At 46.7% G+C, this 72,089-nt stretch overlaps 1 protein-coding gene across 1 annotated transcript; it reads right to left on the bottom strand.

The window, feature by feature from the left end:
* Window positions 1-26,060: 26,060 nt before the first annotated feature.
* On the bottom strand, window positions 26,061-71,712 carry LOC120989526 (olfactory receptor 1468-like). The gene is made up of 2 exons (XM_040417681.1): window positions 71,671-71,712; window positions 26,061-26,990 (listed from the first exon to the last, which is right to left on the bottom strand). Exons 1-2 carry the CDS (start codon window positions 71,710-71,712, stop codon window positions 26,061-26,063), a joined length of 972 nt encoding a protein of 323 aa, XP_040273615.1.
* Between the last annotated feature and the right edge of the window lie 377 nt (window positions 71,713-72,089).

Here is a 72,089-nt window from a genome sequence, read left to right as displayed (position 1 = left end):
CTGCGTTGGCGACCTCTTGCTCCTCCTCTGCCTTCGCCTTGGGCTTCCACTTGTTCCCCTGTGACATTTGGGAATGCTCTCAGTAGCGCGTCTACCAACGTGCGCTTGTACTCGCGCATCTTCCTATCACGCTCCAGTGTAGGAAGTAAGGTGGGCACATTGTCTTTGTACCGGGGATCCAGCAAGATGGCAACCCAGTAGTCCGCACACGTTAAAATGTTCGCAACTCTGCTGTCGTTGCGCAGGCACTGCAGCATGTAGTCGCTCATGTGTGCCAGGCTGCCCAGAGGTAAGGACAAGCTTTCCTCTGTGGGAGGCGTATCGTCATCGTCCTGTGTTTCCCCCCAGCCACGCACCAGTGATGGGTCCGAGCTGCTTTGGGTGCCACCCCGCTGTGAACATGCTTCATCCTCATCCTCCTCCACCTCCTCCTCATCCTCGTCCTCCAGTAGTGGGCCCTGTCTGGCCACATTTGTACCTGGCCTCTGGTGTTGCAAAAAACCTCCCTCTGAGTCACTTTGAAGAGACTGGCCTGAAAGTGCTAAAAATGACCCCTCTTCCTCCTCTTCCTCATGGGCCATCTCCTCTTCCATCATCGCCCTAAGTGTTTTCTCAAGGAGACATAGAAGTGGTATTGTAACGCTGATAACGGCGTCATCGCCACTGGCCATGTTGGTGGAGTACTCGAAACAGCGCAACAGGGCACACAGGTCTCGCATGGAGGCCCAGTCATTGGTGGTGAAGTGTGTCTGATCCGCAGTGCGACTGACCCGTGCGTGCTGTAGCTGAAACTCCACTGTGGTCTGCTGCTGCTCGCACAGTCTGTCCAGCATATGCAAGGTGGAGTTCCACCTGGTGGGTACGTCGCATATGAGGCGGTGAGCGGGAAGGCCGAAATTACGCTGTGGCGCAGACAGGCGAGCAGCGGCAGGGTGTGAACGCCGTTAGCGCGAACAGACGGCCCGCACTTTATGCAGCAGCTCTGACATGTCGGGGTAGTTGCGAATAAACTTCTGCACGACCAAATTCAGCACATGCGCCAGGCAAGGGATGTGCGTCAAACCGGCTAGTCCCAGAGCTGCAACGAGATTTCGCCCATTATCGCACACCACCAGGCCGGGCTTGAGGCTCACCGGCAGCAACCACTCATCGGTCTGTTGTTCTATACCCCGCCACAACTCCTGTGCGGTGTGGGGCCTGTCCCCCAAACATATGAGTTTCAGAATGGCCTGCTGACGTTTACCCCGGGCTGTGCTGAAGTTGGTGGTGAAGGTGTGTGGCTGACTGGATGAGCAGGTGGAAGAAGAGGAGGAGGAAGCTGAGTAGGAGGAGGAGGAGACAGGAGGCAAAGAATGTTGCCCTGCGATCCTTGGCGGCGGAAGGACGTGCGCCAAACAGCTCTCCGCCTGGGGCCCAGCCGCCACTACATTAACCCAGTGTGCAGTTAGGGAGATATAGCGTCCCTGGCCGTGCTTACTGGTCCACGTATCTGTGGTTAGGTGGACCTTGCCACAGATGGCGTTGCGCAGTGCACACTTGATTTTATCGGACACTTGGTTGTGCAGGGAAGGCACAGCTCTCTTGGAGAAGTAGTGGCGGCTGGGAACAACATACTGTGGGACAGCAAGTGACATGAGCTGTTTGAAGCTGTGTGTGTCCACCAGCCTAAATGACAGCATTTCATTGGCCAGTAGTTTAGAAATGCTGGCATTCAGGGCCAGGGATCGAGGGTGGCTAGGTGGGAATTTACGCTTTCTCTCAAATGTTTGTGAGATGGAGAGCTGAACGCTGCCATGTGACATGGTTGAGATGCTTGGTGACGCAGGTGGTGGTGTTGGTGGTACATCCCATGTTTGCTGGGCGGCAGGTGCCAACGTTCCTCCAGAGGCAGATGAAGAGGCCGAGGCGGCAGCAGCAGCAGAAGAGCCGAGGCAGCAGCAGAAGAGGCCGAGGCGGCAGCAGCCGAAGAGGCAGCAGGGGGAGCCTGAGTGACTTCCTTATTTTTAAGGTGTTTACTCCACTGCAGTTCATGCTTTGCATGCAGGTGCCTGGTCATGCAGGTTGTGCTAAGGTTCAGAACGTTAATGCCTCGCTTCAGGCTCTGATGGCACAGCGTGCAAACCACTCGGGTCTTGTCGTCAGCACATTGTTTGAAGAAGTGCCATGCCAGGGAACTCCTTGAAGCTGCCTTTGGGGTGCTCGGTCCCAGATGCCGGCGGTCAGTAGCAGGCGAAGTCTCTTGGCGGCGGGTGTTCTGATTTTGCCCACTGCTCCCTCTTTTGCTACGCTGTTGGCTCGGTCTCACCACTCCCTCTTCCTCCGAACTGTGAAAGTCAGTGGCACGACATTCATTCCATGTGGGGTCTAGGACCTCATCGTCCCCTGCATCGTCTTCCACCCAGTCTTGACCCCTGACCTCCTGTTCAGTCTGCACACTGCAGAAAGACGCAGCAGTTGGCACCTGTGTTTCGTCATCATCAGAGACGTGCTGAGGTGGTATTCCCATGTCCTCATCATCAGGAAAAATAAGTGGTTGTGCGTTAGTGCATTCTATCTCTTCCACCCCTGGGGAAGGGCTAGGTGGATGCCCTTGGGAAACCCTGGCAGCAGAGTCTTCAAACAGCATAAGAGACTGCTGCATAACTTGAGGCTCAGACAGTTTCCCTGATATGCATGGGGGTGATGTGACAGACCGATGGGCTTGGTTTTCATGCGCCATCTGTGCGCTTTCTGCAGAAGACTGGGTGGGAGATAATGTGAACGTGCTGGATCCACTGTCGGCCACCCAATTGACTAATGCCTGCACCTGCTCAGGCCTTACCATCCTTAGAACGGCATTGGGCCCCACCAAATATCGCTGTAAATTCTGCTGGCTACTGGGACCTGAGGTAGTTGGTTCACTAGGACGTGTGGCTGTGGCAGAACGGCCACGTCCTCTCCCAGCACCAGAGGGAACACTAACACCACCACGACCATGTCCACGTCCGCGTCCCTTATTAGTTGTTTTCCTCATTGTTCCCGTTCACAACAATTTTGAGAATGGCAAATTTGGGAATGCTTTTTCAACCCAGAACAAAAAGTCTGCTTTTACGGTCACTACAAATAACTTGACCAGCTAAAACTGTGCAGATTTAGTTGAATAGAGATGTGAGACCTGTTTTTTTTTGCGCTGTGTGACAGTTATAGGTTTAATCACAGAATGACACTTCTATCAGCACGCTAGCGTGTGTCTTAGGTTTTTCTGAATCACACTATCAATACCTTCAATGTAAGATTTTCATTTTGGGATAGATTTCAAGTAGGCCTCAAATACCACAAACTAGTTATTTTCAGAATGGCAAATTTGGGAATGCTTTTTCAACCCAGAACAAAAAGTCTGCTTTTACGGTCACTACAAATAACTTGACCAGCTAAAACTGTGCAGATTTGGTTGAATAGAGATGTGAGACCTGTTTTTTTTTTGCGCTGTGTGACAGTTATAGGTTTAATCACAGAATGACACTTCTATCAGCACGCTAGCGTGTGTCTTAGGTTTTTCTGAATCACACTATCAATACCTTCAATGTAAGATTTTCTTTTTGGGATAGATTTCAAGTAGGCCTCAAATACCACAAACTAGTTATTTTCAGAATGGCAAATTTGGGAATGCTTTTTCAACCCAGAACAAAAAGTCTGCTTTTACGGTCACTACAAATAACTTGACCAGCTAAAACTGTGCAGATTTGGTTGAATAGAGATGTGAGACCTGGTTTTTTTTTGCGCTGTGTGACAGTTATAGGTTTAATCACAGAATGACACTTCTATCAGCACGCTAGCGTGTGTCATAGGTTTTTCTGAATGACACTATCAATACCTTCAATGTAAGTTTTTCTTTTTGGGATAGATTTCAAGTAGGCCTCAAATACCACAAACTAGTTATTTTCAGAATGGCAAATTTGGGAATGCTTTTTCAACCCAGAACAAAAAGTCTGCTTTTACGGTCACTGCAAATAACTTGACCAGCTAAAACTGTGCAGATTTGGTTGAATAGAAATGTCAGGTCTATTTTTTAGGCGCTGGGTGACAGGCTCACCTTGCCCCTGATGTAATATATGGCCAAAAAATAACCACACTGTTGATGGTTAAATGCACTTGGGTGACACAGGCTCAGCCTGCACCAGATGTAGTATACGGCCAAAAAATAACCAGACTGTTGATGGTTAAATGCACTTCTTTGACACAGGCTCAGCCTGCAGCTAATGTAGTATATGGCCAAAAAATAACCAGACTGTTGATGGTTAAATGCACTTCGGTGACACAGGCTCAGCCTGCAGTTGATGTAGGATATAGCACAAAATAACCACACTATCGATGGTTAAATACACTTGGTGATAGCTCGTGCTGGCGCACCACAAGTCACAAAATGGCCGCCGATCACCCCAGAAAAAAAGTGATCTAAAAACGCTCTGGCCAGCCTCAAAAAAGTGAGCAAGTCAATAATAGCACTTCAATGATCCACAGCTGCAAATCTGCCTAATCTCACCCTAACGTCGCAGCTGCAACCTCTCCCTATGCTTGAATCAGCAGAGTGACGTGCAGCGCTACGTGACCCAAGCTTATATAGAGGCTGGGTCACATGCTGCACTGGCCAATCACAGCCATGCCAATAGTAGGCAAGGCTGTGATGGCCTCCTGGGGCAAGTAGTATGACGCTTGTTGATTGGCTGCTTTGCAGCCTTTCAAAAAGCGCCAAGAAAGCGCCGAACACCGAACCCGAACCCGGACTTTTACGAAAATGTTCGGGTTCGGGTCCGTGTCACGGACACCCCAAAATTCGGTAGGAACCCGAACTATACAGATCGGGTTCGCTCATCCCTATTAATGAGCCTCAGCTCTTGTCCTCCCATGAGCACATCCAGGATCAGGCACCTTCCCATTTCTAGTTCAATTACTTTCCTGCATTCCACTCTTCCAGCGGTTTTAAAAAGTACCGCTACCCCGCTACGTGGTTCGGCTGCAAGAGACCAGAAAGATGGACCATGCCTCCACTCTCTCTCTGCTTTCTCCATCAACTCCGTGGAAGTCAACCAGGTCTCTTGCAAAAATAAAATATCTGCATCAAAATGCCTGAAAAAATGGCCTCATAACGAGCCACGTCTGACTTAATGCTAGCAACGTTAATGCTTGCTAGCGTCAACAGGGTGAGTTCCGCCATCATAAGTGATTGAACTAGATAGCTTTCTTCTTAACCCCACCGCCACCCTCACCATCACAACCCTTTGACTCCTTACTTTCTTTCTGCCTTTTCAGGCATTTGGAGACATCCATATCACATTTCTCTTTGCCCACAGGATCTGACTTGGCCCCCCCTCCAGAAGGTTTCCCCTCTGAAGGGCAAGGCCCGGCAACCCGCGAGGAGGCCTTCTCACCCTCCGGCACAGCATCCCTCGCTTCCCCCTCAGCCAAGCCAGCCTCGGAGGTATCGCTTAGGACGCCATGCCGGTTGGAGACCTCCACAAGAGGGGCACCAGCTGAAACCTTCCTTGGTATCTGGTCAAGGGAGAGTGGGATGAACGGATCCCACTCAAGAGAGGCCTTCCTGCCCTCTCTCTTGCTGTTTCTATTCTTACCCTGCTTGTTCCTCCTCCTCACCAACCATTCACTGTCCTCCTCATCCACACTATCGCCACTTGAGGAGATAGAGACAGCAGAGAGGTTGGCCTCTTCGGGATGAACTCCGGGGTTCCCATCATCATCACTGTCATCTTGGCCACTGTTGGCCGGATTCTCAACTCGGGTACCAGTTGAGGGATCAGCTGCCTCCTGCTCCCTCTGTTTGCGGCGTTGTTCCTGCCGCCTGGCCCTAGCTGCCGTAATTTTTTTTACCTTATCGGAATCCTTTTTGCTTCCTCCAGTGCTGGGATCCCCTCACCAGCCTGCCCAGTCCCGGCAGCAGACTCTTCACCAACTGCAGGCCCAGCCTTGCGGCTAGTATCTGCCTGGTTCTGAGCCTGTCCCTGAGCCTGGTTGGCAAAGGCAAGCGGACAGCGACTAAACGGGTGACCCAGGTCTCCACACAGGTTACACCTGATCTTCCGACAGGTTGCGGCAAGAAGATGATCACTCCCTCCACACCTCACGCACCTCTGGGTCTTACATTGTGCACTGAAGTGTGTGGGGTCGCCGCACCTGTGGCAGACCTTTGGCTGCCCCTGGTAAAAAAAACATTATCCGATCCCTCCCTATGAAGGCCGAGGAGGGTATATGGGTAACAGAATTTCCCTGGGCCCTCAACATCATGTTAAAGGTCCAGGCCCCTGACCAAATACTGTGCTCGTCCAGAACCTTGGCTGGGTAGCCCACTTCACCGTAGCGACCCAGCCAGGTCGCTATGTCTACACTAGAAAGAGACTCATTACAAGTTAACACAGTCACTTTCTTCACCTTGTTCTGGCGGGTGATAGCCTGGACGGCAAAACCCTGCCACTCCGAGGTGTTCTTTATCAGCTCATATCTGGACCAGAAGAGCTCAAGCCCCTCTGATCGGACAAAGGTAACGTCAACGAACTTGGTACCGTAGGGATGGATGAGGGCATAGATGTCTTTCGCCTCAAAACCCATCTGCAGGAAAAGCTCCACAACAGTCTTCCTGGAAGGTGTTGCTTCCTTACCTTTCCAAAACAGACGGGCCACATTCCTACGGTCCTCCCCGGGTGTGGGGTGAGTCCAGACGGTCTCACCCCCCTTTTGCTCTCGGAAGGTTCTCAGCCCGTGTCTCTCCGTCAGGAAAGACAGGTCAACTGATTCACCCTCTACTTGTATGGAGGTCTCCGCACCCTCTTTCAAGGCCCCCAAGAGGCGCCATTGCAAGTTACCCTTGCCAGATCCTGTGGGCAAAGAGTCCCGTGTTCCATGCTGAACGATATTTGAAAACGTACGTTTAGCATTTTTTCCCTGTCTTACCCTTTCTTCCTCCTCCTCCTCTTTTCTCAATTTCTCCAAATCCTCAGCAGTCAAAATCCTTTCATCATATTCTTCCATATCCACATTTTCACCACCTACAACATTCCCACTTACATCATTTCCACTCACTTCCATATTTTCACTTACTTTTGTATTCCCACTTGCATCCACACTTGCATCCACACTTGCATCCGCACTTGCATCCACACTTGCATCCACACTTGCTTCCACACTTGGTCCTGCATTACTGACTCCATTCTCCCCTTCTTTCATACTACCTTTCATATCTCTTTTTGCTTCGTTTACTCCACTTTTCACCACATGCTTATCACTTTTACCCCGGGGATCACCACTCACTCCCCCTAGACTGGCCGGGTTCTCCCCACTTGGCTCTCCTGACCTTAGTGGTGCCTTTGCAGAAGGAGCCACCTTGTCCGTCCTTTTTGTGACCTCTTCCGCCCTCACCTCGTCCATCTTTATCTTGTCCGCAGCCATAATCTCCCGCTCTGTACAACCTAGCTCCACATCAGGAGCTAGGGTGGGCTCAGCAGCGGGTTTTGAAGTGTTTGAAGGGCCATACACCAACACCTCTCTCTCCACCACTTTGGTTCTATATTTTTTTTCCTTTACTTTCTCCTCTTCAGGAATCTCCTCATCTCCAAAATAGAGCCTACCTACCGGGGATTCCAGCTGCCTGATACTCTGCAATATCAAACCACCAGACTCACCTTCATCCCCGGAGGCTGCTCCCTGACTCCAAGAGGGTTCCCCCTGCCCTGCTGGCAAGGAGTCCTGCCCAGAATTTTCGGCCACTACTGTTTTTATCGGGCTCCAGATCCGCAGCCCTGACGGACCAGGAGAGCCAGACTCAGCATCTGACATGTTTTTAAACCGTTTATCATTTTGGAATTTTTCCATAAATGGACCGCCATTTTTTTCTATTGCCAGTTTCTTTTCTTCCAGTATCATTATCTCCTCCTCTAGCTTATCCAGCTTAGAGGAGAGAAAAGTTTTTTTACGCTTAAGCAATAAGCCCTCCTGTAGCCTCATATTTTTTTGTTCCAATTTAACTTTTCTCAAGTCTTTTTTTATTTCCTCATATAGCTTTAAATAAAAGGCCACTCTTGAAGCAAAAATGTCTGCAGTATCTGTGGGGCCTTACACACCCCAGTTGCGGATCACCTTGGTCACATCCACACCAGCCCCACCTAGGTGAGACAAACCAGACTCTCCAGGGCGAGATACACTTGCTCCACTGACCCCGGAAATCTTTCCAATCTGCTTATCCATTAACACTTTAGGGCCAGCCACCCTCCGCGCTGCTTGTTCAGCAGCACAACTTTTTTTTACCGTGCCCACCACTTGTTCAGTAGTGGACATTTTTGCATTACAGGGCTTAACCACATGGACGCCGGCCTGGTCAAGGGTCGAGTCCAAGCTCCTGCCTTTTTTAATATTTCCCCGGGTCTTCCACGAGAGACGGGTCTCCGGGGCTCTCCTTCCCACTGCGCTCCTCTCTGGGGCGCTGGATTGCAAAACGTCCTCAAAGGTCCCGTGTCGCTTACCTCCTCCTGGCTGCGACACTACCCCTGATCGTTTCATACCTTCAGACGCTGTGTCCAATGTCTCTGGACTGCATGATCCCTCTGTACCTTCAATTTCCACCTCCACTTCATACACCACAGGTGCAGGCGTATCCTGTGTCGGATCCATTGCTTCCATCGCCGTGCCACTGTTGCGGCTGCCCGATATAGAACGCCGGACGGCCGCAGCCTGGGTGTCCATACTGGGAGAGAACGCCACCCCCTGGGGAAAGGGCAGCGATCTCCCCTGCAAACACTGTTGGCCTCCAGGCCCTGCATCCAAGCCTTTCCTGCAGCTCTCACCTTCCAGGACCTGGGATGATGTCACACTGGTCAGCTGACAGGAAGTGATGCAAGCAGGAAGGCCCATACAGACTGTATTGTGGCCACTGGCTAGTGGCTAGGCCTCCACTTATACCGTTACAGGGTGTCACTCACTCACAAATACCTCGCAGATAAAAAAAATATATATTAAATATTTTAATATTATAATTATTATAATCACATTTGCAAGCCAGTGTGTGTCAGGCCCACACAGACTGTACTGTGCCCACTGCCCACCACTTATATAGGGTGGCACAGTACCTTGCATGCATAGTAACACTTATCTAATAAAAAATGACAGGCAGAGGCAGGCCACGCCGCAGGGGCCGTCATGTTCGTGGTGCTGTGATTTCCACTGGCCCTGGAATAATGCCCAGTGTTCAGAGGCCACGTACCCTGAACCCAAAAAATTCTGAGAAAATAGTTGACTGGCTTACACAGGACACCCAATCTTCAACAGCTTCCGCTAAGAACCTTGATGCACCATCCTCCTCCAGCTCAGCTTTGGTCACCTGCTCTCAAGTTACCACTCTCCCGCCCGCCGCCACCACCACCACAGCCACCACAGCCGCTTCACTTGATCCCTCAGAGGAGTTATTTACACATCAGTTGGATGAAATGAGTGATGCGCAAACATTATTGCCAGAGGATGGAGATAACAGGGATATGTCTCAGTCAGGCAGCATTACACACATGGACGTACAGTGTGATGATGATGATGATGATGTTGTACCCGCTGCTGCTTCCTTTGCTGAGGTGCCAGATACAAGTGAAGTGGTTGATGATGACGATGTGTCCGTGGATGCCACGTGGGTGCCTGCTCGAAGAGAAGAAGAAGAGGGGGAAAGTTCAGAAGGGGAGACAGAGAGAAGGAGGAGACGAGTTGGAAGCAGGGGGAGGTCGTCGCAAGGAGCTAGTGGCAGAGTCAGACAGCATGTATTGGTACCCGGGGTCAGCCAGACAGCACGCCAATCAACACATGCTGTTGCCACCACCAGAATGCCGTCATTGCAAAGCTCAGCAGTGTGGCATTTTTTTTGTGCGTCTGCCTCTGACAACAGCGATGCCATTTGCAACCAGTGCCAAAAAAAACGGAGTCGTGGGAAATCCAACACCCACCTAGGTACAACTGCTTTGCGAAGGCACATGATCTCACATCACAAACGCCTATGGGATCAACACATGATGACGAGTAGAAGCAGCACACAAGCTCAAAGCCACCATCCTCCTCCTGGTCCAGCGTCTTCAGCCACGTCAACCACTGCTGTCCTCCTTGCCCCCTCTCAACCACCCGCCACTCCGCCTCTCACCTTCAGCAGTTCCATCTCATCTGCCCACAGTCAGGTGTCTGTCAAGGACATGTTTGAGCGTAGGAAGCCAATGTCACAGAGTCACCCCCTTGCCCGGCATCTGACAGCTGGCTTGTCGGATCTCTTAGCCCGCCAGCTTTTACCATACCAGCTGGTGAAGTCTGAGGCCTTCAAAAAATTTGTCGCTATTGGGACACCACAGTGGAAGGTACCCGGACAAATTTTTTTTTCAAAAAAGGCAATCCCAAACCTCTACTCAGTGATTGAAAAGGAAGTCATGGCATCTCTGGCATACAGTGTTGGGGCAAAGGTCCATCTGACCACTGATACCTGGTCTGCAAAGCACGGTCAGGGCAGGTATATCACCTACACTGCGCATTGGGTCAACCTGCTGACGGCTGACAAGCATGGAATGCGTGGCTCTGCAGCGGAGTTGGTGACACCGCCATGACTTGCAGGCAGGCCTACTGCCACCTCCTCTACTCCTCCTCCTCCATCCTCTTCCATAACCTCCTCGGCTGAGTCCTCTTCTGCTGTGGTGTCTGGCTGCACATCAACTGAATCCCCCCATCTCCCCAGGGGCTATTCCACATCCCGGATACTACAGTGTCACGCTGTCTTGGGGTTGACTTGCCTGAAAGCAGAGAGCCACACCGGACCAGCACTCCTGTCCGCCCTGAACGCACAGGTGGATCAGTGGCTGACCCCGCACCAACTGGATATCGGCAAAGTGGTGTGTGACAATGGAAGCAATTTGTTGGCGGCATTGAATTTGGGCAAGTTGTCACATGTGCCGCGCATGGCACATGTGTTGAATCTCATCGTACAGCGCTTTGTGTCTAAGTACCCAGGCTTACAGGACATCCTCAAGCAGGCCAGTAAGGTGTTTGGCCATTTCAGGCGTTCCTACACGGCCATGGCTCGCTTTTCAGACATTCAGCGCTGAAACAACATGCCAGTGAGGCGCTTGATTTGCGACAGCCCGACACGTTGGAATTCAACACTCCTAATGTTAGACCGCCTGCTCCAACAAGAAAAAGCCGTCAACGAGTATTTGTATGACCGGGGTGCTAGGACAGCCTCTGCGGAGCTGGGAATTTTTTTGCCACGTTACTAGACGCTCATGCGCAATGCCTGTAGGCTCATGCGTCCTTTTGAGGAGGTGACAAACCTAGTCAGTCCTCATCCCATTTGTTTTCTTCCTGGAGCGTGCCCTACGAAAAGTGTTGGATCAGGCTGTAGATGAGCGTGAAGAGGAAGAGTTGTGGTCACCATCACCACCAGAAACAGCCTTGTCATCATCGCTTTCCGGACCTGCGGCAACGCTGCAAGAGGAGTATGGGGAAGAGGAGTCAGAGGAGGAATGTGGCTTTGAGGAGGAGGAAGACCAACCACAGCAGGCATCCCAGGGTGCTCGTTGTTGTCACCTATCTGGGACCCGTGGTGTTGTACGTGGCTGGGGTGAAGAACAGACCGTCAATGACATCAGTGAGGACGAGGAACGGGAAATGAGTAGCTCGGCATCCAACCTTGTGTAAATGGGGTCTTTCATGCTTTCATGTCTGTTGAGGGACCCTCGTATAAAAAGGATGAAGGAGAACGACCTGTACTGGGTGGCCACGCTACTAGACCCCCGGTATAAGCAGAAAGTGGCGGAAATGTTACAAACTTACCGAAAGTCAGAAAGGATGCAGCAGTTCAAAACAAAACTAAAAAATATGCTTTACACAGCTTATAAGGGGGATGTCACAGCACAACGGGAATCTAACAGGGGAAGAGGTGAAAGTAATCCTCCTCCTACCACGACCACGGCGGCAAGGACAGGACGCTTTACAGATGTGTTGTTGATGGAGGACATGCAAAGCTTTTTCAGTCCTACACATCGCCACAGCCCTTCGGGATCCAGCCTTAGAGAACGACTCGACTGACAGGTAGCAGACTACCTCGCCTTAACTGCAGATATTGACACTCTGAGGAGCGATGAACCCCTTGACTACTGGGTGTGCAGGCTTGACCTGTGGCCTGAGCTATCCCAGTTTGCGATTGAACTTCTGACCTGCCCCACTTCAAGTGTCCTGTCAGAAAGGACCTTCAGTGCAGCAGGAGGCATTGTCACTGACAAAAGAAGTCGCCTCGGTCAAAAAAGTGTTGATTACCTCACCTTCATTAAGATGAATGAGGCATGGATCCCGAAGGGACTGACAATGGGGGATACGTTTGACTAACAAAAGGCCTGATGACATGCCTTGGCATGAAAATGGTCCCCACGCTGCTGTATTTAATGTCTGCATACCGGATGACTTTCGTGAATTCTCCGCCACCAACTAGGGTTCAAGCCGCAATGTTTTAGTCACCTTTCTGCCTTGAAAACATCAATTTTTACGGCCGCTGCTACAACAGCGGCTGCAACAATAACATTATTTTTCAGGCATGTGTACATGCCTAATTTTTCTGGCCTCTGGTGCTGCACTGTGGCTGCAAAAACAAAACAAAAAAAAAAGGCACATACAAGTGTAAATTCCCCTTCATGATCGTTATCTTGTTGTGGTGAAGGGGCTTGCGTATCACAATAAAGCGATTATCACCTCTATGAGTGTGTTGGCAATGTTGCCACACCCCAGATGATAAGGCCGTTGCTTCATTATGATCAGACCAAAAGCGATCGGCTGGATAATTTTTCATAGAAAAAACATTATTTCGTTTTTTTTTTTAAGTTGTATGGGTGGGTTTTTAATACATAAAATAAAAAAATCACAATAAAGTCTCTTAATAGTTTATTAGAAATAATGCAGACAATTTAAAAAATCCCCATCAATTCCAATACAAAGCAAGTACAAAGCTCAGAACTAAATTATTGCAGGATGTCGTAATGGTTCGCTAATTCGACAATGGTTAATCAATTTGACACACGTCCCCGGATAGGGGACGTAACAGGGATTAAACTGATAGGAATAGTACTAGTTAAGACACCACTCATATAGGGTGTCACAGCACATTGCTCCGTGCACGCGCAGTGCCCCAACTTGGGAGTAAGAGGACCGACCAAGCTGCTTTTTTCATCTCCCGGTTCCTAAAATCAATTCAGTTTGGTGTATCAGAGTTTGGTCTGTCACTGTGAAGGCAGTCGAAGGTACACGGCCTAAATTTTTTTTCACAAAAGGCAATCCCTGATATGGGACGTAAGAGGGATTAAACTGATGAGAATAGTACTACAGAAAATAGCACTCATATCGGGTGTGAGAGTAAATTGCACGGCGCAGACGCAGTGACCGTGGCGTGGATTCAAACAAAGGGGAGGGAGCCAGCGTTTTTTTAACCATCTCCCCAATCGAAAAATTCATTTAATAAATGGATCCCAGATTGGGGACCATACAGGGATTAAACTGATGAGAATAGTACTACAGAAAATACCACTCACGGGTGTGACAGTAAATTGCATGGCGCAGACCCAATGACCATGGCGTGGATTCAAACAAAGGGGAGGGAGCCAGTGTTTTTTTAACCATCTCCCCGTTCAAAAAATCAATTTAATAAATGGACCCCAGATTGGGGACATAACAGGGATTAAACTGATGAGAAGACAACTACAGAAAATGCTTCTCATATCGGGTGTGACAGTAAATTGCACGGCGCAGACGCAGTGACCGTGGCGTGGATTTAAACAAAGGGGAGGGAGCCAGTGTTTTTTTAACCATTAAAAGGGGAGTTTGGTCTGTCAATGTCTGTGAAGCGGGCGTAACCCTTACACTACCTGATCGGTACAACATCATACCTGATCGTATACACACACTGGATGTTTTAAACCACGTTGTTCAAAAAAAAATATTGGATTGTTAGGTGATTTATGCCCTTTATGGATTAAAATCCAACTCTGCGTCAACTATGTAATTTTCCATGGGAGTTTTGCCATGGATCCCCTTCCGGCATGCCACAGTCCAGGTGTTAGTCCCCTTGAAACAACTTTTCCATCACTACTGTGGCTAGAAAGAGTCCCTGTGGGTTTTAAAATTCGCCTGCCTATTGAAGTCTATGGTGGTTCACCCGTTCGCGAACATTTGCATAAATTCGCGTTCGCCGTTCGCGAACTGAAAATTTTATGTTCGCAACATCTCTAGTGAAGGATTGGCTTTTCCTGCTCTGATAAGATAAGTTGGTTTCTTTTTTCTTTGGTTTGCTGTCTAGGCTGTTTGAGTGTCGTCTGTTCCCTCCTGGTGCTGAGGGAGCAGGCTGCCCCTTTTCCCCTTTCACCATCTCAGAGATTCTAGGGTATTCTCAGCCCAGGCACGAGGACACATTATTCAGGGTCTAAATGTGGGCTTAGCAGAATAGGGAGAGCTGTAGGGATTTGCTAGGAGGTGACCTTATCCCCAGCTTCTCGCCTAGAATCTTGTTTGTTTAGTTATCTGTGTATATGATATCCTGTCCGCCGTGACAGCAGATCAGCCAGAGACCTCTATGTGAACAGACTCTCTCTGTCTTTCCATGCTTCTAGCAGATTTACATGCTATATCTGCTCAGGTTTTCTCTTACCGGGCTGATGTACCTTGTAGTTCACTTCCCCTCTAACACCCCATACGGTCCCTGCCACTTGGCCAGAAATGTACTTTCTACCATTGGCACCAGCACAAGTACTCAGTCACCAGGTTTAAAGGTCCTTACCTTGGCCAACCTATTGTACACCCAGCTTTGAGCCTTTTGGTCTCCTCCATATGCTGTTTGACTATGGGCATAATGGCTGCCACATTGTCCTGCATACCTGCAGTATGCTCTATGACACTTTTTTTGGGCGTGGGTTTTTGTTCCAAAGTTTCTTTAGTGATTTCCAGCAGACCTCTGAGATGTCTGACATAAACTAACTTGAATGGAGAAAACCAGGTGGAAGCTTGCAGTACCTCACGGATTGCGAACATAAAGTATGGCAAGAGAACATCCCATTCCCATTCATCCTTATTTAAGAGTAAGAGTCCAGACTTGGTAAAACTTCAACAGCTTTACTCGAATAAACTTGCATCCAGACAATATTTGGTCTTTCTTTTGGCTCCAGCAGGTTTTGGGAAAACAGGCAGGCAAACTTAAATACCTTGCTTCATCTTTCTTTGCTGTGCTAGACTCTGGCTTTGGTCTGGTAGCTGGACTTTCTGACAGCTCTGGTAATTTTTTGCGAGGTGCCTTTGGCTAAAAATTTAATTGCTGGCCTGCATGTGAGCTGATCCTGTAAAAGATTTGAGGTGTGGGCCTTCCGGTTGAGCTGACCCTGTTAAAGATTTTATGTGCGGCCTGCTGGTGAGCTGACCCAGTAAAACATTGTAGGTGAAGACCTGCTGGTAAGCTGACCCTCTAAAAATTATATGCGAGGGCCTGCCGCTGAGCTGACCCTCTAAAAAATTATATGCTAGGGCCTGCAGCTGAGCTGACCCTCTAAAAATGATATACAAGGGCTTGCAGGTGAGCTGACTCTTTAAAACATTATATTTGAAGGGCAAATATGTGAGGGCATTATATGTGACGAATAAGCATGTTGATATGATGGAAGAGGAGGATGAGAAAAGTAAGATTCAACCATATACCCTTGTTTGTGTTGGAAGGGGTGCATGGGAATACAGTGTATTCAGTACATTATAAATAACACATTTAAAGTGCCTTTATGTTCACTGGTTTCCTCTGTTGGAGTCAAGAAGTCATGGTTTAGTTATCTGTGTATATGATATCCTGTCCGCCGTGACAGCAGATCAGCCAGAGACCTCTATGTGAACAGACTCTCTCTGTCTTTCCATGCTTCTAGCAGATTTACATGCTATATCTGCTCAGGTTTTCTCTTACCGGGCTGATGTACCTTGTAGTTCACTTCCCCTCTAACACCCCATACGGTCCCTGCCACTTGGCCAGAAATGTACTTTCTACCATTGGCACCAGCACAAGTACTCAGTCACCAGGTTTAAAGGTCCTTACCTTGGCCAACCTATTGTAAACCCAGCTTTGAGCCTTTTGGTCTCCTCCATATGCTGTTTGACTATGGGCATAATGGCTGCCACATTGTCCTGCATACCTGCAGTATGCTCTATGACACTTTTGTGGGGCGTGGGTTTTTGTTCCAAAGTTTCTTTAGTGATGTTCAGCAGACCTCTGAGATGTCTGACATAAACTAACTTGAATGGAGAAAACCAGGTGGAAGCTTGCAGTACCTCAAAGATTGCGAACCTAAAGTATGGCAAGAGAACATCCCAGTCCCATTCATCCTTATTTAAAAGTAAGAGTCCAGACTTGGTAAAACTTCAACAGCTTTACTCGAATAAACTTGCATCCAGACAATATTTGGTCTTTCTTTTGGCTCCAGCAGGTTTTGGGAAAACAGGCAGGCAAACTTAAATACCTTGCTTCATCTTTCTTTGCTGTGCTAGACTCTGGCTTTGGTCTGGTAGCTGGACTTTCTGACAGCTCTGGTAACTTTTAGCGAGGTGCCTTTGGCTGTTGACCCTCTCATAATACTCTGCTGCTTCCCAGGGCTCCTGCTGTGGGGGGAGGGGCTCCCCTCACTGTGGCATTCTATTCCATTCTGTCAAGATCTGTCTCTGCCAGATACACTGCCACCTGCTGGATAACCAGACACAGTGAATTAAATACAATAAATAACAGTTACACAGCAATATTAGGAATGCACAGTGTAAGAGGACCTGGAATAAATACACAGATGACATCAATTAGAGATAGCAGCAGGGCGTAGAAATGGTAGTGCTCACTCTGGGGTACTACATACACTATTACTTAAAACCAAGCTGCCCTTGGCTTGTGCTTAGGGTATGCTCCAGAGTTCCCTTTTAATTGCTTTTTAGACTACTTTGCATAACATTCCTTCTTTGTTACCCTTTAAAGTCACTGGTGCTACTTTTAGCAATGATACTGCTTAAAGCGATGGTACTGCTTGTGACTTTATGTTATGATCCTCCTGTGTAGCAATCTCAAATGAACCCAAAGACACAGGACATACTGGCTCCTTCACCGTCTGTGGAGAGAAAACGGTTAAGGGCATATGAAAACATAGTACAATATCTAGGCTTTCTAAACTAACACAGGGCAAAAATGACCATTTTAAATTTTTGAGTCCTCAGAGACAGTCAACAAGAGGAATGGAGCAAGGGGTAGCTACCTATCTAGAGACAGTCCACAAGAGGAATGGAGCAAGGGGTAGCTACCTATCTAGAGACAGTCCACAAGAGGAATGGAGCAAGGGGTAGCTACCTATCTAGCTAACAGTACTATTTCACCAAAGTCCATTCAAATAGTGCATGAAAAATCACATTGTTGCCCCAATCTAAAAGAGTCCATACAATAGCCTAAAATGCTTTAACATTGAAAAAAAGGTAAAACGTTTGTGCAAAAATGTCACAGTTGAGGTCACAAAAAGCTCAGGTACTCATCTGAGTCCGTTCTTTGGCTTCTGGCTTATAACGTTGCAGAAACAATAACACATAGTGCAAAAATAATTTTAAGTGCAATGTCATTTGTAATCCGCAAGAGGAAGTAAAACTGGTATTTGTCATCATCATGAGGGTTGAAGTTACACTTAACCTGAGCAGGGGAAAAAGAAGGTGTTTGGCTCTAACGTGTGCAACCTGGAGATTATTAATGGATAGGCGGAGTACTAACATTCCATGCTCCTCTGGGTGAGATACAAAACAAGGCAATCAACCATAGGCCTACAATGATCTCTCATCTGTCAGGTGAAGTTGTCAAATGCAGTCCTCATCCTGGGTCCCTTACTTGAGGGTTCAAAGGTCCTTCTTTAAGCTGCGTGAAATCCTCATTGCTGTTACTGCTAGCTCTGGTGTTGTCGGTAGCTGCAACTCCAGCAGAACCTCCAGTGATGTAACATGGAACTGCAGGATCACCCACTTCTGGAAGATCCTCTGTAAGCCTTGGCCTTTTCCTTGTAGGTGACAGAGTAGTATCTTTTTGTTCCTTAAAGGAATCCAAAGACCAATGCATAATCTATGATTTGGAGACATATTTTTGCTCTTCTTCTAGATCCTTTCCATTTACAGTAGGTTCAGTTGTAGTGACTAGTATTGATCGAGCACCTTAGTGCTCGGGTGCTCGGGCCGAACACATTGGGATGTTCGGGTGATCGACTGAGAACCCGAGTATAATGGAAGTCAATGGGAGAACCCGAGCATTAAACCAGGCACCCCCTGCTCTGAAGAGGGGAGGGTGGTGCCTGGTTCATAGGAAAATGTCAGAAATTTATGGAAACACCACCGAAATGGTTCTGGAACAGCATGGGGAGGATGTCTGGATGCATTTTGGACTCGCAAGTCGCTGCTGGGAACGATGTTGCTCGAATAATAAGCAACTTTTACAGACTGACAATAATACTCACCAAACCGAATAAAAAAATTGATTTTAGAGGAAAAATTGATAGGAAACATTCTTTCCTGTATATTTACTTGTATATAAAGTGCAAGTGCTGCCAAAAATTACAAGAAAGAGGCACTCCAATACAACCACATTGTGTTACAATTGTTCAGGTAGTGGGACTCCTACACTCATAAAGCCTATGCACTAAGTGAAAGGGCTGCCAAAAATTTCAAGGAATCGGCACTCCAATACACCCTTTATTACACATAAAGGAGTGCATCATACACACCCTTGAAAAATTATGATTGATGGCCTGCTGGTGACCCTCAAAAACATTTGGATCAAGGGCCTGCTGTTCTAACCATCTAAAACATTATGGGTGAGGGCCTGCTGCCCCTTTGGTGACTTTAGTTAACCTGGGGCCGATCGCACATCCCCGTGATGGCGACTATCCATTCGGATGTCTGGTCAATCACCTTTCGATATTATTGTCAGCGCAAACCATTGTAACTAAGGGTAACGGGGACTCAGTGTTTGTTTCCGGAGAGGGAGCCTGAGAAACGGCAATGGCTACCACATCCAAGCAAGGCAGCATGCACGCAAATTACCTATTAGGTATAATTAGGTGAGGGCCTGCAGGTGAGCTGACCCTCTAAAAATTTAATGCAATGGCCTTCAGGTGAGCTGACCCTGTAAAAAAATTTAGTTGCGGGCCTGCTTGTGAGCTGACCCTGTAAAAGATTTGAGGTGTGGGCCTTCCGGTTGAGCTGACCCTGTAAAAGGTTTTATGTGCGGGCCTGCTGGTGAGCTGACCCAGTAAAACATTGTAGGTGAAGACCTGCTGGTAAGCTGACCCCTAAAAATTATATGCGAGGGCCTGCCGCTGAGCTGACCCTCTAAAAAATTATATGCTAGGGCCTGCAGCTGAGCTGACCCTCTAAAAATGATATACAAGGGCCTGCAGGTGAGCTGACTCTTTAAAACATTATATTTGAAGGGCAAATATGTGAGGGCATTATATGTGACGAATAAGCCTGTTGATATGATGGAAGAGGAGGATGAGAAAAGGAAGAATCAACCATATGCCCTTGTTTGTGGTGGAAGGGGTGCATGGGAATACAGTGTATTCAGTACATTATAAACAACACATTTAAGGTGCCTTTATGTTCACTGGTTTCCTCTGTTGGAGTCAAGAAGTCATGGTCAATCCAGGCCTTGTTCATTTTTATAAGAATCAACCTGTCAGCATTTTCAGTTGACGGATACGTTTATCTGTTATAATGTCACCAGCAGCACTAAATACCCGCTCAGACAAAATGTTGGCGCTCTCCAAAGCGTAGAGCGCCAGTTCTTCCCACGTGTCCATCTTGGACATCCAGTAGTTGTAAGGCACTAAGGGATCATTGAGGACGCTGACACAGTCTGCTATGTTCTCCTCCACCATCTTCCAAAATGTATCTCTCCTTGTGACAGTAGGCCGTGCATCAGGGTGAGGGTGCTGGCGGGGTGTCGTGAAACTGTCCCAGGCTTTGGAGAGTGTTGCCCTGCCTCTGTTGGAACTGCTGTGTTCCCCTTGCCTCCCCTCCTCGGTTGGCCAAGGAACTACAGACTCTGCTGCCAGCGTTGCCAGATGGAAATTTTTGGAGCAATTTATAACAAGGATCTTCTGGTATTTAAACGTTTTGCTCGTCCTCTCCACCAGAGGAATGAGAGTTGAGAAGAGGGGGTCGAGAAGGGTGAACAACAAGTAATGTGTGTTGTCTAAAATGCATATAACGCGCGGGTCATGGGAAAGGCAGCCTAACATGAAGTCAGCCATGTGTGCCAGAGTACCAACAGGCAATCCCCTTCATACCAAAACCTATAATCCTTTCCTCCGATCTAATCTTAGCAGCCAGCTGTTCTATAAACAAACAGTAAAGGGGAAAGTGGACATCCCCATATTATTCTTCTATGCAGCTCTATTTGCTCAGACCATACTCCATTGATGTTTATTATAGCTTTAGGGTGTTTGTATCGGATCTGGTCCCACTTGATAAAATACTGGCCCAGATTCATCCTATACATTACTTTCCAGAGACATTCCCACTCCACCCTGTCGAACGCCTTCTCGGCATCCAATGACAGGATGGAGCGGGAACCTCCCCCCTCTTTAACCTGCATGTTCAAAAAAGCTCTAAGTATGCTGGATTACACTAATCTCTTGGGTATAAACCCAGTCTGATCTGGATGGATTAGCCTGTCAATGACTCCCTTTAATCTATTGGCAAATATTTTAGCGCAGATTTTATAATCTTTATTTAACAGAGAGACGGGCGATATGCCCCAATCTCTCTTTCATCTTTACCTTTTTTTAAAATAGGTGTAATCACAGCTTCAGATACAGATAAAGGGAGTTCACCATTCTGGTAAGTTTTATTTAAGACCTGTAATAGTATTGGTAAGATTATGTCTCCATACTGGCGATAAATTTCGAACGGGAGCCTCCGGGCACGTAGTTACCGCCCCATTTTCCAGCCTGATATTTTTAATTCTGCTAAAAAGAAATTGGTTTTGGATCAAAGATGATAAAAGGTTTGCAGGTTTCCCTGCCTGAGAGAAGTATTTAGCTCCTGTAAAAAAAAAAACTATGTTGTGCTTTTTCTAATAAATAATTTTTATACTCCAACCTAGCTTCTTCAAACTGTGCAGCCAAATTCATATCATTAACTATCTCTCCTTGTAAGGTCTGGACCCTTCTTTTTAAGGGTAGTTCTTTTGCCACATATTCTTTTTTTTTCCAACTAATCTTGGCAATATAGACTCCACTCAAAAATGCTTTAAAAGAGTCCCACACAGCCTTCATAGGTGCCGACGGCACATTCAGTAGCCAAAATTCCTGGATCTCCTTTGTTATTTTTTTCTGATCTTTAACCAACTTAATCCAGTCTTCTTATAATGCCCCATTTTTATCGTTACTACTATTGGAGGGTGATCAGATATTGTGTGGGTTTCATATTTCATTTTTATTACCATATCTAAAAAATCAAGGTTAGCTAAAGCTAGGTCAATTTTTGACATAACTGTATTCGCTCGGCTAAAACAGGAAAATGCTCTTTTTTCTCCATACAGATATCGCCAAATGTCTGTCAATGCCATTTCCCGGCAGACCCTTCTTAACGGTGTTAATTTATCTTTATTTACTTTGTATACATGATCCTTGGAAAGTATATCTTCCTCTAGGTTCATTACATCATTAAAGTCCCCGATTACCAGAGCTGGACACCTTGCTCTGGAGCCAATGAAATCTGCCAAGTATGACATGACGTAAATAGAAATAGTTGGAGGAACATACACAGGTTGAGTGGCGAGAGCCACAGCTCAGTCTGGCCTCTTATCCCCTGCCACAGCTCTGCGGCGGTGTGCTGTTTGTCCCCTAAGCATATTAGTTTCAGCACAGCCTGTTGCTGCTTCCCCACTGCAGTGCTACACTGCTTCCAGCTACCGGCTGATGATTGACTGGTGCTGCACACGGATAAATCGGAGATGGAGTTGGAGGAGGAGAAGTGGGGTTTGGAGCCACTAATGTAGGTGCTGGCGGAAACCCTGATCAACGTAGGGCACGCAATGCAGTTGGTAGCACCTGTGCCATCCCAGGGTACGACTCGCTCCCGGGGAATCCACAACATTCATCTAGTTTGCCATCAGGGAAATGTAGCTTCCCTGGCTGAATGCACTTGTCCATGTGTCCGTGGTTAAGTCGACCTTCCCAGTAACTGCGCTGGTCAGGACACGTGTGATGTTACGGGACACATGTTGGTGTAGGGCGAGCACGGCACACCTTGAAAAATAGTGGCGGCTGGGGACTGCGTAACGCGGGACGGCCGCTGACATCAGGCTGCGGAAGGCCTCAGTGTCCACAAGCCTAAATGGCAACATTTCCAGGGCCAGTAATTTGAAAAGCTGCGCATTTTGTGTTATGGCCTGTGGGTGGGTGGCTGGGTATTTTCGCTTGCGTTCAAAGTTCTGGAGTAAGGACATTTGGAAACTGCGCTGGGACACAGAAGTGTATGTGGTCACTGATGGTGCTTGCGAAGGTCCAGGGGATGAGGCATCCAGGCCTGCACCCTTGACAGTGAAATGGCCAGCACGTAACATAGGGGAAGAGGTGTTTGGATGCCATGTGGCAGATCAGATCATGCTTGTATGGCTCAGGTTGCAAACCACTATTATTTTGCCGTCCGCACTTTCCTCAAAAAATTGCTGTGGAACATCTACCCCTTGACAAGGGAGATTTTTGCAAAGGGGTTCTCTGTTGGAACAGTTGCGTGCCTGTTTGGTGTGGCCCGCCTTCTCCCTTTTGGCACCCCACTGCCTCTTCCAGCCTGTTGCGGTGCTGCAGATCCCTCCCCCACTGTACTGCTGTCCTCGCTCAGCATTCCACCTTCCCAGGTTGGGTCAGTGACCTGGGTCGCAAAGTAGCGGCCGTTTAGGAGCAGCATTCTCATCCTGTTTCCTTAAGCTGTTAGGCCTCATGCACACAGCCATTGTGCGGCCGTTCCGTGCATTGGGCACCACAATTTGCATTCCCGAATGCACGGGCAACATCCGTGCGGCGGCCGGGACGGATTCAGACCCATTCAATTTGAATGGGTCCGCAGCTCTCGGATTGCGGACCCATTCAAGTGAATAGGTCTGCATCCGTGATGTGAGGTGCACCCGGCCAGTGCCCGTGTATGCGGGCTGCAATGCGGCAATGGCCGGGCAACGACCATGTGTAAGAGGCCTTAAAGTCATATAAACTAAAAAATGGTACCAGTAAAAATTACAGCCCCCCCCCAAAAAAAAACTAAAAACTCTGTGACCAGAAATGTAAAATATCGAATCAGAATATCAGACAAAAGTAATTCAGCAATTTTTTTTAACGGTTTCACTTTTTAAAAACATTAAAGCACAATACAACCCTTATAAATTTTATATTGCCATAATCATACTCACAGTCACAGAATAAGGTCATTTTTAGCACACCAGGAACTCTGTAAAAACAAAACCCAAAAAAACAAGACGGTATTGCAATTTTTTTTCACCCTACAAATATTTTTTTTTCCTATTTTCTAATAAAAGCTATAGTGGAATAAATAATGCCTTTAAAAACATAACTTGTCCCACATATGGATTTGTGAATGGAAAACACAGTACAGCAATGAGTTTGTAGGTTCTTCCTGTGTTTGCGTGAGTTTCCTCTCGTACACCAAAAATATGCAAATAGGCACATTGGCTTCTTATGAAATTAACCCTGGTGTGTGTTGGCTTGAGCACCTATATGGCAGCCACTGACTGCCCAGGGCGTTTCCCCTTCAACACAACTATTCCTGTGAGAAAAGCACATTAGAAATTGTTTTGATTGGCTCTTGGAAGATAGAAAAGAAAAAACGAGAGAGTCAAGATGAAATATGACTGTGACCTTAAACGGTTATCTTATTTGCATGACATTTTCATGTTACTCCTTGTAGGAAAAAAAATCCCAAAAAATCCCTGAAATCCCAGCATCTATCAATGAAAAAATAAATAAAATTGACTCATTTGTCTGCAGTGATTTCATAGTGAATATAAGCCACTTAATGCATCCCTTAAGGACAGAGATTTCAGGCTGATCTTTTTTAGTGTAACAGAAAAAAGTCTAGATCTTGCCAATGACTCACACGACCGTAGTTTGAATCTGTGTCCAATCCACATTTTTTTGCAGATTGCACATGGTCTTATTCATTTCTATGGGTACGCAAAAAAAAAAAAAAAAGGACATCACAATAATGTCATCCATGTGTCCACATCTGTGTGTCTGTTCCACAAATTATAGAACATGTCCAATTCTTGTCTGTATTGTGAACAATAATTTAATTGAAGGACATTAAGCAGCACCACCTGGTCTTCACCATTTAAACTTTGAACAAGCATCCTCGACTCCACTGCAGGGAAACCACTAGGCTGGTACCTCATAGAGTAGTCTATGTACAAGAGACTGTTGTCATGGCTTGGTGGTAGTTTGCCGTGACACTTTCGCTGCTCATTATGGTTGCCAGTGTTGTTTGATGAGCATGTGTGTGCACTTCCCCTTTAAGGTTTTATTTCTTCCCTTTCTGGTATACATGGGGTTAAGAGGTGTGTACGGTGTAGCTGGGTGTGGCCTCATGGTTCTTATGTTCTGGAGTTGCGAGTCTGAGGTCAGATTGTCTTCAGTGTCTTAAGGAGCTGGTGCTATTCCATCTGCCAAGTCCTTGAGGGCCACCTTATAGGACATCGACGTCACCTCTTTGTGTCCGTTTCTGTTACCCTACCTCACTTGTATGTTTGGTGTTGGTTTATGTTTGTGGTTTGTTGTTATGTCTAGTTTGGTGTTTCAGGTCAGCATGAATGCCAGACATATCCTTTTTATGTCCTTACCTTCGGAATGGGGTCCCTGGAGTTCCCCGGAGGGGAAACTACAAGGTTATGAGCCTTGTGCCGCCATGGTTCATGCCTCATGTGGTCTAGGTTGTTTTTACTGGATTCTCTGTTTGTTGTTTGTGCTGGGTCCTGCCTGGTGTGTGTGTTTGGGCCTATGCGCAATTCCAGGATCCAGTGGTAGCCGCGTGGACGGCTTGAGTTCCTGTTGCAGCTGTCAGGTAGGTGTCCATGTTGGCAGTGGTGTTTTCTGCCTCTGGACACTTACCTGTCATGTCGTCCACTGGTGGCTGCTTTCTTCCCCTTTGTTGCTAGGCCTGTTGGAGACTTCGGTTCCTCTGTGTCTTGGAGGAATCGCTTGTCTTCACCTTCTAACGCCATATTGCAGGGACCATTAGGGTCAGTAGGGCCCAGGTTCAAGATATGAGCCCCCCTACCATCAAGGGCAGCTTATACAGTCAGAAGGTCAGGGATAGGATTTAGGGATGCTTAGTTGATTTCCAGCTCCCTTTTCCCTGTTTCCAGGCCTAGCTGCTACCTTATTTTCCCCACATTGTATGTTTCCCCCACTCCCCACCGTGACAACTGTTGACCCAAGAGAGTCAAGAGACACCAGTGCAGAGCACCAAGGGATCAGACAAAATCATAATCATGGATAGGCCAAGGTCATGGCAGGCAGAGTTTTGGGTAATTCAATATACAGCCCAAGGTCAGGGAGAGCCATTCGGGTTCAGTACAGAGATCAGGCAGAAGTTAGTACATGGACAGGCAAATAACCTAAGTTATTAGAACCTATTGCTCAGGCACCTTCCCAAAGGGTATAGTGTCTTATGCACCACAGGGTGAGTGATGGGCCTTTAAGAGCAAAAGGAAGTGTGCACAACAAACAGGTCTCAGTCTACATGGAGGTGGATGAATCAGAGCTACTTTGGGGGCTGGGCCTGCCAGGTAAGAGGAGAGAGATGCCGGGAAAGGTCTAGACCAACATTGCTTGAGAGTGAGATGACAGCCATTCCCACCCCCGGAAGGAGTGGACTGCCAGTGGACATGGAATGCCACCATTAGAGTATGTAAGTGACAGAGCTGCTTTAGATAATCCTGAAGCTCCGTACCTGTAATTTTTTTTTGTTTACTGTTTTTTGCTATGTAGATAAAATGTTCCCTGCATGGCTTTCCTAATATCTTTATTTCTTAAACTGTATATAACAGGATTGACCAAAGGAGTAAATACAGAATATAGCAGGGATAGGATTTTACTGATGGTTGATGATTGTCCTTTTGTGGGGAAAACATAAACACTGAACAATGTCCAATAAAATATGGAGACCACAATGAGGTGGGAGCTACAGGTGGAGAAGGCCTTCTGTCTACCAGTACTGGATGGGATCCTTAAGATATTAACAATAATACACACATAACATTTTATAATTATTGTGCTAGGAGCAATAACGAAAGCAATACTTAATACATAGATCTCTAAATGGACAATGAAGGTATCAGAACAAGAAATTTCCACTAAGGGAACAATATCACAGAAGAAATGGTCAATGATATTTGATGCACAGAAGCTCAGCTTTGATGGTGTTATGGTGACAATGATTGAAACAAAAAAACAGAAAACCCAGCTCAAAACAACTGATTTCACACAAAATTCACTTGTTATAATAGAAGTGTAACGGAGTGGATTACAGATGGCCACATATCTGTCATAAGACATCACTGTGAGAAGAAAGCACTCAAATAACTCTGAGACACAGAAAAAATAAAACTGAGTGATACAACCTATAAAAATAATTGTTTCTCCATTATTCAGTAGAATGTGGAGCAGGTTGGGGACAATATTTGTGGTTAATAAGACATCACTGATGGACAGTTGTGATATGAAGAAATACATTGGAGTGTGTAGGTTTTTACTGGTGGACACCAGGAAGATGATCAGGAGATTTCCATATATTGTTGCTCCAAACACCAAAAGAAACAGAAGGAATATAATGTTTCTTAAAAGTTGGTTGCCTGGGAATCCTAAGAGGAAGAACTCTGTGACCATAGTCAGATTTGTCTGAAAAGGAAAAAAGACATTAAAGCAGCATAATTAGACTCCAAATTACACCAAGTCAGACTTTATTATACACAACAGTAGGACTTGTGGGATTGTCCAAGGATTTACAGAACATGGAGAAGTTACCCATTTCCCTCTATATTTCTCACCCTTGCATGCAACCATACATTACTTGCCTAACACAACTTAACCGAAGATCCTACAGCTTCCTTGTAGGCAAGTTGCCAATGTTTAACTTGTGGTGGCAACTGGCAATCAACAATTAAAGGGGTTGTCAATTTTTTTCTATTGTGACCCATCCTCTGAATTAGGTCATCAATATCAGATTGTGATATTGATGACCTATATTGACGATAGGTCATCAATATAAAAAGCGAACAACCCCTTTAATCCTGAGAAATTTAAGTTTAAATCTGATAGAGTGAAAAATAATGAGTCAAACAGAAACACCCCTAATGAGGCTGGTGCAAAATGTTCATTGGATTTCTGGACAGCGGGATCAGAAATTAGTATAAAGAGTGGTGGGAAGTGTGAATGCTGTTGGTAGCACTTTATTTGTGCTGTTGTATGAAGAATAGAACATGCCCATATTGAATTGAATTTGATATTATATGGATGATATACAGTTAGGTCCATATACAGTATATTTGGACATTGACAAATTTAGTTTTTATTACCTGTTTACTAAAACATATTCAAGTTATAGTTATCTAATGGACATGGGCATAAAGTCCAGACTTTTAGCCTTCATTTGAGGGTATCCACATTGGATGAAGGGTTTAGGAGTTTCAGCGCTTTTACATGTGGCACCCTGTTTTTAAAGCGACCAAAAGTAATTGGACAATTGACTCAAAGGCTGTTTCATGGGCAGGGGTGGGCAATTCCTTCATTATTTCATTCTCAATTAAGTATATAAAAGGCCTGGAGTTGATTTGAGTTGTGGTGCTTGCATTTTAAAGATTTTGCAGTCAAAAGAGCTCTCCATGCAGTTGAAATAAGCCATCCCTCTTCTGCGAAAACACAAAAAAAAAACATCCAAGAAACTGCTACACTAGTGATGAGCGGCAGGGGCAATATTCGAATTCGCAATATTTTGCAAATTTTTGGGCGAATATTCAGCCACACTATATCACTATCTAAACTACACTGACTATCTCCCACTAACTATCTATAATATATATATATATACACTCACCTAAAGAATTATTAGGAACACCTGTTCTATTTCTCATTAATGCGATTATCTAGTAAACCAATCACATGGCAGTTGCTTCAATGCATTTAGGGTTGTGGTCCTGGTCAAGACAATCTCCTGAACTCCAAACTGAATGTCAGAATGGGAAAGAAAGGTGATTTAAGCAATTTTGAGCGTGGCATGGTTGTTGGTGCCAGACGGGCCGGTCTGAGTATTTCACAATCTGCTTAGTTACTGGGATTTTCACCCACAACCATTTCTAGGGTTTACAAAGAATGGTGTGAAAAGGGAAAAACATCCAGTATGCGGCAGTCCTGTGGGCGAAAATGCCTTGTGGATGCTAGAGGTCAGAGGAGAATGGGCCGACTGATTCAAACTGATAGAAGAGCAACGTTGACTGAAATAACCACTCGTTACAACCGAGGTATGCAGCAAAGCATTTGTGAAGCCACAACACGCACAACCTTGAGGTGGATGGGCTACAACAGCAGAAGACCCCACCGGGTACCACTCATCTCCACTACAAATAGGAAAAAGAGGCTACAATTTGCACGAGCTCACCAAAATTGGACTGTTGAAGACTGGAAAAATGGTTTCTTGAACATGACAATGAGTTCACTGTACTAAAATGGCCCCCACAGTCACCAGATCTCAACCCAATAGAGCATCTTTGGGATGTGGTGGAACGGGAGCTTTGTGCCCTGGATGTGCATCCCTCAAATCTCAATCAACTGCAAGATGCTATCCTATCAATATGGGCCAACATTTCTAAAGAATGCTATCAGCACCTTGTTGAATCAATGCCACGTAGAATTAAGGCAGTTCTGAAGGCAAAAGGGGGTCCAACACCGTATTAGTATGGTGTTCCTAATAATTCTTTAGGTGAGTGTATATATATAATAAAGCAAAAGAAGGCAGCACTCCAAATAGTGATGAAAAAAGTGGACGGTTTATTCACTCATCAGCTGATGAGTGAATAAACCGTCCACTTTTTTCATCACTATTTGGAGTGCTGCCTTCTTTTGCTTTATTATCCATACTTGTGATCTTGGTCACAGGTCCCTCAGGAGGATTTTCTTGCACCTGTATACCTTTTTTTGTGTGCTGCTTCTTTCCTTTTTTATATATATAGGTGTATCAGGATATAGGTGTATCAATATCCAAATCTACCATAAGGAGAAGACTGCATGGAAGTAAACACAGAGGGTTTACTGCACAGTGCAAGCCACTCATAAGCCTCAAGAATAAGAAGGCTAGATTGGACATTGCTAAAAAAAATATTAAAAAAACAGCACACTTCTGGAAGAACATTCTTTGGACAGATGGAACCAAGATCAACCTCTACCAAAATGATAGAAAGAAAAAAGTATGGCGAAGGCACGGTACAGCTCATGAGCTAAAGCATACCACATCATCTGAAAAACACGGCAGAGGCAGTCTGATGGCCTCGGCATGCATGGCTGCCGGTGGCACTGGGTCCCTAGTGTTTATTGATGATGTGACACAGGACAGAAGCAGCCGGATGAATTCTGGGGTTTTCAGAGACATACTATGTACTCAAATCCAGAAATGTCATAATACAGATGGATAATGATCAAAAACATAAAGCCAAAGCAACCGAGGAGTTTATTAAAGCAAAGAAGTGGAATATTCTTGAATGGCAGTCACCGGATCTAAACCCAAGAGCATTTCACTTGATAAAGACTAAACTTCAGACAGAAAGGCCCACAAACAAACGGCAACTGAAAACCACTGCAGTAAAAGCATGGCAGAGCATTACAAAGGAGGAAACACAGCGTCTGGTGATGTCCATGAGTTCAAGACTTCAGGCAGTCACTGCCAACAAAGGGTTTTCAACCAAGTATTAGAAATTAAAATGTTATTTACAATTATTTAATTTGTCCAATTACTTTTGAGCCCCTGAAATTAATTGATTGAGATAAAAAAAAATACTTTAGTTCCTCACATTTTAATGCAATCATTTTGTTCAACCCACTGAATTAAAGCTGAAAGTCTGAACTTTTACTGCATCTGAATTGTTTTATTCAAAATCCATTGTGGTAATGTACAGAACAAAAATTAGAAAAATGTTGTCTCTTTCCAAATATATGCGGACCTAATTTGTAGGTCCAGCTGCAATTCATATCTATGTTTTAATGGGTGCTTTTAATAATTTTGTTTGTTAACAGTAGATAATAAATGAGAGGATGTACTTTAGCAGCTGTTCACTTGCTTGGCTACTCTCATTCAGTCCGATCAGCTCCAACACCACATGGCAACAACTGACTTGACACGTGTTAGGAAGGAGAGGGAGTGGGAGCAACACTGTACCCTGCTGCTGATGAGGATGAGAGGATGTCAATGGATGAGGAGATGGATAAGTGCCTTGTGTGGCAGCCAGGCCGACACAAACGTAGAGGTGTCAAAAGAATCTGGCCTTGTTGCTGGGGTGTTGCCATACTGCTTCTGCAAAAAACACTAACCCTGTAGGGGGTGAAAGACATGTACTTTCACTGCCCATAAGAGCTGCTCCAGCTGTCAACCATGCACTTCCCCTACAATGACAACTGCAAGGAGCAGCCCACGTTCTCCGGCCACAAAGACTAAAAGGTTCTACTGAATGGTACAGCAACGACTGCACTGCCAGCAACTTGGCCAGGAGGGAATTAAGCTTGTGCACCATTGGATTACTGGGCTTGTGAGTTGTTTCCTTGCCACACATTCCATTTTAGATGGCTGATGATGGAGCTGAGGATGAGGAGTCTCACCGAGAGACACAGTAACTGATGATGACAAGGACACCATACGGTATGTAGATGCGGCCTGGCTGACGTTAAGGAAACTAAGGGAAGGAGTAAACTCCTGTGGCGCTAGCTGACACCCACCTCTGTTTTCTCACTGGTCAGGTGATGCTGCTTCATGTGAGTCAATAGAGCTGTGGTGGCTATTTTAGTGTTTACTCTTTAGTGATCAAATGTTCGCGAACCGCAAGTTCGCGGCGGGTCCCATTCATTTTAATGACAGGAGAACCTGAAAAACCTTCAGCTCATATTTGCAGCCAAGAAATAATTACTAGAAGTGCACAAATAGTCCCACAACATGGACAGTGACATACCAGATGGATTATTCGAATTTGCGATCTCCATTCATTATTTTTTTCAATGCGAAATATCGGCAATATAATTTTCGTGTACGCGCATGTGCAAATGCACTATACAGTACCCAAATGCACTATAAAGAAAGTATATTGGTACATAACACCCCGCTTCAATCAGTTTTTTTTGGGGGGGCGACTGGTATATCACACCAGTAGAAATTATTTGTTCCAATAACGCTTGTCCCTCTGTATAACTGCAGTACCGCAGCAGAACCGCACACAACTGCCGCACAATACAAATGCACTATAATATACTGTCTAACATAGAAAGTATATTATAACATTGTACAAGGAAGGCAATCCATTAGAATATACATAAAGATAAAGCGTAACCTTTAATAATGTTACTATGAGGGTCCATTCACACGTTCGTAAGTGTTTTGTGGATCCGCAAAACACGGACATCGGCAATGTGCATTGCGCAATTTGCGGACCGCCCATCACTGACACTATAATAGAAAATGCCTAATCTTGTCTGCAACTGCGGACAAGAATAAGACATGTTCTATTTTTTTGCGGAAAGGGAAGCACGAATGCGGAAGTGCGGATCCGCAAATGCGGTTGCGGACAGTACATTCCGGCCCCATTGAAAATTAATGGGGCTGTACCCTTTCCGCAAAATTGTGGAACGGATGCGGAGCCATTTTGCGGATGTGTGAATGGAAAAGATATCCCTCAAAATGAAAATAAATTAAATTATTAAAGTTAGGCAAAGACATAGATATAAATGTGATCGCACTCTACATCCAGCATTCTGCCCTGCCTCCATGCTGGATGAGGCATTGGTGTACATTTTGGCCAAAGCGTAATAAGCCACTCACCACGTCAAGGTCGCCTCTATTTGAGTGGTCCCTAACACTAGTTCCTACCTGTTTATGGGCCATGACAGCCACACAAATTCCAGGGAATGCCGGTCAGCATGCACGCCAAGCACTCTGCTTTTAACCCCGTCCGGTGCCATTACAGCTTTCATCGGATCCAGGGATGCAAGTACCAACATGCACGCTGAGCCCACCATATACTTCTCCTGGAGCCAAATGGCTACTGGTAGGTTCTATATAAGCAGACTCAGTTTTATACTGACTTTAAAACCAGCCTCCAGGACAGATTGACTGGTCAGGTGTGCATGACTCAAAGGAGATCGCCACGCCTCCAATACATACTACAAAGAAAAAATTTGGGGAATTGAGTCAGCACAACCTGTTTGTAGGTGCACATCACTATGGCGAAATACATATACAAACGGAAAATACAAATGTGATCGCACTCTACATCCAGCATTCTGCCCTGCCTCCATGCTGGATGAGGCATTGGTGTACATTTTGGCCAAAGCGTAATAAGCCACTCACCACGTCAAGGTCGCCTCTATTTGAGTGGTCCCTAACACTAGTTCCTACCTGTTTATGGGCCATGACAGCCACACAAAGTCCAGGGAATGCAGGTTTTTCTTGAAATTCAGATCAAAGTCTACTTCATGGACTTTGATTCACTCAAAACTATTAATATATACCAGTAGCCATTTGGCTCCAGGAAAAGTACATAGTGGGCTCAGCATGCATGTTGGTACTTGCATCCCTGGATCCGATGAAAGCTGTAATGGCACCGGACGGGGTTAAAAGCAGAGTGTGCGGCTGTCATGGCCGATAAACAGGTAGGAACTAGTGTTAGGGACCACTCAAATAGAGGCGACCTTGACATGGTGAGTGGCTTATTACGCTTTGGCCAAAATGTACACCAATGCCTCATCCAGCATGGAGGCAGGGCAGAATGCTGGATGTAGAGTGCGATCACATTTGTATTTTCCGTTTGTATATGTATTTCGCCATAGTGATGTGCACCTACATACAGGTTGTGCTGACTCAATTCCCCCAATTTTTTCTTTGTAGTATGTATTGGAGGCGTGGCGATCTCCTTTGAGTCATGCACACCTGACCAGTCAATCTGTCCTGGAGGCTGGTTTTAAAATCAGTATAAAACTGAGTCTGCTTATATAGAACCTACCAGTAGCCATTTGGCTCCAGGAGAAGTATATGGTGGGCTCAGCATGCATGTTGGTACTTGCATCCCTGGATCCGATGAAAGCTGTAATGGCACCGGACGGGGTTAAAAGCAGAGTGTGCTTGGCGTGCACGCTGACCTGCATTCCCTGGATTTTGGGTGGCTGTCATGGCCCATAAACAGGTAGGAACTAGTGTTAGGGACCACTCCATAGAGGCGACCTTGACGTGGTGAGTGGCTTACTACGCTTTGGCCAAAATGTACACCAATGCCTCATCCAGCATGGAGGCAGGGCAGAATGCTGGATGTAGAGTGCGATCACATTTGTATTTTCCGTTTGTATATGTATTTCGCCATAGTGATGTGCACCTACATACAGGTTGTGCTGACTCAATTCCCCAAATTTTGGCTCCAGGAGAAGTATATAGTGGGCTCAGCGTGCATGTTGGTACTTGCATCCCTGGATCCGATGAAAGCTGTAATGGCACCGGACGGGTTTAAAAGCAGAGTGTGCTTGGCGTGCACGCTGACCTGCATTCCCTGGACTTTGTGTGGCTGTCATGGCCCATAAAGAGGTAGGAACTAGTGTTAGGGACCACTCAAATAGAGGCGACCTTGACGTGGTGAGTGGCTTATTACGCTTTGGCCAAAATGTACACCAATGCCTCATCCAGCATGGAGGCAGGGCAGAATGCTGGATGTAGAGTGCGATCACATTTGTATTTTCTGTTTGTATATGTATTTCGCCATAGTGATGTGAACCTACATACAGGTTGTGCTGACTCAATTCCCCAAAAACATAGATATGGTAGGCAATAACAAGTGCTCGGCGACACCAAATCAGAAACCATATGGGGGTTCCAGTGCACATCCATGAATCCAGGAGGGAAAGCAAAAAACATCCATCCCTGGGCTAGATGATGATGTGGTATTGAAGGACAGGGTGGGCAAAGAACTGTCCCTGATATTGCCCTACAGGGGGGGCTATTCTGGCCCTGATAGCCTAACCACATACCACCTGCCCTGATAAGAGCGACCCCGTCCGGAACATTACCCTATATAAAAATGGCCCTAGTAAGCCCCTAGCCCCTAGGCCCCTGACTTCCAGGTGATCATTATATAGATCTATGTGTTTTTGACTCATTATAAAAGTATATTATAAGTATATTGCACCCCTCTGTGTATCACACCTATCGTGACTTTTGTGGCCCTATTAGCTAGCGTTTGGTGTCCCTAACAGCCTGTCCATGCTCCACACAGCAACCTCTCCCTACACTGGCAAAACACTGAATGTAAAATGGCGGCCAGATCAGGTTTATTTATAAGGTAGGGGGTATGTCCATGTGCTTAATTGGCTGTCCTGTACAACCTGATGGATGTATCATGGGTCAAAGTTCTTTACAATGTAAAAGAATATGGTGTGCGCGAATATCTCCGTATGTTCGCATGTTCGGCAAATCGAGAACACGCAAAGTTCGCCGCGAAACGACCGCTGGGCGAACCGCAAGGCCATCTCTATTACTCTTGCAGATTTTGCAAAGGGCAATGCCAGATGGAAGATATTTATGCAAAGCTAGCAGTAGCCAATCTTATATTAGCTCTAGGATATTTTTGGCCTGCTGTACCCACAGTATCAGCGGCATCACCGGTTCTTGAAGCAGATGTAGCCCTAGCAATTCTTTGGGAAGCTCTGGCCATACATTGCCTCTGCTGTTCATTGAAGGAGCTGCCTCATCAGATGTTACCTCCACCTCACACCTCAATCTGGCTCCCAGGTCCTGTCCAACACACAATCATCATTAGAGTCATCACCTTACTGCCACTTTTATCAGAATGTGGGATATCATGGTGATCTCCTTGGCCTACCTTCATGATTTCCTGATCTGTATTTGCACCACTGCTAACACAGGTGCCACTAGTAGACTCTTGTCGTAGGGTGTTGTGTGGTTTTCTTGCTTCTTCTTAGGGAAAAGAAAGGGACTAGGGTTGTCAGTGAACTTAATTGTTGACTATTGGCGGTTACATTGTCGCCTGACATAAACCATCTGTTAGTTCGGTTGGTGAACACAAAGAATGAGGAGAGCGTCAAATAAGGGACGTGGCCCCGGTCGTGGTGCTGCTGGTGGAGCTCCTGTTGCAGGGAGAGGACGTGGTCGATCTGTGCCAGCTACACGCACAAGTGAAACCCCTTCCTCATGTGCGAGTAGGCGACAGAACCTTCAGCGTTACTTAGTAGGGCCGAATGCGGCTCTACGAATGGTGAGGCCAGAACAAGTATTGGCAATAGTAGATTGGGTTGCTGACAGTGCCTACAGTTCCTTCACATTGTCTCCCACCCAGTCTCCTGCTGAAAGATCAGAGTTGGCACCTGCAGCCCATGGCCTTCAGTCTTTAACCTCACCCCATTGCAATCAGCCAAGCAGTCTGAGCCCCAAGTCATGAAGCAGTCTCTTCTGCTTTTTGAGGACTCTGCTAGCAGGGTTTCCCAGGGCCATCCACATAGCACTGCCCCAGAAGTGGAAGATTTTGAGTGCACCGATGCCCAACCACTTATGTTTCAGGATGAGCACATGGCAGGACTACCGCAGCACGTCTCGGATGATGATGAAACACAGGTGCCAACTGCTGTGGCTTTCTGCAGTGTGCAGACCGACAAGGAAGGCAGGGGTGAAGACTGGGTGGAAGATATTGTAGAGGACGATAAGGTCCTTGACCCCACATGGTATCAAGTTCATGCGAGTGACCTGTGTAGTTCGGAGGAAGAGGCGGTGGTCGCACAGAGCCACCCGCACTGCAGAAAAGGGAGCAGGGTGCAAAAGCGGAGCGGCCGTCCCCTAGACAGTACGCCTGCTACTGCACACCGCAGCAAGGGACCGAGCACACCAAAGCCAGCTCCAAGGAGTTCCCTGGTGTGGCAGTTCTTCAGACAATGTGCTGACGACAAGACACGAGTGGTTTGCACGCTGTGCAATCAGATCCTGAAGCGAGGCATAATTGTTATCAACCTGAGCACAACCTGCATGACCAGGCATCTAAATGCAAAGCACGAGCTGCAGTGGAGTAGACACCTCAAAAACCAAGAAAGGTCTCTGGCTCCTCCTGATTCCTCTTCTGCTGCAGTCTCGGCCTCCTCATCCCCCTCTGGAGTTACAGTAGCACCTGCCACCCCGCAAACAGAGGATGTGCCAGCAATGCCACTGAGGTCACCAAGCATCTGTGTCCCTTGGAAGCGTTCAGCTGTCTATCTCCCAAACACTGGAGCAGAAGAGGAAGTACCCCCCAAACCCACCCGCGATCCCTGGCCCTGAATGCCAGCATTTAAAAATTCCTGGCCTTTGAAATGCTATCATTCTGTCTGGTGGAGAGTTTTAAAAGCCTTATGGCGGTGGTTTTCCCACAGTACGTCGTGCCCAGCCACCACTACTTTTCCAGGCGAGCCATCCCTTCCCTGCACAACCAAGTAGGGGACAAAATCAGGTGTGCACTGCACAACGCCATCTGTGGCAAGGTTCACCTAACTATGGATACGTGGACCAGTAAGCACGGTCAGGGACGTTATATCTCCCTAACAGCACACTGGGTAAATGCAGTGGCGACTGAGCCTGAAGCGGATAGTAGTTTGGCGCATGTCCTTCCACCACCGAGGATTGCAGGGCGTTTCTCTTTGCCTCCTATTGCTTCCTCCTCCTACTCTGCTTCCTCATCCTCTACCGCCTCCTCATCCGGTCAGCGTAACACCTTCACCACCAACTTCAGCACAGCCAGGGGTAAGCGACAGTAGGCAGTTTTAAAACTTATCTGTTTGGGGGACAAACCCCACACCGCGCAGGAGTTGTGGACGGGCATGGAACAACAGACAGATGAGTGGTTGGTGCCAGTGAGCCTTAAGCCCGACCTGGTGGTGTGCGATAATGGACAAAATCTCGTAGCAGCTCTGGGCCTAGCCAGTTTGACGCACATCCCTTGCCTGGCGCATGTGCTGAATTTGGTGGTGCAGAAATTCCTTAAATATGACCCCAATATGTCAGAGCTGCTGCAGAAAGTGCGGGCAGTCTGTGCGAGCTTTCGGAGTTCTCACCCTGCTGCTGCTCGCCTGTCAGTGCTGCAGCATAACTTTGGCCTTCCGCTCACCACCTCAAATGCAACGTGCCCACAAGGTGGAACTCCACCTTGCCCATGCTGGCCAGACTGTGCCAGCAGCAGCAGGTGATAGTGGAGTTTCAGCTGCAGCACGCACGGGTGAGTCATTTTGCGGAACAGCACCACTTCACCACCAATGACTGGGCCTCCATGTGAGACCTGTGTTCCTTGTTGCGCTGTTTCGAGTACTCCACCAACATGGCCAGTGCCGATGACGCCGTTTTCAGCGTTACTGTCCCACGTCTATGCATCCTTGAAAAAACGCTTTGGGCGATGATGGAAGAAGATGTGGCACAGGAGGAGGAGGAAGAGGGATCATTTACAAGGGTTTCAGGGCCGTCATTAACAAGTGTCTCTGATGGTGGGTTCCTGCACCAACATACCCCAGGTACACAATTGTCCAGCCAGGGAACAGTTCTAGAGGATGAAGAGGTGGAGGATGAGGAGGAGGAGATGGAGGAAGAGGAACCATGTTCATAGCAGGGTGGCACTCATACCAGCTCATGGCCATCACTGGTGCATGGCTGGGGGGATACAGAGGACCATACATCTCCCACAGAGGACAGCTTTTCGTTGCCTGTGGGCAGCCTGTCACACATGAGCGATTACATGCTGCAGTGTCTCCGCAACGACCTCCGAGTTGGCCACATTCTAACTTGTGCTGATTTCTGGGTGGCCACGCTGCTGGATCCCCATTACAAGGATAAAGCACCGTCCTTAATTCCGTCACTGGAGTGTGATCGTAAAATGTGCGAGTACAAGCGCACGCTGGTAGACGCGCTTTTGATGGCGTTCCCACCTGACAGTGGGTGCACAGTGGAAGCACAAGGCGAAGGCAGAGGAGGAGGAAGAGGTCGTCAACGCAGTTGGGGCACCGCCAGCAACTCAGAAGGCAGGGTTAGCATGGACGAAATTTGGAAAAGCTTTGTCAGCACGCCACAGCAACCAGCACCACCAGCTGATATGGAACGTCTTAGCAGGAGGCAGCATTTCACCAACATGGTGGAGCAGTATGTGTGCACACGCCTACACGTGCTGAATGACGGGTCTGCCCCCATAATCTTCTGGGTCTCCAAATTGGGCACATGGCCTAAACTTGCCCTTTACGCCTTGGAAGTGCTGACCTGCCCTGCAGCCAGTGTATTGTCTGAACGTGTGTTTAGCATGGCAGGGGGCATTATCACAGACAAGCGCAGCCACCTGTCCACAGCCAATGTGGACAAGCTCACGTTCTTTAAAATGAACCAGGCATGGATCCCACAGGACTTGTCCGTACCTTGTGCAGAATAGACATGTATACCGGCCTTACCCAGCCATTGTTATACTCCAGTGCACTTTCGCATTGTTGTATTTTTTTATATTTCCCAATGTTTTGGGGTGTACCCTAATTTAAACAACAACAATTTTTTTTAAAATTAAAACCAAAAACCAGTGTTGACTACCTCCTCCTCCACCGCTGCTCCCCCTACACCACTACGTCCACCGCCTCCTCAACCCCCTACTCCATATGGATTTCCACCTCGTAGATCAAGATTATTATTTTTTATTTTTAAGTATTTTATGTTATTTTAAGTCATTTCACTAATTTGTCTGATACATTGTTGGGTGACATATCCCAAATTTTTGGCTGTGATATACCCCTGCTCTACCTAGTGGACAGGGAAATACATATGTTTAATTTGTCTGTTACTTTGTTGGGTGACATTCCAAATGTTTGGCCGTGATATACCCCTGCTCTACCTAGTGGACAGGGAAATACATTTCAGTAATTCTTCTGTTACATTGTTGGGTAACATTCAGTAATTTTTGGCTATGATATACCCCTGCTCTACATAGTGGACAGGGAAATACATTTCACTAATTTGTCTGTTACATTGTTGGGAGACATTCACCTTTTTTTGGCTGTGATATACCCCTGCTCTACATTGTGGACAGGAAAATACATTTCAGTAATTCATCTGTTACGTTGTCAGGTGAAATTCACCAATTTTTGGCTGTGATATACCCCTGCTCTACATTGTGGACAGGGAAATACATTTCACTAATCCGTCTGTTACATTGTTGGGTGACAAATGCTCATCTTTTGCGCTAGAAAGTACATTTGCGGCCAACACTGCATTTAGGACAGTGCGAATAGTGAGGCCAGAACAAGTAAAGACTATAGTAGATTGGGGGGCTGACAGTACCTACAGTTCCTTCACATTGTCTCCCACCCAGTCCCCTGCTGAAAGATCAGAGTTGGCACCTACAGCCCATGGCCATCTGTCTTTCAAATAACCCCCTTGCAAATCAGGCAAGCATTCTGAGCTCCAAGTCATGCAGCAGTCTGCTATGCTTTTGATGACTCTGCTGGCAGGGTTTCCGTGGGCCATCGACATAGCCCTGCACCAGAAGTGGAAGCGATTGAGTGCACTGATGCCCAACCACTTATGTTTCAGGATAAGGACATTGGAAGACCACCGCAGAAAGTCTCAGATGATGACAAAACACAGGTGCCAACTGCTGGGGCTTTCTTCAGTCTACATACCGACAAGGATGGCAGGGGTAAACAGTGGGTTGAAGATGATGTAGAGGATGATGAGTTACTAGACCCCACATGGAATCAATGTCATGCGAGTGACCTGTCTAATTCGAAGGAATAGGCGGTGGTCGCACAGATGCACCAGCACAGCAAAAGAGGAAGCAGGTTACAAAAGCGTTTGTTACATTTTTGGGTGACATTTTACCATTTTTGCCATGAATAAACCCCTGCTCTGCATAGGTGACAGGGACATAAATTTCAAAAAATCATCTGTTACATTCTCAGGTGACATTTTACCATTTTTGCCGTATACAAACCCCTGCTCTGCATAGGTGACAGGGAACTTTTTGTGAAGTTCGGCCAAACACGTCAAACCCGAACATCCAGGTGTCCGCTAAACTTTAGAAGGGACCCCACTAGGAAGGGGCAGTGAAGACTGAAAGGACTCTACTGAAAGCCTTCTCTGGGGCTGGAGAGGAGTAGAAGAAATGATGAGACACCTGGCTACAAGTCATGGTGTTCGATTCAGAAGTCAATTCCATGTCATCCTGCTGTGACTGAGAGGAGGAGTGAACCATCCAACCCGAAATCTCATTGTAACGGAACTCCTAGCACTCCGACCGGGTACCTCCGTCGATAGATGCTCCTAGTGCTTCCAGAGGACTCCAAGCACTCCACTTGACACCGTCAGCGCTGCAGACCCCACGAACCGCCGAAGCTTGGTGGAGGTCTCATCGTCTCCTACCCACCCTGTACCTACGACAAGGCTCCAGGCTCCAGTGGGTGAACCTCTCCTACATCCAGAGAGCAGGAACCATGAACAAGCTCTTACAAGAGCTTCTACTCGGTGGAGTATTGGGATATATCAATCCCCAAGAGTGTAGTTATTCCATCCCCCAAACATGAGCCAAGACTTCATGAAGGTATAAAACAGGAACACTTTATTGAGGGCTACCCGCCCGTATTTATGCAGGTCCCCATCTGGTGGAAACGCCCCTAGGGGACCAGAAGGAAGACTGTGACACAGGACAGATACGTAGCACTCAGGATACACAGACACAACACATCCCCACAATGCATCATGGTTTCCCCCTCTCTGCCCTGGAGACACCCGAGGGGCAATTCAATTATCTCTCAGGACAAAGGGAAATTGCCAATACACATGTAGGGACAACAGGACAGAAATCACCACCCAAACACACAATGTCACACCCCCACAGCAAACACAGACATTTAACATAGCCCCAGATAGCTCAAGTCTGAGTGCATATCATTAGGTGAATGGCACTCAGAATACACGAATACAATAAAATTAGCTATCTGGGTACCCTCACATAACAAAATACAATTCCAAAGACAGATTTAAGCTGTGCGGCCGGTCTGTCTTCTCCTTTAAAGTTAGTATGGGCCATAATCCTGAGGCAAGAGGCTGGTAAACAGGCCTCTCCAAAACCCAGTGGCGAGGTTGGTTTCGCCACACATCTCCCCCTCCCAGGGAAGACTAACCAGATACCTGACCTCATGCAGGTCGGTATCTGAGTTAGTCTGGCAGTCCACCCACAACCCAATACTAGACCTGTTGAATTTTGGGGCCTGGCTCTGTTCTGTATGGCTCTGGAGAAGAGGATAGGGGAGGGCAGAGGCCGACTGCGCTCTGCCCAGATGCCAGCTCTTCCGCTGGGGTAGCCTGTGGGATGTCCGGCTCTGGAGAAGAGGATAGGGGAGGCCAGAGGCTGACTGCGCTCTGCCCAGATGCCAGCTCTTCCGCTGGGATGTGGTCAGGGAATCCTATCCCCAGGACCATGTTGCAGATCGGCTGTGGAGAAGAGGATAGGGAAGGGCAGAGGCTGACTGCGCTCTGCCCAGATGCCAGCTCTTCTGCTGGGGTAGCCTGTGGGGAGTCAGGCTCTGGATAAGAGGATAGGAGAGGCCAGAGGCCGACTGCGCTCTGCCCAGATGCCAGCTCTTTCGCTGGGATGTGGTCAGGGAATATTATCCACAGGACCTTGTTGCAGATTGGCTGTGGAGAGGAGGAATCGCTTACCTCCTCCTCCTGGCATTCCTGCAGGGTTGGTGGGGGATCTGAACCTGCCGTCCAGCATCCCGGTAGGCCGGGTGCAGAGATCGCGGTCCCATCTGCACCATCGGAGTTAGGGGTGCTGTCCCCCTGTGGTTGGGGAGAGAGATCAGTGGGTATCGCAGGCTCACCCCCTGCCCCCAGAACTCGGTTTGGAAGTAGCTGGGAAGGGGAGGGCTCGCTTACCTCCTCCTCCTGGTATCCCTGCGGAGAAGGCTGGGGATCTGGACCGACCGTCCAGCATCCCTGTAGGACTGGTAGAGAGACCTCGGTCCCATCTCCACCTGCGATCTGTGGGTCCTCCCAGGACCAGTCTGTGAGGTCCCTCAACATTTGCGAGTAAGGACCACCTGCGTCCACACCGGGCAACTCCGGCTGCTGTTGAGGGTCTGGGCCAGCTGCCCAGCATCCCGGTGGAGAGACCTCGGTCCCGTCTCCACCTGCCTGTTGTGGTTCCTCACAGGACCAGTCTATGAGGACCCCTACTTTGGGTTCCTCTGGCCGCCTCAGGGGGAGACTGCTAACCTCCTCGGATGCAGCCTCTGCTCGGCTGCTTTAACACTCCTTCCGCTGGGCAATTTCTCTCTCTTTCGCCAGTAGGAATTCTCGTTCCATCCTTGCGTGTCGCTTGGCTGTGACCTGGTTCCAGATGGCCTGATATATATCCATGGACAAATTATCTCCATACTGGGCCACTCGCTGCCTCACCTCGGCCAGCCAGTCATCTTCAGAGCCTTCCATACTTGTCTGCTCCAAGTCGCTGGATACCTCTGCTCCCAAGGGCGCTGCACGAGTGCTAGCGTTGCCCTCAATTTGTAACTCCACACGTTACCAGTGTCTCTGAGCTGCTTCTCCTCGCACTAGGATACCATCACACTGCTTGCCACCAATGTAACAGAACTCCTAGCACCCCGACCGGGTACCTCAGTCGATAGATGCTCCTAGTGCTTCCAGAGGACTCCAAGCACTCCACTTGACACCGTCAGCGCTGCAGACCCCACGAACCGCCAAAGCTTGGTGGAGGTCTCACCGTCTCCTACCCACCCTGGACCTACGACAAGGCTCCAGGCTCCAGTGGGTGAACCTCTCCTACATCCAGAGAGCAGGAACCATGAACAAGCTCTTACAAGAGCTTCTACTCAGGGGAGTATTGTGATATAGCAATCCCCAAGAGTGTAGTTATTCCATCCCCCAAACATGAGCCAAGACTTCATGAAGGTATAAAACAGGAACACTTTATTGAGGGCTACTCGCCCGTATTTATGCAGGTCCCTATCTGGTGGACACGCCCCTAGGGGACCAGAAGGAAGACTGTGACACAGGACAGATACCAGTGGCGACTCTAGGAATAATATATAGGGGGGGCACAAAGATACCACAGTCAAAAATGGGGGGGCAAAAACAAAATAAGTATATATAAATAAGATTACAAAATATGAGAGAATTGCGGTATGCAGGGATACATTTATAATAAAACTATTTACTTATAAAAGAAGCTGTTCAATCGTCTGCTGTGCCGTCCTCTGCTTGCTTCCGCGGATTCTTTCCCCTTCTTTCTGTCTCTCGTCAGTGCGCAGGCGCACTGTTATGGTGGATCTGTGGAAGACACACTGTTATGGGGGCATCTGTGGATGACACTGTTATTATGCCTCTCATTAGCCCCCATATGCTGCCTCTCATCATTAGCCCCCATATGCTGCCTCTCATCATTAGCCCCCATATGCCTCTCATCATTAGCCCCCATATGCCTCTCATCATTAGCCCCCATATGCCTCTCATCATTAGCCCCCATATGCCTCTAATCATTAGCCCCCATATGCCTCTAATCATTAGCCCACATATGCCTCTCATCATTAGCCCCCATATGCCTCATCATTAGCCCCCATATGCCTCATCATTAGCCCCCATATGCTGCCTGTCATCATTAGCCCCCATATGCCTCTCATCATTAGCCCCCATATGCCTCTCATCATTCGCCCACATATGCCTAATCATTAGCCCCCATATGCCTCATCATTAGCCCCCATATGCCTCATCATTAGCCCCCATATGCCTCATCATTAGCCCCCATATGCCTCATCATTAGCCCCCATATGCCTCATCATTAGCCCACATATGCCTCTCCATTAGCCCCCATATGCTTCTCCATTAGCCCCCATATGCCTCTCCATTAGCCCCCATATGCCTCTCCATTAGCCCCCATATGCCTCTCCATTAGCCCCCATATGCCTCTCCATTAGCCCCCATATGCCTCATCATTAGCCCCCATATGCCTCTCCATTAGCCCCCATATGCCTCATCATTAGCCCCCATATGCCTCATCATTAGCCCCCATATGCCTCATCATTAGCCCCCATATGCCTCTCCATTAGCCCCCATATGCCTCTCCATTAGCCCCCATATGCCTCTCCATTAGCCCCCATATGCCTCTCCATTAGCCCCCATATGCCTCTCCTTTAGCCCCCATATGCCTCATCATTAGCCCCCATATGCCTCTCCATTAGCCCCCATATGCCTCTCCATTAGCCCCCATATGCCTCTCCATTAGCCCCCATATGCCTCATCATTAGCCCCCATATGCCTCATCATTAGCCCCCATATGCCTCATCATTAGCCCCCATATGCCTCTCCATTAGCCCCCATATGCCTCTCCATTAGCCCCCATATGCCTCTCCATTAGCCCCCATATGCCTCTCCATTAGCCCCCATATGCCTCTCCATTAGCCCCCTTATGCCCCCAGCAGCCACATTTTTTTATAAAATAAAAAAACACTTACCTCTCCTGCTCCTGGACGCCGCCTGCCTCTCCTCAGTCGACTCTGTGCTCTGAACTGGCGCGCACAGCGTGAGGTCACAGAGTGCCCTCACGCTGTGCGCAGCCCTGCACAGCCGACAGCCGAGGACCAGGAAGTGGTGAGTACAGAGCGTTCACCACTTCCTGGTCTCTCGGTTCTAATGAGCGCTTCCATAATGGAAGCGCTCATTAGTAGAGTTGAGCGAACACCTGGATGTTCGGGTTCGAGAAGTTCGGCCGAACTTACCGGAAATGTTCGGGTTCGGGGTCCGAACCCGATCCGAACTTCGTCCCGAACCCGAACCCCATTGAAGTCAATGGGGACCCGAACTATTCGGCAATAAAAAGGCTGTAAAACAGTTAGAGGGCTGCAAAAACAGCTAGAGGGCTGCAAAAGGCAGCAACATGTAGGTAAATCCCCTGCAAACAAATGTGGATAGGGAAATGAATTAAAATTAAAATTAAAAAAATAAAAATGAACCAATATCAATTGGACAGAGGTCCCATAGCAGAGAATCTGGTTTCACGACAGCAGAGAATCAGTCTCTTCATGCCATAGCAAAGAATCTGGCTTCATGTCAGCACAGAATCAGTCTCTTCATGCCATAGCAGAGAATCTGGCTTCATGTCAGCACAGAATCTGTCTTCATGTCATAGCAGAGAATCAGGCTTCACGTCACCCACCACTGGAACAGGCCATTGTCACACATTTAGGCCCCGGCACCCAGACAGAGGAGAGCGGTCCCGTAACAGAGAATCTGGCTTGATGTCAGCACAGAATCTGTCTTCATGTCATAGCAGAGAATCAGGCTTCATGTCACCCACCACTGGAACATGCCACTGTCACACATTTAGGCCCAGGCACCCAGGCAGAGGAGAGAGGTCCCGTAACAGAGAATCTGGCCTTATGTCAGCGCAGAATCAGTCTTCATGTCATAGCAGAGAATCAGGCTTCACGTCACCCACCACTGGAACAGGCCACTGTCACACATTTAGGCCCCGGCACACAGACAGAGGAGAGTGGTCCCGTAACAGAGAATCTGGCCTTATGTCAGCGCAGAATCTGTATTCATGTCATAGCAGAGAATCAGGCTTCACGTCACCCACCACTGGAACAGGCCACTGTCACACATTTAGGCCCAGGCACCCAGGCAGAGGAGAGAGGTCCCGTAACAGAGAATCTGGCCTGATGTCAGCACAGAATCTGTCTTCATGTCATAGCAGAGAATCAGGCTTCACGTCACCCACCACTGGAACAGGCCACTGTCACACATTTAGGCCCCGGCACCCAGTCAGAGGAGAGCGGTCCCGTAACAGAGAATCTGGCCTTATGTCAACACAGAATCTGTCTTCATGTCATAGCAGAGAATCAGGCTTCACGTCACCCACCACTGGAACAGGCCACTGTCACACATTTAGGCCCAGTCACCCAGGCAGAGGAGAGAGGTCCCGTAACAGAGAATCTGGCCTTATGTCAGCGCAGAGTCTGTATTCATGTCATAGCAGAGAATCAGGCTTCACGTCACCCACCACTGGAACAGGCCACTGTCACATATTTAGGCCCAGGCACCCAGGCAGAGGAGAGAGGTCCCGTAACAGAGAATCTGGCCTTATGTCAGCGCAGAATCTGTATTCATGTCATAGCAGAGAATCAGGCTTCACGTCACCCACCACTGGAACAGGCCACTGTCACACATTTAGGCCCAGGCACCCAGTCAGAGGAGAGAGGTCCCGTAACAGAGAATCTGGCTTGATGTCAGCACAGAATCTGTCTTCATGTCATAGCAGAGAATCAGGCTTCATGTCACCCACCACTGGAACAGGCCACTGTCACACATTTAGGCCCAGGCACCAAGGCAGAGGAGAGAGGTCCCGTAACAGAGAATCTGGCCTTATGTCAGCACAGAATCAGTCTTCATGTCATAGCAGAGAATCAGGCTTCACGTCACCCACCACTGGAACAGGCCACTGTCACACATTTAGGCCCAGGCACCCAGTCAGAGGAGAGAGGTCCCGTAACAGAGAATCTGGCCTTATGTCAACACAGAATCTGTCTTCATGTCATAGCAGAGAATCAGGCTTCACGTCACCCACCACTGGAACAGGCCACTGTCACACATTTAGGCCCCGGCACCCAGACAGAGGAGAGCGGTCCCGTAACAGAGAATCTGGCCTTATGTCAGCGCAGAATCTGTCTTCATGTCATAGCAGAGAATCAGGCTTCACGTCACCCACCACTGGAACAAGCCACTGTCACATATTTAGGCCCCGGCACCCAGACAGAGGAGAGAGGTCCCGTAACAGAGAATCTGGCCTTATGTTAGCGCAGAATCTGTATTCATGTCATAGCAGAGAATCAGGCTTCACGTCACCCACCACTGGAAAAGGCCACTGTCACATATTTAGGCCCAGGCACCCAGGCAGAGGAGAGAGGTCCCGTAACAGAGAATCTGGCCTTATGTCAGCGCAGAATCTGTATTCATGTCATAGCAGAGAATCAGGCTTCACGTCACCCACCACTGGAACAGGCCACTGTCACACATTTAGGCCCCGGCACCCAGACAGAGGAGAGCGGTCCCGTAACAGAGAATCTGGCCTTATGTCAGCGCAGAATCTGTCTTCATGTCATAGCAGAGAATCAGGCTTCACGTCACCCACCACTGGAACAGGCCACTGTCACACATTTAGGCCCAGTCACCCAGGCAGAGGAGAGAGGTCCCGTAACAGAGAATCTGGCCTTATGTCAGCGCAGAATCTGTATTCATGTCATAGCAGAGAATCAGGCTTCACTTCACCCACCACTGGAACAGGCCACTGTCACATATTTAGGCCCAGACACCCAGGCAGAGGAGAGAGGTCCCGTAACAGAGAATCTGGCCTTATGTCAGCGCAGAATCTGTATTCATGTCATAGCAGAGAATCAGGCTTCACGTCACCCACCACTGGAACAGGCCACTGTCACACATTTAGGCCCAGGCACCCAGTCAGAGGAGAGAGGTCCCGTAACAGAGAATCTGGCTTGATGTCAGCACAGAATCTGTCTTCATGTCATAGCAGAGAATCAGGCTTCACGTCACCCACCACTGGAACAGGCCACTGTCACACATTTAGGCCCAGGCACCCAGGCAGAGGAGAGAGGTCCCGTAACAGAGAATCTGGCCTGATGTCAGCACAGAATCTGTCTTCATGTCATAGCAGAGAATCAGGCTTCACGTCACCCACCACTGGAACAGGCCACTGTCACACATTTAGGCCCCGGCACCCAGACAGAGGAGAGAGGTCCTGTAACAGAGAATCTGGCCTTATGTCAGCGCAGAATCTGTATTCATGTCATAGCAGAGAATCAGGCTTCACGTCACCCACCACTGGAACAGGCCACTGTCACACATTTAGGCCCAGGCACCCAGGCAGAGGAGAGAGGTCCCGTAACAGAGAATCTGGCCTTATGTCAGCACAGAATCTGTCTTCATGTCATAGCAGAGAATCAGGCTTCACGTCACCCACCACTGGAACAAGCCACTGTCACATATTTAGGCCCCGACACCCAGACAGAGGAGAGAGGTCCCGTAACAGAGAATCTGGCCTTATGTCAGCGCAGAATCTGTATTCATGTCATAGCAGAGAATCAGGCTTCACGTCACCCACCACTGGAACAGGCCACTGTCACATATTTAGGCCCAGGCACCCAGGCAGAGGAGAGAGGTCCCGTAACAGAGAATCTGGCCTTATGTCAGCGCAGAATCTGTATTCATGTCATAGCAGAGAATCAGGCTTCACGTCACCCACCACTGGAACAAGCCACTGTCACATATTTAGGCCCCGGCACCCAGACAGAGGAGAGAGGTCCCGTAACAGAGAATCTGGCCTTATGTTAGCGCAGAATCTGTATTCATGTCATAGCAGAGAATCAGGCTTCACGTCACCCACCACTGGAAAAGGCCACTGTCACATATTTAGGCCCAGGCACCCAGGCAGAGGAGAGAGGTCCCGTAACAGAGAATCTGGCCTTATGTCAGCGCAGAATCTGTATTCATGTCATAGCAGAGAATCAGGCTTCACGTCACCCACCACTGGAACAGGCCACTGTCACACATTTAGGCCCCGGCACCCAGACAGAGGAGAGCGGTCCCGTAACAGAGAATCTGGCCTTATGTCAGCGCAGAATCTGTCTTCATGTCATAGCAGAGAATCAGGCTTCACGTCACCCACCACTGGAACAGGCCACTGTCACACATTTAGGCCCAGTCACCCAGGCAGAGGAGAGAGGTCCCGTAACAGAGAATCTGGCCTTATGTCAGCGCAGAATCTGTATTCATGTCATAGCAGAGAATCAGGCTTCACTTCACCCACCACTGGAACAGGCCACTGTCACATATTTAGGCCCAGACACCCAGGCAGAGGAGAGAGGTCCCGTAACAGAGAATCTGGCCTTATGTCAGCGCAGAATCTGTATTCATGTCATAGCAGAGAATCAGGCTTCACGTCACCCACCACTGGAACAGGCCACTGTCACACATTTAGGCCCAGGCACCCAGTCAGAGGAGAGAGGTCCCGTAACAGAGAATCTGGCTTGATGTCAGCACAGAATCTGTCTTCATGTCATAGCAGAGAATCAGGCTTCATGTCACCCACCACTGGAACAGGCCACTGTCACACATTTAGGCCCAGGCACCCAGGCAGAGGAGAGAGGTCCCGTAACAGAGAATCTGGCCTTATGTCAGCACAGAATCAGTCTTCATGTCATAGCAGAGAATCAGGCTTCACGTCACCCACCACTGGAACAGGCCACTGTCACACATTTAGGCCCAGGCACCCAGGCAGAGGAGAGAGGTCCCGTAACAGAGAATCTGGCCTGATGTCAGCACAGAATCTGTCTTCATGTCATAGCAGAGTATCAGGCTTCACGTCACCCACCACTGGAACAGGCCACTGTCACACATTTAGGCCCCGGCACCCAGACAGAGGAGAGAGGTCCTGTAACAGAGAATCTGGCCTTATGTCAGCGCAGAATCTGTATTCATGTCATAGCAGAGAATCAGGCTTCACGTCACCCACCACTGGAACAGGCCACTGTCACACATTTAGGCCCAGGCACCCAGGCAGAGGAGAGAGGTCCCGTAACAGAGAATCTGGCCTTATGTCAGCACAGAATCTGTCTTCATGTCATAGCAGAGAATCAGGCTTCACGTCACCCACCACTGGAACAAGCCACTGTCACATATTTAGGCCCCGACACCCAGACAGAGGAGAGAGGTCCCGTAACAGAGAATCTGGCCTTATGTCAGCGCAGAATCTGTATTCATGTCATAGCAGAGAATCAGGCTTCACGTCACCCACCACTGGAACAGGCCACTGTCACATATTTAGGCCCAGGCACCCAGGCAGAGGAGAGAGGTCCCGTAACAGAGAATCTGGCCTTATGTCAGCGCAGAATCTGTATTCATGTCATAGCAGAGAATCAGGCTTCACGTCACCCACCACTGGAACAGGCCACTGTCACACATTTAGGCCCAGGTACCCAGGCAGAGGAGAGAGGTCCCGTAACAGAGAATCTGGCCTTATGTCAGCGCAGAATCTGTATTCATGTCATAGCAGAGAATCAGGCTTCACGTCACCCACCACTGGAACAGGCCACTGTCACACATTTAGGCCCAGGCACCCAGGCAGAGGAGAGAAGTCCCGTAACAGAGAATCTGGCCTGATGTCAGCACAGAATCTGTCTTCATGTCATAGCAGAGAATCAGGCTTCACGTCACCCACCACTGGAACAGGCCACTGTCACATATTTATGCCCAGGCACCCAGGCAGAGGAGAGAGGTCGCGTAACAGAGAATCTGGATTCATGTCAGCACAGAATAAGTCTTCATGTCATAGCAGAGAATCAGGCTTCACGTCACCCACCACTGGAACAGGCCACTGTCACACATTTAGGCCCCGGCACCCAGGCAGAGGAGAGGTTCATTCAACTTTGGGTTGCCCCGCAATATAATGGTAAAATGAAATTAAAAATAGTATTGAATGAGGCAGTGCCCTGGAGTAGAATAATATATTGTTAAGGGGAGGTAGTTAATATCTAATCTGCACAAGGGATGGACAGGTCCTGTGGGATCCATGCCTGGTTCATTTTTATGAACGTCAGCTTGTCCACATTGGATGTAGACAGGCGGCTGCGTTTGTCTGTAATGACGCCACCTGCCGTGCTGAATACACGTTCAGACAAAACGCTGGCCGCCGGGCAGGCCAGCACCTCCAAGGCATAAAAGGCTAGCTCTGGCCACGTGGACAATTTGGAGACCCAGAAGTTGAATGGGGCCGAACCATCAGTCAGTACGTGGAGGGGTGTGCACAGGTACTCTTCCACCATGTTAGTGAAATGTTGCCTCCTGCTAACACGTTTTGTATCAGGTGGTGGTGCACTTAGCTGTGGCGTGGTGACAGAACTTTTCCACATCTCTGCCATGCTAACCCTGCCCTCAGAGGAGCTGGCCGTGACACAGCTGCGTTGGCGACCTCTTGCTCCTCCTCTGCCTTCGCCTTGGGCTTCCACTTGTTCCCCTGTGACATTTGGGAATGCTCTCAGTTGCGCGTCTACCAATGTGCGTTTGTACTCGCGCATCTTCCTATCAAGCTCCAGTGTAGGAAGTAAGGTGGGCACATTGTCTTTGTACCGGGGATCCAGCAAGGTGGCAACCCAGTAGTCTGCACACGTTAAAATGTGGGCAACTCTGCTGTCGTTGCGCAGGCACTGCAGCATGTAGTCGCTCATGTGTGCCAGGCTGCCCAGAGGTAAGGACAAGCTGTCCTCTGTGGGAGGCGTATCGTCATCGTCCTGTGTTTCCCCCCAGCCACGCACCAGTGATGGGCCCGAGATGCTTTGGGTGCCACCCCGCTGTGAACATGCTTCATCCTCATCCTCCTCCACCTCCTCCTCCTCCTCGTCCTCCTCGTCCTCCCGTAGTGGGCCCTGTCTGGCCACATTTGTACCTGGCCTCTGCTGTTGCAAAAAACCTCCCTCTGAGTCACTTTGAAGAGACTGGCCTGAAAGTGCTAAAAATGACCCCTCTTCCTCCTCTTCCTCCTGGGCCACCTCCTCTTCCATCATCGCCCTAAGTGTTTTCTCAAGGAGACATAGAAGTGGTATTGTAACGCTGATAACGGCGTCATCGCCACTGGCCATGTTGGTGGAGTACTCGAAACAGCGCAACAGGGCACACAGGTCTCGCATGGAGGCCCAGTCATTGGTGGTGAAGTGTGTCTGATTCGCAGTGCGACTGACCCGTGCGTGCTGCAGCTGAAACTCCACTATAGCCTGCTGCTGCTCGCACAGTCTGTCCAGCATATGCAAGGTGGAGTTCCACCTGGTGGGTACGTCGCATATGAGGCGGTGAGCGGGAAGGCCGAAGTTACGCTGTAGCGGAGACAGGCGAGCAGCGGCAGGGTGTGAACGCCGGAAGCGCGAACAGACGGCCCGCACTTTATGCAGCAGCTCTGACATGTCGGGGTAGTTGCGACTAAACTTCTGCACCACCAAATTCAGCACATGCGCCAGGCAAGGGATGTGCGTCAAACCGGCTAGTCCCAGAGCTGCAACGAGATTTCGCCCATTATCGCACACCACCAGGCCGGGCTTGAGGCTCACCGGCAGCAACCACTCATCGGTCTGTTGTTCTATACCCCGCCACAACTCCTGTGCGGTGTGGGGCCTGTCCCCCAAACATATGAGTTTCAGAATGGCCTGCTGACGTTTACCCCGGGCTGTGCTGAAGTTGGTGGTGAAGGTATGTGGCTGACTGGATGAGCAGGTGGAAGAAGAGGAGGAGGAAGCTGAGTAGAAGGAGGAGGAGACAGGAGGCAAAGAAGGTTGCCCTGCGATCCTTGGCGGCGGAAGGACGTGCGCCAAACAGCTCTCCGCCTGGGGCCCAGCCGCCACTACATTTACCCAGTGTGCAGTTAGGGAGATATAGCGTCCCTGGCCGTGCTTACTGGTCCACGTATCTGTGGTTAGGTGGACCTTGCCACAGATGGCGTTGCGCAGTGCACACTTGATTTTATCGGACACTTGGTTGTGCAGGGAAGGCACGGCTCTCTTGGAGAAGTAGTGGCGGCTGGGAACAACATACTGTGGGACAGCAAGTGACATGAGCTGTTTGAAGCTGTGTGTGTCCACCTGCCTAAATGACAGCATTTCATAGGCCAGTAGTTTAGAAATGCTGGCATTCAGGGCCAGGGATCGAGGGTGGCTAGGTGGGAATTTACGCTTTCTCTCAAATGTTTGTGAGATGGAGAGCTGAACGCTGCCGTGTGACATGGTTGAGATGCTTGGTGACGCAGGTGGTGGTGTTGGTGGTACATCCCATGTTTGCTGGGCGGCAGTTGCCAACGTTCCTCCAGAGGCAGAGGAAGAGGCCGAGGCGGCGGCAGCAGCAGCAGAAGAGGCCGAGGCAGCAGCAGAAGAGGCAGCAGGGGGAGCCTGAGTGACTTCCTTGTTTTTAAGGTGTTTACTCCACTGCAGTTCATGCTTTGCATGCAGGTGCCTGGTCATGCAGGTTGTGCTAAGGTTCAGAACGTTAATGCCTCGCTTCAGGCTCTGATGGCACAGCGTGCAAACCACTCGGGTCTTGTCGTCAGCACATTGTTTGAAGAAGTGCCATGCCAGGGAACTCCTTGAAGCTGCCTTTGGGGTGCTCGGTCCCAGATGGCGGCGGTCAGTAGCAGGCGAAGTCTCTTGGCGGCGGGTGTTCTGATTTTGCCCACTGCTCCCTCTTTTGCTACGCTGTTGGCTCGGTCTCACCACTGCCTCTTCCTCCGAACTGTGAAAGTCAGTGGCACGACCTTCATTCCATGTGGGGTCTAGGACCTCATCGTCCCCTGCATCGTCTTCCACCCAGTCTTGACCCCTGACCTCCTGTTCAGTCTGCACACTGCAGAAAGACGCAGCAGTTGGCACCTGTGTTTCGTCATCATCAGAGACGTGCTGAGGTGGTATTCCCATGTCCTCATCATCAGGAAAAATAAGTGGTTGTGCGTTAGTGCATTCTATCTCTTCCACCCCTGGGGAAGGGCTAGGTGGATGCCCTTGGGAAACCCTGGCAGCAGAGTCTTCAAACAGCATAAGAGACTGCTGCATAACTTGAGGCTCAGACAGTTTCCCTGATATGCATGGGGGTGATGTGACAGACCGATGGGCTTGGTTTTCATGCGCCATCTGTGCGCTTTCTGCAGAAGACTGGGTGGAAGATAATGTGAACGTGCTGGATCCACTGTCGGCCACCCAATTGACTAATGCCTGCACCTGCTCAGGCCTTACCATCCTTAGAACGGCATTGGGCCCCACCAAATATCGCTGTAAATTCTGCTGGCTACTGGGACCTGAGGTAGTTGGTTCACTAGGACGTGTGGCTGTGGCAGAACGGCCACGTCTTCTCCCAGCACCAAAGGGTACACTAACACCACCACGACCATGTCCACGTCCGCGTCCCTTATTAGATGTTTTCCTCATTGTTCCCGTTCACAACATTTTTGAGAATGGCAAATTTGGGAATGCTTTTTCAACCCAGAACAAAAAGTCTGCTTTTACGGTCACTACAAATAACTTGACCAGCTAAAACTGTGCAGATTTGGTTGAATAGAGATGTGAGACCTGTTTTTTTTTTTGCGCTGTGTGACAGTTATAGGTTTAATCACAGAATGACACTTCTATCAGCACGCTAGCGTGTGTCATAGGTTTTTCTGAATCACACTATCAATACCTTCAATGTAAGATTTTCTTTTTGTGATAGATTTCAAGTAGGCCTCAAATACCACAAACTAGTTATTTTCAGAATGGCAAATTTGGGAATGCTTTTTCAACCCAGAACAAAAAGTCTGCTTTTACGGTCACTACAAATAACTTGACCAGCTAAAACTGTGCAGATTTGGTTGAATAGAGATGTGAGACCTGTTTTTTTTTTGCGCTGTGTGACAGTTATAGGTTTAATCACAGAATGACACTTCTATCAGCACGCTAGCGTGTGTCTTAGGTTTTTCTGAATCACACTATCAATACCTTCAATGTAAGATTTTCTTTTTGGGATAGATTTCAAGTAGGTCTCAAATACCACAAACTAGTAATTTTGAGAATGGCAAATTTGGGAATGCTTTTTCAACCCAGAACAAAAAGTCTGCTTTTACGGTCACTACAAATAACTTGACCAGCTAAAACTGTGCAGATTTGGTTGAATAGAGATGTAAGACCTGTTTTTTTTTTTGCGCTGTGTGACAGTTATAGGTTTAATCACAGAATAACACTTCTATCAGCACGCTAGCGTGTGTCTTAGGTTTTTCTGAATCACACTATCAATACCTTCAATGTAAGATTTTCTTTTTGGGATAGATTTCAAGTAGGCCTCAAATACCACAAACTAGTAATTTTCAGAATGGCAAATTTGGGAATGCTTTTTCAACCCAGAACAAAAAGTCTGCTTTTACGGTCACTACAAATAACTTGACCAGCTAAAACTGTGCAGATTTGGTTGAATAGAGATGTGAGACCTGTTTTTTTTTGCGCTGTGTGACAGTTATAGGTTTAATCACAGAATGACACTTCTATCAGCACGCTAGCGTGTGTCTTAGGTTTTTCTTAATGACACTATCAATACCTTCAATGTAAGTTTTTCTTTTTGGGATAGATTTCAAGTAGGCCTCAAATACCACAAACTAGTTATTTTGATAATGGCAAATTTGGGAATGCTTTTTCAACCCAGAACAAAAAGTCTGCTTTTACGGTCACTACAAATAACTTGACCAGCTAAAACTGTGCAGATTTGGTTGAATAAAGATGTGAGACCTGTTTTTTTTTGCGCTGTGTGACAGTTATAGGTTTAATCACAGAATGACACTTCTATCAGCACGCTAGCGTGTGTCTTAGGTTTTTCTGAATGATACTATCAATAACTTCAATGTAAGATTTTCTTTTTGGGATAGATTTCAAGTAGGCCTGAAATACCACAAACTAGTTATTTTCAGAATGGCAAATTTGGGAATGCTTTTTCAACCCAGAACAAAAAGTCTGCTTTGACGGTCACTACAAATAACTTGACCAGCTAAAACTGTGCAGATTTGGTTGAATAGAGATGTGAGACCTGTTTTTTTTTGCGCTGTGTGACAGTTATAGGTTTAATCACAGAATGACACTTCTATCAGCACGCTAGCGTGTGTCTTAGGTTTTTCTGAATGATACTATCAATAACTTCAATGTAAGATTTTCTTTTTGGGATAGATTTCAAGTAGGCCTGAAATACCACAAACTAGTTATTTTCAGAATGGCAAATTTGGGAATGCTTTTTCAACCCAGAACAAAAAGTCTGCTTTGACGGTCACTACAAATAACTTGACCAGCTAAAACTGTGCAGATTTGGTTGAATAGAGATGTGAGACCTGTTTTTTTTTGCGCTGTGTGACAGTTATAGGTTTAATCACAGAATGACACTTCTATCAGCACGCTAGCGTGTGTCTTAGGTTTTTCTGAATGATACTATCAATAACTTCAATGTAAGATTTTCTTTTTGGGATAGATTTCAAGTAGGCCTGAAATACCACAAACTAGTTATTTTCAGAATGGCAAATTTGGGAATGCTTTTTCAACCCAGAACAAAAAGTCTGCTTTGACGGTCACTACAAATAACTTGACCAGCTAAAACTGTGCAGATTTGGTTGAATAGAGATGTGAGACCTGTTTTTTTTTTTGCACTGTGTGACAGTTATAGGTTTAATCACAGAATGACACTTCTATCAGCACGCTAGCGTGTGTCTTAGGTTTTTCTGAATGATACTATCAATAACTTCAATGTAAGATTTTCTTTTTGGGATAGATTTCAAGTAGGCCTGAAATACCACAAACTAGTTATTTTCAGAATGGCAAATTTGGGAATGCTTTTTCAACCCAGAACAAAAAGTCTGCTTTGACGGTCACTACAAATAACTTGACCAGCTAAAACTGTGCAGATTTGGTTGAATAGAGATGTGAGACCTGTTTTTTTTTGCGCTGTGTGACAGTTATAGGTTTAATCACAGAATGACACTTCGATCAGCACGCTAGCGTGTGTCTTAGGTTTTTCTGAATGATACTATCAATAACTTCAATGTAAGATTTTCTTTTTGGGATAGATTTCAAGTAGGCCTGAAATATCACAAACTAGTTATTTTCAGAATGGCAAATTTGGGAATGCTTTTTCAACCCAGAACAAAAAGTCTGCTTTGACGGTCACTACAAATAACTTGACCAGCTAAAACTGTGCAGATTTGGTTGAATAGAGATGTGAGACCTGTTTTTTTTTTGCGCTGTGTGACAGTTATAGGTTTAATCACAGAATGACACTTCTATCAGCACGCTAGCGTGTGTCTTAGGTTTTTCTGAATGATACTATCAATAACTTCAATGTAAGATTTTCTTTTTGGGATAGATTTCAAGTAGGCCTGAAATACCACAAACTAGTTATTTTCAGAATGGCAAATTTGGGAATGCTTTTTCAACCCAGAACAAAAAGTCTGCTTTGACGGTCACTACAAATAACTTGACCAGCTAAAACTGTGCAGATTTGGTTGAATAGAGATGTGAGACCTGTTTTTTTTTTGCGCTGTGTGACAGTTATAGGTTTAATCACAGAATGACACTTCTATCAGCACGCTAGCGTGTGTCTTAGGTTTTTCTGAATGATACTATCAATAACTTCAATGTAAGATTTTCTTTTTGGGATAGATTTCAAGTAGGCCTGAAATACCACAAACTAGTTATTTTTAGAATGGCAAATTTGGGAATGCTTTTTCAACCCAGAACAAAAAGTCTGCTTTGACGGTCACTACAAATAACTTGACCAGCTAAAACTGTGCAGATTTGGTTGAATAGAGATGTGAGACCTGTTTTTTTTTGCGCTGTGTGACAGTTATAGGTTTAATCACAGAATGACACTTCTATCAGCACGCTAGCATGTGTCTTAGGTTTTTCTGAATGATACTATCAATAACTTCAATGTAAGATTTTCTTTTTGGGATAGATTTCAAGTAGGCCTGAAATACCACAAACTAGTTATTTTCAGAATGGCAAATTTGGGAATGCTTTTTCAACCCAGAACAAAATGTCTGCTTTTACGGTCACTACAAATAACTTGACCAGCTAAAACTGTGCAGATTTGGTTGAATAGAGATGTGAGACCTGTTTTTTTTTTGCGCTGTGTGACAGTTATAGGTTTAATCACAGAATGACACTTCTATCAGCACGCTAGCGTGTGTCTTAGGTTTTTCTGAATGATACTATCAATAACTTCAATGTAAGATTTTCTTTTTGGGATAGATTTCAAGTAGGCCTGAAATACCACAAACTAGTTATTTTCAGAATGGCAAATTTGGGAATGCTTTTTCAACCCAGAACAAAAAGTCTGCTTTGACGGTCACTACAAATAACTTGACCAGCTAAAACTGTGCAGATTTGGTTGAATAGAGATGTGAGACCTGTTTTTTTTTGCGCTGTGTGACAGTTATAGGTTTAATCACAGAATGACACTTCGATCAGCACGCTAGCGTGTGTCTTAGGTTTTTCTGAATGATACTATCAATAACTTCAATGTAAGATTTTCTTTTTGGGATAGATTTCAAGTAGGCCTGAAATACCACAAACTAGTTATTTTCAGAATGGCAAATTTGGGAATGCTTTTTCAACCCAGAACAAAAAGTCTGCTTTGACGGTCACTACAAATAACTTGACCAGCTAAAACTGTGCAGATTTGGTTGAATAGAAATGTCAGGTCTATTTTTTAGGCGCTGGGTTACAGTTATAGGTTTAATCACAGAATGACACTTCTATCAGCACGCTAGCGTGTCTCTTAGGTTTTTCTGAATGACACTATCAATACCTTCAATGTAAGATTTTCTTTTTGGGATAGATTTCAAGTAGGCCTCAAATACCAGAAACTAGTTATTTTGAGAATGGGAAATTTGGGAATGCTTTTTCAACCCAGAACAAAAAGTCTGCTTTTACGGTCACTACAAATAACTTAACCAGCTAAAACTGTGCAGATTTGGTTGAATAGAGATGTGAGACCTGTTTTTTTTTGCGCTGTGTGACAGTTATAGGTTTAATCACAGAATGACACTTCTATCAGCACGCTAGCGTGTGTCTTAGGTTTTTCTGAATGATACTATCAATAACTTCAATTTAAGATTTTCTTTTTGGGATAGATTTCAAGTAGGCCTGAAATACCACAAACTAGTTATTTTCAGAATGGCAAATTTGGGAATGCTTTTTCAACCCAGAACAAAAAGTCTGCTTTGACGGTCACTACAAATAACTTGACCAGCTAAAACTGTGCAGATTTGGTTGAATAGAAATGTCAGGTCTATTTTTTAGGCGCTGGGTGACAGGCTCAACTTGCCCCTGATGTAATATATGGCCAAAAAATAACCACACTGTTGATGGTTAAATGCACTTGGGTGACACAGTCTCAGCCTGCAGCTGATGTAGTATATGGCCAAAAAATAATCAGACTGTTGATGGTTAAATGCACTTGGGTGAAACAGGCTCAGCCTGCAGCTGATGTAGTATATGGCCAAAAAATAACCAGACTGTTGATGGTTAAATGCACTTCGGTGACACAGGCTCAGCCTGCAGCTGATGTAGGATATAGCACAAAATAACCACACTATCGATGGTTAAATACACTTGGTGATAGCTCGTGCTGGCGCACCACAAGTCACAAAATGGCCGCCGATCACCCCAGAAAAAAAGTGATCTAAAAACGCTCTGGGCAGCCTCAAAAAAGTGAGCAAGTCAATAATAGCACTTCAATGATCCACAGCTCCAGATCGATCACAGAATGAAGTCTTTTGGAGGAGTTAATCTGCCTAATCTCGCCCTAACGTCGCAGCTGCAACCTCTCCCTATACTGATCATAGCAGAGTGACATGCGGCGCTACGTGACTCCAGCTTAAATAGAGGCTGGGTCACATGGTGCACTGGCCAATCACAGCCATGCCAATAGTAGGCATGGCTGTGATGGCCTCTTGGGCCAAGTAGTATGACGCTTGTTGATTGGCTGCTTTGCAGCCTTTCAAAAAGCGCCAAGAAAGCGCCGAACACCGAACCCGAACCCGGACTTTTACGAAAATGTTCGGGTTCGGGTCCGTGTCACGGACACCCCAAAATTCGGTACGAACCCGAACTATACAGTTCGGGTTCGCTCATCCCTACTCATTAGTATTCACCTGGGGGAATCAGCGGGGGGGGCAACCGGGGGCGCAAAGGACAACATAGGGGGGGCCCCCTCGCCCCCCCCTAGCGACGCCACTAACAGATACGTAGCACTCAGGATACACAGACACAACACATCCCCACAATGCATCATGGTTTCCTCCTCTCTGCCCTGGAGACACCCGAGGAGCAATTCAATTATCTCTCAGGACAAAGGGAAATTGCCAATACACATGTAGGGACAACAGGACAGAAATCACCACCCAAACACACAATGTCACAACCCCACAGCAAACACAGACATTTAACATAGCCCCAGATAGCTCAAGTCTGAGTGCATATCATTAGGTGAATGGCACTCAGAACACACGAATACAATAAAATTAGCTATCTGGGTACCCTCACATAACAAAATACAATTCCAAAGACAGATTTAAGCTGTGCGGCCGGTCTGTCTTCTCCTTTAAAGTTAGTATGGGCCATAATCCTGAGGCAAGAGGCTGGTAAACAGGCCTCTCCAAAACCCAGTGGCGAGGTTGGTTTCGCCAAACTCATCCTCTTTCTTCTCAGTGATAATGGTGCACCTTTCCGAATCCAGGGAGAACTGTGGCCTGCTTGCTACTTGTTTCCTTCAGCATTTCCTTAAGGGTGTGCGTCACTTCCTGTGTTTTATGGGTTGGCTCATGTGACCTTACCAACCGATCCCAGCCCTCCTGTACATATAAAAGTGGTTCAGCTTCCTTCCCAGATGCCTCAGTGTCAAGGTCCTTGTGTTTTGCTTAGGTTCCTGATATCTGCTTGTGTTCCTGTGTTCCTGTCTCGTACTTGTATTCCTGGACTCTGCTAACTGTTTGATCACTGCCTGCTTGCCTTGACTCTCCTGTTGCCGACCTGGTTTGCCTGACCTTTACCTGTGCCGCCTGCCCTGACCTATTGCCTGTTTGACTTCACCTCTTCCTCATCCTTTGGTCCTGCACTGTTGCTCCTGGTTACGACTCGGCCTGCTGACAATGTCTGTGCCTCTGGTACCTTGCTCAGGTACCTCCTGGTCCACCTGGACCAGCTGTCTCGTGTGCCAATCATCCTGAAGAGGTAGCGACCTGGTGTTCTCCCCGGGAAAATCTATCCCCACCATCAGGGGTATTGTGAAGATTGAGGGGTTCACTTAGACAATGCCCTTAGAGGAGGTAGGACACGTGGCACAGTGGGTTCACACCCACTGGTTTGTGACACTCACATTCTGGCTCTAAGAGGACAAGACCTAGGTCTTTCATTTTGAATCCTCCCATTTTCCAGACATTTTATAATGAGGCCTAATGTAAATGAAAAGTCTATGGTTTGGTAGCAAAATTGCAAGTGTGTTTTCTGTAACTTAAAGCCAGAGGTGGAATTAAATGTCCTTTCCTTTCTACAAACAAAATGAATACTGCTAATGATTATTTAGTTTGGAAATCATGCAGTATTTGCACTGGTAGGATTTCACAACTGTAACCCCCTCCCCCCCCCCAAAGAAAAAAAAAAGAAGAAAGAACTACTTTCACACTCGCGTTTGGTGCGAATCCATCATAGATCTGCAAAAAACGCTTCAGTTCAGATAATACAACTGCATGCATCCGTTCAGAAAGGATCCGTTTGTATTATCTGTAACATAGCCAAAACTGATCCGTCTTGAACACCATTGAAAGTCAATGGGGTCAGATCCGTTTTCTATTGTGCCATATTGTGTCAGTGAAAACGGATCCGTCCCCATTGACTTACATTGTGCGTCAGGACGGATCAAACGGAAACCAAAACGCCAGTGTGAAAGTAGCCTAACTAGTGTTGAGTGAATCGAATCCAAACAAATTGACTTTGATTCGGATTTCATGAAAAATGTAATTTGCCGCAAAGCCGAATTTCCTTGTGCTTCGTGGTAACCAATCTTTTTGTACCGAAATGTTAAAAATATGGTGTGATCATCATTCCCCATCTTTGCACCTGCTGCATCCAAATGATAATGCACAACATTTAATACCATCAGGCAGATATAATGAACTGAAATAAAAATGCGCAATTGCTCAGCAGCAGAATTCTATTTAGCTGCTGTGCTAGCAATTATAATTAGAGATGAGCAAATCGAATCTCACGTAGTGGAATTCGATCCAAATTTCAGGATAAATTCAATTCGCCTCAAAGCCGAATTTCCTTGTGTTTCGTGTTAGCGAATCGATTTAACCTGAAATAGTGTAAAAAACATTTCAAACTTACCACCTCCATTTGCTCACAACAGGCCGCCAGCCACCATCTTCAAGCAATTCAAATTTTTTTTTATATTAATTTCAAACTGTTTTCACACTCAGATGCCACGATTATGTATGAATATGGTATCTGAGGGGTATAATGACGGTGGGCAGCGCTATCGCAGCGCCCTGTTATTGCGATCAAATGTTCACGAACCGCAAATTCGTGGCGGGTCCAATTCATTTTAATGGCAGGCGAACCTGAAAAACCTTCAGCTCATATTTGCAGCCAAGAAATAATTACTAGAAGTGCACAAATAGTCCCACAACATGGACAGTGACATACCAGATGTATTATTCGAATTTGCAATCTCCATTCATTTTTGTTTTAAATGCGAAATATCGGCAATATATTTTTCGCGTACGTGCATGCGCAAATGCACTATACATTCCCCAAATGCACTATAAAGAAAGTATATTGGTATACAACACCCCGCTTCAATCAGTTTTTTTGGGGGTGACTGGTCTATCACACCAGTAGAAATTATTTGTTCCAATAACGCTTGTCACTCTATATACCTGCGGTATCGCAGCAGAACCGCACACAACTGCCGCACAATACAAATGCACTATACTATACTGTCTAACATAGAAAGTATATTAGAACATTGTACAAGGAAGGCAATCCATTAGAATATACATGAAGATAAAACGTAACCTTTAATACTTTTACTATGAGGGTCCATTCACACGTCCGTAAGTCCGCAATGTGCATTTCGCAATTTGCAGACCGCACATCGCCGGCACTATAATAGAAAATGCCTAATCTTGTCTGCAATTGCGGACAAGAATAGGACATGTTCTATTTTTTTGCAGAAATGGAATCACAGATGCGGAAGTGCGGATCAGCACATTCCGGCCCCATTGAAAATGAATGGGTCTGCACCCGTTCCGCAAAATTGCGGAACGGATGCGGACCCATTTTGCGGACGTGTGAATGGAAAAGATATCCCTCAAAATGAAAATAATTGAAATTATTAAAGTTAACCAAGAAGCATAGATGTGGTTGGCAATAACAAGTGCTCGGCGGCACTAAATCAGAAACCTTGGGCCAGATTTATCATTAGCTCAGGTCAGAATAATGGAGTCAAAAAGTCCCCAAAAAAGTCCCAAACGCTAAAACTGCGCACAAATTTGCGACTTTTTTCTGCTCTGCACTATGCTCGCCAGTTTTCTGAAAGTGGGTGTGTTTTCTTATGTAAATTAATCTCTAGACAGATTTACTATTGGGACTATTTAAAAAGTCGCAAAAAAGTTGCAAAAAAGTCGCAATTTCACTCCAGTGAGGACCATGCTTATCTTATGAGACTTTTTAATAGAACATGCGACTTTTTCATAAAAACGTGCGACTTTTTCATAAAAACGTGCGACTTTTGTAAAGCTGCTTACTAACGGATAAACTGCTACCATCAAACCACATTTATTACAGTCTTAAAGGGCCAATCATAAATCTGACTTGGCTAAAACTGACTTTAGCCATATGTGAAAGTGGAGTGAGCTGTCAGAGGAATGATAAATCTGGCCCCATATGTCCTACCACAATCCGGGGGGTTCCAGTGCACATTGATGAATCCAGGAGGGAAAGCAAAAAAAAACATCCATCCCTGGGCTAGATGATGATGTGGTATTGAAGGACAGGGTGGGCAAAGAACTGTCCCTGATATTGACCTACAGGGGGGTGCTATACTGGCCCTGATAGCCTAACCACACACCACCCGCCCTGATAAGAGTGACCCCGTCCAGAACCTTACCCTATATAAAATACCCTATATAAAAATGGCCCTAGTAAGCCCCTAGCCCCCAGGCCCCTGACTTCCAGGTGATCACTATATAGATCTATGTGTTTTTGACTGATTATAAAAGTATATTATATGTATATCGCACCCCTCTGTGTATCACACATATCGATAGCACACCTATACTAATGTTTCAAATGACTTTTGTGGCCCTATTAGCTAGCGTTTGGTGTCCCTAACAGCCTGTCCCTGCTCCACACAGCAACCTCTCCCTACACTGGCAAAACACTGAATGTAAAATGGCGGCCAGATCAGGTTTATATATAGTGTAGGGGGTAGGTCCATGTGCTGAAACGTCTCAATTGGCTGTCCTGTACCACCTGATGGATGTGTCTCATGGGTCAAAGTTCTTCACAATGTAAAAGAATATGGCGGGCGTGAATTTCTCCATATGTTCGCATGTTCGACGAATCGCGAACACGCAAAGTTCGCCGTGAAACGACCGGCGGGCGAACCGCAAGGCCATCTCTAATAGCCAGTTCCTTAAAAAAAAAAATTATAATTTAGACTTCTACTGTAGAGGAATACTTACTAGTATATTTTTATTTTGTGACTGGCTATGCAGCTATTTAGTGTAGTGGTTAAAGTTCTCAGCTGTGATGTGGAAGCTGTGAGTCCTGGCAGAAACATACAATGCTCTCATTTAGTTTTCTGTGAATTGATTCATACTGTATATAAATCAATTCACAGAAAACTAAATGAGTGGGTGTGCGTCTCTTTTGAAAAATCAATCACTGCCTGTATAGGAAGCTAAAATAACAAAATACATTTTTATTAATACTCAGTAAAAAAAAAGGGGGGGGGACCCAATAGACAGGCCTATATCAAAGTATAGTGTATTCTCCATACCTAGAGCCCTAACCGATATATATAGCTTATACCCTGTGGGACCAAGTGTAGGTGGAGAAAAATGAAAGTGCGATCAACAAGCACTAATTGTCAATACATAGGTGTGTACCACCAATCATTCAGTAGCAATGCATAGGTGGTATACAGCAGGGGTAAGTGATGGTCCCAGCAAATAAAGTGCCAGATGTTGAATAGGAAGGAGAGTTGAATCTGCCTACTCCAAAAATCAGGCTGATAATTCCACTGAGACTAACAAAGACCCCACTGTGTATTATAATAGCACACTCAGTGTACATGTGCAGCCAATACTGCCAAGAAAGTTACCTGCTCTATACTCCAGCCAAATAACGTGCTACTGGTGCAGCGCTGGGGCATTAAAGCAGGATGAGTACAGTGCTGGCTCTACGCATTTCAATTGTAAATATCATCAGGAGCCTAGATAAGTAGCAACCCTATGTGTTTCAATTCTAAATATCATCAGGAGCCTAGGTAAGTAGAAACCCTATGTGACCACACCACCGGGCCACTACAAGAAGAGAAAGATCCACCCCCAAGACGGGGCGGGATGCGCACCGCTGCTAGTCAGGAGGCAGGAGCCAAACAAACCTTGGTAAGCTCTGCCCACTTGCAGACAGTGCTTCGTGGATGCGCTCCAGCTGCATAGAGAACAGTATAAGTGGGAATAAAAAGCGGTTAAAGCAGACAGGGGAGAAGTGTGGATCTTCTGCATAGACCTCAGTGGGACCGGGCACCCTCCCCTCTTCCGAGCAGGTGTGTCTTGGGTTCTCCCAATGACTTCCATTGTGCTTGGGTATTCCGTAGAGCACCCGAGCATCCTGAAGTGCTCTACTCGAGCACCCAAGCACATTGGTGCTCGATCAACACTAGTCTAAGTTGGTGAAGTGAAATGAGAAAAAAATATATATAAAAATATTTTTTAGAAATAGAAAACAGAAAATTGCCATGTGCGTATGTATTCACTAGTGATGAGCGGGAGGTGCCATATTCGATTTCGCGATATTTTGCGAATATTCTAATGAATATTCGTATTATTTTCGTCGAAATCGAATATTTGTAATTATTTTATTTTTCGCGAATAATATGCGATTAATTTAATCGTACGATTTTTTTTAATCTTACGATTTTATTTATATTTTTTTCCTGTATAAGGCAACGTTCCTATGACTATGGCTAGGCTAATATGTGTATTTTACTAAATTTCTTAATATTGCTCTAACTCCGTCTTTTAGAATATTCGTAATATTGCTCTAACTTCGTCTTTTAGAATATTCGTAACATTCTAAAAGACGGAGTTAGAGCAATATTACAAATATTCTAAAAGACGGAGTTAGAGCAATATTAAGAAATTTCGTAAAATACACATATTAGCCTAGCCATAGTCATAGGAACGTTGCCTTATACAGAAAAAAAAAATTTGTACGATTAAATTAATCGTACAAATTATTATTTTTTTTTAAATACGAATATTCGATTTCGCGAATATTTGGAACTATATTCTAAATATTCGCAAAATCTCGAAATTGCGATATTCGAGAAAAAAATTCGAAATTCGAATATTCGCGCTCAACACTAGTATTCACCCCCTTTGTTAGGAAGCCCATAAATATCGCTGGTTCAACCAATTTCCTTCATAATTAGTGATGTCCACCTGTGTGAAATCTAAGTGTCACATGATCTGTTATAACATATAGTAATGCTGTTCGGCTCGAGCATTGCTATGCTCGGCATATCCGAGTGCTCGGCTGAATACTGCGAGTGCTCAAGTACAATTTAATACAATGAAAATCAATGAGAGACCCGAGCATCAAACCAGGCACCTCCTGCTCTGAAGAAGAAATGGTGTCTGGTTCACAAAAAAACATAAAAAATTTTATGGAAACCCCATCAAAATGGTTTGGAAACAACATTAAGAGGATGGTTGGATGTGTAGATCGCAAATTTTCCATGCAAATGGTTTTTCAGCTAAAAAACAAGGCAGATTCTGCTCATTTGCATGTCTTTCCCATATGCCCATGTTTATGCAAATGAGTATTTACATGACAAAACAGTTGAATATTATGTTAGGGTAATCAGAAAACTTTTTGTCTCCCTAATGATATTGATCTAGGTGCGCAGGTTCACCCAAGCCATCCAACAGATCTGAAGTAACTTTGAGGCTTACTGGCTCTCAGTCAGATGAGAGCTGGTTTGGAATGTCTCATAGTGCACAAGGCTGCCATTGTAAGTTATGCTGATTAAGCCTGTCATCTGTCTCATAGATAGATAGATAGATAGATTGATTGATTGATGGCTTGCATATACCTGGCCTTTGGCATATATCCTTTGTGTGGTTGTCTATTGTATGTTGTAGATAATAGGAGTCCAAGATGCATCCAGCCATCCTCTTAATGCTGTTTCCAAACCATTTTGATGGGGTTTCCATCAATTTCTAAAGTTTTTTTTTTAGCCAGACACTTTCTTCTCCTCCGAGCAGGGGGTGCCTGGGGTTCTCCCATTGACTTCCGATGTGCTTGGTAGAGCACACGAGCATACTGATGTGTTTGGCCAGAGCACACTATACACACCTTTTCTGAAAGGCCTCAATGTCTGCAACACCTAAGCAAGAGGCATCACTAACCAAACACTACCATGAAGACCAAGGAACTCTCCAAACAAGTAAGGGACAATGTTGTTGAGAAGTATAAGTCAGGGTTAGGTTATAAAAAAAATATCCAAATCTTTGATGAACCCCAGGAACAACAATTGCAAAAAAAGGGGGTCAGTCAGCCCATCCCAATGCGCAGGTGCACACTGCCATGGCTGTAAACATACAGGGGAAAAAAGGACAATGCAGCAGCACTCTGCAAACACAAATAAAGTACAATAATGCCAAAATTATAGAAAACATTCTGGTGTTAATGCTAGGCTTATATTGCAAGTTTCTTGGCAAATACATTTTGTATCAAATGATTTGGGCCTGTCTGCCAAAAGTCAATGCGAGAACCTAACACTAAATCCTACCTGTTATGTGCCGCAATGGCCACCATAAAATTCAGGGAGTGCAGGTTTCACATGCATGCTGGATCCACTCCCTGAATTTTATAAAAAGGAGCACTCTGCAAACTTGTACTTTATTTGTGTTTGCAGAGTGCTCCTTTATCACCCAAAGAACATCATCCCCACAGTGAAACATGGTGGTGCTAAATACAGGGATATTCTTGAGCAAAACCTGTACCACTCTGTGCGTGATTTGAGGCTCGGACGGAGGTTCAACTTCCAGCAGGACAATGACCCCAAACACACTGCTAAAGCAACACTTGAGTAGTTTAAGGGGAAACATATAAATGTGTTGGAATGGCCGAGTCACAGCCCAGATCTCAATCCAATAGAAAATCTGTGGTCAGACTAAAAGATTGCTGTTCAGAAGTGCAAACCATCCAACCTGAAGTAGCTGGAGCAGTTCTGCAAAGAGGAATGGGCCAAAATCCCAGTGGTAAGATGTGGCAAGCTCATAGAGACTTATCCAAAGCGACTTGGAGCTGTGATTGCCCCAAAAGGTGGCTCTACATAGTATTGACTTTAGGGGGGTGAATAGTTATGCACATTGACTTTTTCTGTTATTTTGTCCTATTTGTTGTTTGCTTCACAATTTAAAAAAAAAAACATCTTCAAAGTTGTGGGCATGTTCTGTAAATTAAATGAAGCAAATCCTCAAACAATCCATGTTAATTCCAGGTTGTGAGTCACCAAAACACAAAAAAAGTCAAGGGGGGGGTTAATACTTTTGCAAGTCACTGTAATGGAATGAGGTTGCAAAAGTAGTGGCACCAGAAGTAGCAGCACAGCATAGAACATACAAGGCAGTATTTTGGATGTATATCGGTAGTAGTAGTAGTAGCAGCAGCAGCAGTAGTAGTAGTAATAGTGGTAGTGGTGGCAGTAGGGAGCACAGTGAGAAATGCAGGAAGCGGACGAGACTCGACTAAATGGTGCCAAAGCAACGGCACCACCAGCAACTTGATTGGTTGGGACAAGGATTGCTGGGCGCATAGAGGTGGTTCTTGGCTACGCATTCTGTTATCGGTTCCTGACAATAGAGTGGTGGAGGAGTCTGAGAGGGAGAAGCAGAAAGGGATGATGATGATGTGAAAGACACTGTATTGCTCATGGATGTGGCCTGGCTGGCACAAAGGGGAACGGGAGAAGGAGGGAACTCCTGCCGCGGTGGCTGACTGCCACCTCTGTTTGCCAATGGGATGAGGGGATGCTGCTTCATGTGGTTCAATAGAGCTGTGGTGCCTATGTTTGTGTTTGCCTGCCCTTGTCTTATTTTGCTCTTGCACAGCTTGCACAAGGCAATGCTTTTGTCTTCCGGCAAATACCAGATGGGAGATACTCACACAGCAGAGGTAAAGGCAGACATGGCAATGTATGTTCTTTAGCAGTAATGTGGTCTCTGCTCTTTATTGCTGCCGCCACCACCCTATGATGTTGCCTCTTTCTCAGCACCCTGATCAGGCTCCCAGGTCCTCTCCAGCACACAATCTTCAGCGGAGTCCTCACCCTCCCTTTTGCTTCTATTTGACTGGGATATCATGGTGGGTTCTTTGACCCCCCTCCCCTGCTCTTCCCCAACTGGCGCTGTCCCTTCCCACAATGCCAATAGCATAGCTATGGGGGCCACTACTGTCACCAACAACAAGACTTTACCTGGGGTCTGAATCCTCCTCCTCCATTTCCTTGTCAGGGCAGTACAAAAGCTGACAACTCTCACACAATTAATCAACAGGGAGACTCTCTTGACTATCTGCCGTAGGGTTTGGTGGAGCTTTCTTGCCACTTCTTAGGAAAAAGGAAAGTGTCTCTCTAGGAAGGGTCAGTAAAGACTGGGAGCACTGAAAACCCTCTTTGGGCCTGCAAACTCTGAAGTCCCCTCCATGTCATCCTGCTGTGACTGAGAGAAGGAGTGAGCCATCCAATCTGTTATCTCATCCTCTTTGCCCTAACTATAATGTTGTGCCTTTCAAAAGCCAGCAGGGACAACTGCAGCCTACTTCTACTTCTGGCTAGATAGTTGGTACTACCCACATTCTGGAACTGGGTCTTTTCACCCTTCCATAGCCCATACATTTTTGGCCTTTCAGATATTATGCACTGCTCTGTGTATTGGTATATATGTTGCGTAATACAATTAACCCCCCCCCAAAAAAAATAAAAATAATAATAATAATAATAATAATTGAAATTGCAACTGTGTGGAGAAATAAATGAAGCTAAATGGATGATTAGGGGCTAGGTTTCATGTTCAATTTTTACATAATCACCCAAAGGTAGATTTTTGCTATTCCTTGTGTTTTAATGTAGCAATCACATATATATGCTGCCTAATTAAATTGACCCCCCCCAAAAAAAATATATAAACTTAAAAAAAAAAAAAAATACATTGCAACCATGTGGAAAATTAATAAAGGGAAACAGATGATTGAAGCTTGACGCTCAATTTCACGTTAATACACACATAAATATTGCTGCAACACCTTGGTTATTGCAGCAGTAATCACATATACTGTATATGCTGCTTAATTAAATTGACCCCCTCCCCTCAAAAAAAAAAAAAAAAAAAAAAAAAAGGATGTCTGTGAAAATAGGGGTATAAAGTGAAAGTATTTGCTTGAAGGTAGCTGCTTTTGAGGTTTGAACTGCAGCACCTGCACTTCTGATTGCAAGCACAGCCAACCACAGCTCCTGCCTTCTTTTTCCCTGTCTGTCAGCTGCCCTGCTTGTCTTCCCTGCTTATCCCTATTCTACACAACACACACATTCTTCTTTGTAATCCTAACATTTCCCTTCACTCTCTCTGGCTATAAGCTTGAATGATTTCTGACTCTCCCTGACTCCCTTACTCCCTAAGATGGGTTTTCTGGCAGACACTGTAAGACCTCACCACCCTCATTCACAGCCCGGCACAGAATGACATTCTGCTCGTTCTGCTAGGGCACCTCCCTGCCTGCTGCTGCATTGATTGGCTCATCCTGGCTGTCTGTCAGCCCCCCCCACACACCCTCTCAGTGTCTAGTGAAAACCCTTCTTCTTTCTCTGTAGTGCTTTTTTCCCACCAACATGTGCTCTAAAATGGTGTTTAGTGGATTTGTCCGAAATTAAGCTGACATGAACCCGAATAGATTCGGGTTTGTCTGCTGTCCAAAAAATAGCAAAGTTCCAACCAAACTCGGTTCAGTCCGAACTGGTTCGCTCGTCCTTACTCAACACAAAATCACGGTCTGTTAGTTTTACATAGGCATCATCCTACCTGCCACCACCCCTGATAGGCTGAGCCTGAAAAACAATCCCTATCAGACAGCAGATGGCTGGTGTAAGAACATGGCTGACATTAAATAATAATCCATATTCCTCACACCTCCCCCTTTTAGAGGCGCTAGGGGCAGCACATACCTGTGTTTCCCCGTGCACCCATCCGCAACCTCTCTGGTGGTGAATGGCAAAGTGGTGCGGCTGGAGCGCAGGGCTCGCGTACCCACCTCCCATTCGTTCCTAACCAATAGAGTCACCCTGACTGAGCATGATACGGAGGCCGCAATTACTGGTGTCAGTCGGTACTATAAACGGCCGCGTGAAGTCGGCTGCCTGGGGTACCGGGAAGCTGGAAAGGGCGTCCTTCAGTGCCTGAAAGGCCATCTCGCAGTTGTTTGTCCAATCGACTGCGGAGGGCAGCTTCTTCCTCGTGCGGTCCGTCAAGGGCCTCGCCAGGCTGCTATAGTGGGGAGCGAACCCGCTATAGTACCCGGCGGTGCCTAGGAAGGACAACACCTGGTTCTTGTCCCGGGGGGTGAGCCAGGATGCGCTGGCATTCACTCTCCCGGGCTCCGGTTCCAAAGCTTCCCCACCTGCCCAGGGCCCCTCGCTTATGCCCAGCTGTCACTTTCCTGGAGTAAGGGTCAAGCCTGCCTGGCAGATCTGCCTGAGCATCTGCGCCAGATGCTCTCGGGGATCCTTCCATGTAGGATCAAAGATGGCAGTGACCTCCAGGTATGTGGCCGTGTACCCTTCGAGTC

Source organism: Bufo bufo, chromosome 1 (genome assembly GCF_905171765.1).
Source record: "Bufo bufo chromosome 1, aBufBuf1.1, whole genome shotgun sequence".
Lineage (NCBI taxonomy): Eukaryota > Metazoa > Chordata > Amphibia > Anura > Bufonidae > Bufo > Bufo bufo.
The sequence above is the reverse complement of the archived record's forward strand: the minus strand, read 5'-3'. Positions and strand labels throughout refer to the sequence as shown.

Coding starts and splice junctions, on each gene's coding strand:
- LOC120989526 (XM_040417681.1), bottom strand. CDS start 71,712: ATGGCCTTTCAGGCACTGAAGGACGCCCTTTCCAGCTTCCCG. Junction 26,991..71,670: donor ACGCCCTTTCCAGCTTCCCG/GTACCCCAGGCA, acceptor TTTCCTTTTCAG/ACAAATCTGACTATGGTCAC.